The following is a 69,771-nucleotide window of genomic DNA, read 5'->3' as shown; positions in this document are numbered from 1 at the left end:
GGCCCTCCCGCTGTGTCACATCCTCTGAAGTGGCGTCTGCAAACCAGGCCTCATGGCCGATTGGGAATGAGGGCTTTTTCGCAGACTGCCCACTTTACGCCTGAGCAAAGGGAAGTCCAGAGAGGTTGAGCGACTGGATGACTTCACCAGCGTCACCCAGCATCGCATGGAGCCCAGATCTCCCTCGCCGTTGGCCTTCTCGTGGTGTCCTTCTCTGACGCCACACTGCCTCTCTCAGGTTCGCTTTCCTGAGCCTCCCCCATCCCCCCCGTAACTTCCCAGAGATGTGAGTGATGTTCATTTTGCATCCCTACGATGCCTGCCATCGCCTTCCAGATGATGATGATTAGGGTTGGTGGACATGAAGCCTATTAGACTATTGCCTTCTTTCTTTTTTTAAATATTTATTTGGGGGGGAGGGGCAGAGAGAGAGGGAGACACAGAATCCGAAGCAGGCTCCGGGCTCTGAGCTGTCAGCACAGAGCCCGACACGGGGCTCGAACTCACGCACCGCGAGATCACGACCTGAGCCGAAGTCGGATGCTCAACAGACTGAGCCCCCCAGGCGCCCCAGGCTATTGTCTTCTTAAAGCATTTCAGAGGTAGCATATTCGCACCTCAGGGCCTTTGCACTTGCTGTGCCTTTGCCCGGAATCCTCATCCCCCAGAGAGTCTCATGGCTTGCTCTCTGATGTTATTTTTCTACTCCAATGGCCTCTCCCTGAAGGGTCTTTTTTCAACCTCCTAATTTTCGTTAGTACCCATCATGCCGTCTTCCTTCACCATGTTCTGCCTGTCAGCAGCCATCACCACCTGGTGTTATAACATTTGTTTGTTTGTGCGTAATCTCTCTTGTCCACTGGAATGTCGGCTCCACGAGGGCAGCAGAGACATCGTTTTATTCTTTCCCGTGTTCCCAGAAACTTGAACAGTGCCTGGCACGGAGCAGAAGTTAATAATTGCTTAGTGAAAAACAAATGCCTAATCAATATTTATTTCCTCGTCGGCACTCTCTGCTGCCGCAAAGGGAAGGGTTCCATCCGATGATAAGGCTCTGGGAGGTGACTCACTTGTCCCAGTCTGCCGGGACTTTCCTGGGCTCAGCCCCGAAGCCCAGCGTCTCCAGTCCGGCAGCCAGGGTGGGTCGGCTACCCGGGAGCTGTGATTTCATAGCCGGGTCACACATGCTGGTAACAACAGCACCAGACGTTGCCCTAAGCCCTTTGGGGTAATCGTGTTTCACTTAATGTGGTGGCAATCCCGTTTGGCAGATGTGGAAACTGAGGCGCAAAGCTAGGTGGTGGAGAGGGGCTTTGGACCCACACACTTCAGCCCCAAAGTCCAGGCTGCTGTCCCCACAGCTGGCCTCCCTCTTTCTCGGTTACGCGTGACAAGCTTCGCCAGCACCCACGGTGCTCAAATCCCAGCCCCCTGCCCCTGCCAGCCAGAGAGAGGACCCCCCAAACCGGCCGACCAAGGAAGGGCCTCCTGTCGGCTCAGTCCCCAAGCCCCTGCGGCTGGCAGGACGCCTGCTGTCCGTGAGCTCGTGCCTGTTCCGCTTGCATCCCCCTGGCACCCGCTACAGCTGGCAGAAAATAGAATAAATAAATAAATAACTGGGTAAATAACTAACTAAAGTGGGCAGAGTCACGGGTAAGTGGCACGGGCCGTAAATAGCCCTGCAACACGGGGAACCCGGCGAGCAGTCGAGAGCCCTCCTTTGGAGGATCAAACACTGGCCGTAAATGCCAGGGAGGGGGTTTATGAGCTGAGAATGAGCCTGTCCTCCCCTGGCCTGGGACGGCTGTCGTGCCGCTCCCCCACCCCCCCGCCTCGGGACGGGAACGCGGTGGGGTGCCGGCCAGGGGCTCGCCTGACCCACCGGGGTGCGCCTCACGGCACAGAGCAGGGAGCTGGGCCTCCCGTGTGTCCTTATCTCATTCACCGAACCTGTGTTTACACTTGCCGAGGCCCGAACTCTGTGAGTATGTTGCCTGCTCGAAAAATAGAAGAGACCTGCCATGAAACACACAAACTTCCCTCTGCACCTGTCTAAGCAGCGCCCCCAAAACACCCACAGAAAGCAGTGTGGCCCTCCCCCCAAGCCCCCAACGTTTTTATTACACATATTTCATACTCAAACGCTGCAGCGTGCACCTGCCAGGCTGGAATGATGTCTCCTCCAGCGCAGGTGGGAATGGCAGCTTCTTTTTTTTTTTTTAATTTATTTTTATTAAATTTTTTTTTAAATGTTTATTTACTTTTGAGACAGAGAGAGACAGAGCATGAGCGGGGGAGGAACAGAGAGAGAGGGAGAAACAGAATCCCAAGCAGGCTCCAGGCTCCGAGCTGTCAGCACAGAGCCCGACGTGGGGGCTCGAACTCTCTAACCACGAGATCGTGACCCAAGCCGAAGTCGGACGCTTAACCGACTGAGCCACCCAGGCGCCCCGAGAATGGCAGTGTCTTAAAGCGTTCGATGCACGCCTACCCGGTGACCCGGCCATTCTAGAAACGCGCCCAGGTGTCCACCAAAAATCACGTTCTAGAATGTTCATGGTAAGACTCTTTGAGACAGCCAAGAGCTTGGGAGTCGTCCGAAGAGCCATCAACGGGTGAACAGGACAAATGTGGTCTCTTCCCGCGGGGCCGTGCGTTAGAGGAGACTCGGTCCACGTCTGCCGCGCACAGCGCCGTGGACCGAGACGGGGAAATGTGCACATACCGTGTGACTCCACTTTTGCCGAGTTCAGACACCAGCTGTCCCTGCAAGGTTAGGAGTCGGGGTCACAGGGGCGTACGTGGGAACTGGGGCGGGGCCCACGAGGGTGTCTGGGGACCCGGGAAGGTGCTGCTGTTTCGTCTGGGTGCTGGCTCCTCGGGTGCGTTTGCTTCGTGGAAATTCAGTGAGCTGCCCACGCCGGATTCGTAGACTTTCCTGTAAACGCTCCCTTCAGTAAAAAGGTTTTTTCTCGGTGGGAGGGTGTGAGAGAAACAGAGCGTCACGGGTGGCCCGGTGCTCGGTGCTGCCCGGTGGCTCGGTTGGGGTGACGTCCTTTCTGCCTGATTTCAGTTGCTCGGCTCCCCTGTTTTTCCCTCTGGGGCTCAGGGGAAGAGGTTCTTTGTCTCCGAGCGCAGTCTGGCCTCAATTCCACCAGAAGCTGGCAAGCCTGAGAGACGGAAAAGCAGCTCATGTTCCTCCCGGGGCTCGGATGTCCCAGCGCTGGACAAGGACAATTGTTTGGTTGCCTGGAGCGAGCTCGCTTGCCCTGACGGTGGCCTCGAAGCCCCGGTCACGTCCCAGCTCGAAGCGACAGGCAGTTCCCCCTGCCGTGGCCAGGAGTGGCCAGCCCCAGAGTCAAGGACGAAGACATTTTTAGAAGAGTTGCTGAAAAACATTTTGGCAGCTTCTCAGGGTCTGCTCAGGCCTGTAACTTACCTCAGGGTCTAACTAGAAGGTATTTGCAGCCCATAAAATTGACATGAGGCATCTTATTACCAGTGTTATTCTTGGACCGAAATTCCATTTCAGAGACACTGGAGACCAGGTATAGAATCCCCAGGTTCACGCGTCTTCGTCCAGTTAGTGCGCGGAGCATGGCGCAGGGGTGTTACCTGGATGGTGAGTGGGGACAGGGATTCCCAGGGGACATACCAATGAGCTCGAGAAGATGCTTTGTGTGATTTGTCATGTTTTAAGCGTGGGGGGGCTGCCTGGGGTCCTCAGCCTAGATTTAGGCTCAGATCTGAAGGATGAATACAGTTTCCGGGCGAGGAAGGAAAGAAAGGGCATCCCTAGAGGGGAGAATGGCACGTGCAAAGGTCCTGCGGCAGGCGCAAGCAGGAAAGAAGGCCAGGGTGGCCAGGGCACAGATTGTGACAGGAGCGGGGAAAGGTGGGCAGTGGCAGGACCTCACAGGGCCTTGCAGCACATTGGAGAGTTTTGCTTTATCCTAAAGCCGACAGGAAGTTATTGAAAGATGTGAAGGGAAGGCAGAGCTGAGATGGTCAGTGCCGACACGATCACATCTGCTTGTAGAGAGACCACTGTGCCTAAATTGCCATGATCCGCGAAGCCCTCTGGCCTGGAGGCAAGAGAGGCGCATGAGACACGGCCTGTCTCTCAAGAGCCTCGTAATCCAGATGAACAAAGGACAGCGAACCATGTGAGGGGGCACCTGACAAGGCAAACGCATAACCCAGAACAGCACTGTCCGCTAGAAATAAAATGTGAGCCACAATGCAAAATGTGCACATTATAAATTTTTGAGTAGCCACTTAAAAACCAGGGAAAATAAGGCTGCCTGGGTGGCTCAGTCAGTTAAGCGTCTGACTTCAGGTCTGGTCATGATCTCGCCGTTTGTGGGTTCGAGCCCCGCATCGGGCTCTGTGCTGACCGCTCAGAGCCTGAAGTCTGCTTCACAGTCTCTCTGTCTCAAAAAAATAAACATTAAAAAATTTTTTTTTAAATAAATAAAAAGAAACAGGTGAAATTAATTGTAATAAATATTTTTATTGAGCCCAGTTTATTTAACACGTTTTCATTTCAACATGTCATCGATACAGAACATTATTAACATTTCACATTTTTCCTGCGTTGCGTCTTTGGAATCTGGTGTGTATTTTACATTTGCAGCTTATCCCCATTTGGACCGGCCACGTTTGGGGGTGGTTCTGGGCACAGGTCGTGAATGGTTAAGACGTGCGTGGGAATGATAAACACCAGATTTGGGAGGGGGGAGGGCACTGGCAGGGAGGGGGGTGGGATGCCCTCCGAGAAAGGAACCCAGGGTGTCTCAAATGACTTGGAATGTTCCCTCTCTTGAACACGGGTGGGGGGTCCGCGGGGGTCTGCGTGTAGATTTCCGGAATGTCTGAGAGATTTCATCTTCGCTTCGAGGGGCGCCTGAGATACGCGTGTTTGGCCACCAGGCCGTCGACGGGAAGAAAAGCTGGGAAGCAAACTGAGACCGAGCCTGGACTCTCATCAGGGCAGCAGCGGGGAGACATCGGATGCCTCACAGCGGGGGCAGGGCCGCTGACACTGCTTTCGCTTCGGGGTCACTCTGCTCAGGCTCCGTGGCCCTGACGCAGCCCCATCGGGCCGGCCGGCCCCCGCCTACAGTGTGCATGTGGCTGCCGCCTCCGGGGCCGTGGGGGCGCCTGGGGAAAGAAAGGAGAGATGTCCCGTCCGTGGTGGCAGGCTCCTGACCCTTCTCCAAGCCAGGCTATTCTGGGGCACAGGTGTTCAGGGGAGGTGAGGGGGGCATGCTGCATTCCCCCCCCCCCACCAGGGAATTGCATTAATGCCCCCGATAGACCTTACTTTTCCAGCTCTATCAGGCTTCATTTAAAAGTACAGTTCGGGGGCGCCCGGGTGGCTCAGTCGGTTGGGCATCCCACTTCGGCTCAGGTCATGATCTCACGGTTCGTGGGTTCGAGCCCCGCGTCGGGCTCTGTGCTGACGGCTCGGAGCCCGGAACCTGCTTCGGATTCTGCGTCTCCCTCTCTCTCTGCCCCTCCCTCACTCATGCTCTGTTCCTCTCTGTCTCAAAAAAATAAATAAACGTAACAAAAAAAATTTTTTTTTCAATTTGGATAAATAAATAAATAAATAAATGTTTTAAAAAAAATCAAAGTACAGTTCGATGGACTTTGGTAATTGTGTACCAAACTGGTGTCACAAAACCAGCACCACAGATAAGACGTACAGCATCTCAATTAGCCCCACAAGTTCCCTCCTGCCCCTTTGCAGTCAAGCCTCACCTCCAACCCCAACAACTGCAGCCCCTACCCCACCGTTTTTCCCAGCCTCTTTGAGGCACGATGGACAAACCCCCGTCGTACATATTTAAGGCGCACAAGATGTCTTGATAGAACCACACGTTTTGAGATGATCGCCACGATCAAGCTCATCAGCCTACGCATCACCTCACCGAGCCACCTGTTCTGTGCGTGGCGAGAACACTGAGATCTGCTCTCCTAGCAGATTTCAAGGGCACAGAACGGTACTGTTCACCGGAGTCACCGCCCTGTACCGTAGACCCTGGACCTGATTGATCCCGCAATTGGAAGTCCATACCCTTGGACCAACGTACCCCCGTGTCCCCCACCGCTCAGCCCTGGTGGCCACCGTTCCGTGTTATTGCCAACTTCACACTTTTCGATTCCACATATAAGTGAGATCGTGTGGTCCAGTTGACTGTGGAACAACACGGGGTTGAACTGTGCTAGTCTCCTTCGACACAGAACTTTCCAGTACAGACAGCAGAGCACTATAAGTGAATTTTCTCTTCCTTATGATTTTCTTTCTTTTTTTTTAAAGTTTATGTATTTATTGAGAGAGAGAGCATGTGCATGAGTGGAGGAGGGACAGAGAAAAAGAGAGAAAGAATCCTAAGCAGGCTCCACATTGTCAGCACGGAGCCTGACTCAGGGCTCGGTCTCACAACCGTGAGATCATGACCTGAGCTGAGATCAAGAGTCAGACACTTAACCACCCACTGAGCCACCCAGGCGCCCCTTCCTGGTGATTTTCTTAATAACATTTTATTTTCTCTAGCTTACTTTAAGAATACAGTATATGACACATAGGACGTACAAAATATGTATTCACCAACCGTTTATGTTATCGGTAAGGCTTTCGGTCAACAGTAGGCTATTAGTAGTTAAGTTTTAGGGCGTCAAAACTTATATGCAGATTTTCGACTATGTGGCAGTCAGTGCCCCAACCCTTGTGTTGTTCAAGGGTCGACTGTATTTGTCTTCCGATGTCTGCTTTGTTTCACCTAACATAATGTCTCTAGGTTTATCCATGTTGTTGCAAATGCAGGATTCCCTTCTTTCTCGTGCCTGCCTGATACTCTGTTGTAAGTATGTATCGCGTATTTCTCCATTCATCTGTCAAGGGACATTTCGATTGTTTGTATATCTTGGCTATTGTCAATAACGCTGCAGGGAATGTGAGAGAGCAGGTATCTCTTTGAGATGGTGATTTCGTTGCCTTTGGATACATACCCAGAAATTCAATTGCTGGATCATGGGGTGGTTCTAGCTTTAGTTTTTTTGAGGAAACTCCATGCTGTTTTCCGCAGCGGCTGCCCCAGTTTACATCCCCACCAACAGGGCACGAGGGTTCCCTTTCCTCCATATCCTCGCCAACACCTGTTGTTTCTTACAGCCCCCCTGGCGAGTATGAGGTGATATCTCATGGTGGTTTTGATTTTCACTTCCCTGATGATGAGTGATTTTGGTCGGCGCTTTTTCACGTACCTGTTGGCCATCTGTGTGTCTTCTTTGGAAAAATGTCTGTTCAGGGTTTCTGCCCATTTTTAAAGCGGGTTGTTGCCATTTTTTGGTATTGAGTTGTATGAGCTCCTTATATACGTTGAATATTAGCCCTTTGTTGGATACTCTTCAAACTGTTTCTCTCATTCTGTAAGTTGCCTTTTCATGGTGTTGACTGTTCACTTTGTGATGCAAAAACTTTTGGGTTCATGGGTCAGATGGATTAATATCGTGAAAATGTCCATACTACCGAAACCGATCTGTAGATTCAGTGCAATCCCTATCAAAATTCTAACTGCATTTCCACAGAAAAAGGAAAAAAAAATTCTAAAATTCATACAGAATCCGCAGAAGACTCTGAATAGCCAAAGCAATCTTGGGAAAGAAGAAAAAACCTATAGGTATCACATTTTCTGATTTCATATTATATTGTAAAGCTGTCATATAATCAAAACAGTATGTACTGACCCTAAAAACAGACACACAGGTCACTAGAACAGAAATAGAGAGCCCAGAAATAAGCCCCACACTTCTATGGTCAATTAATCTTTGACAAGGGTGCTGGGAACACACATGGGGAGGGATCGTCTCTTTAATAAATGGTGTCAGGAGGACTGGATATCCACATAGAAAAGAATGAAATTGGCTCCTTACCTCACACCATATACAAAAATCAACTCAAGAGGGATTAAAGACTTAAATGTAAGACATGAAACCATAAAACCCCCGAGACAAGAATTTAAGTGCAAGACGTTTTTTGGGAGGTGACACCAGGAAGCAGCCACAGGGAAGGGGAGCCCTGGAAGACGGGGAACAGAGTGCCTTAGGTCTCCATCCGCCCACCCAGAGGTGGTCCTGTGGGCGGTGGGTCGGGGGCATGTGTATGTAGCAGCCATAGCACTTCTCCCCTCTAAGTTCCCTCTGTCCCCCCCGTTGGATGATGGTGAAGCACAAAGATCCTAAGTAGGCGAGAGCCCTGCCCGAGTCTCTGAGTTCCCAAGACCGTCACCACCACGCTTACCCTCTGATGAACCCCGCAAATCCCTGCAGGGGCTTCTGGGGCTCCTGCAGGGTGGGTTCCAGGCCTGGTCCCCACTCGTCTCCAGGCCCCTCCTTCCACTCCGTCCGTCTGTGCAGCGAGCTGGAGCTCAGCACCGACTCCGCTCCCTGAATCCACGGCACAGTGATTGCGGCTAATTCCTGAGCAAACACACATCTGCTTTACGGCCCTGGGCCTCGTTGGGTTTGCAGCCCTGGTTTCTTTCTTCAGATGGGACGGAGCTTAGGAGAACAGGGGCTGCCCGCAGAAACCCTGGGCCTCCTGTTCTGGGATCAGCTGGGTCCCCAGGGCGCTGGCTTTGTGAGCTCTGCTGCTCAGTTACTGCCTCCTATGCGAGGCCCCTGGCGATCGGGGTTCACCAGCACAGTGTAGACAGCGGGCTGCCAACCCGGCCGGGGCTGGCTGAGTCAGGCTGGGCTTTTCAGGCCCCCATGGGGCCCGGTGGCCCCTCCTGGGGCACCCTCGGAGCGGGGGGCTCCCCAGCAGGGCCTGTCGCTGGGATAAGGGTTTGTGTGCCTTCTCTCCTCCGGATCAGGGAGGGCAGAGCCTACGGCCCGGGCGCGCGGCCCCGGGGGGCCCTCCCTGCCTCCTGAGAGCCACTCGGCCTGGGTGCTTCACACGCTTTGGGATGCCGCTTTCTGAAAGGGCCGAGTCCTTGTCTGAGTTTAGCCTCTCTGATAAACAACGCCGTGGGTTCTCGGAAATAGTCACTGCGGGGAATGGCAAGATGATTTCACACAGAAAACTGAGTGGGTTTAAATGATGAAGACACATGGTGAAAAAGCTGTGTCTTTCCAGCTCCCATTCATCCAGCGGGTTCTTACAAGACTCAGCCTGGCGATGACGAGTCTTTAATGCCTCGCCAGGACTTCCTCCTTCCTTCCTTCCTCCTTCCTCCTTCCTTCCTCCTTCCTTCCTTCTCTTTCTTCTCTTTCCTTCTTTCTTTTCTTTCTTTCTTTCTTTCTTTCTCTTCTTTTCCTTCCTTCCTACCTTCCTTCCTTCTCTTTCTTCTTTCTTCTTTCTTTCTTTCTTTTCCTTCCTTCCTTCTTCCCGCCTTCCTTCCCTCCTCCCTTCCTTCCTTCCTTATAACAAAGGTTAGGCCTCAGGCTGCAAATCTTGCCCAGTTCATCCTCCTACTTTGAATTGAACAAACCTTGTTTGCTTTTCAGCAAATTTACTTTTCCAGTTGTTTATGCATGGTGTGGGCTCCTGGCTTTCCATTCAGGGGACGGATATGAAATTTTCCTTTAAATTAATTTATTATAGATTTTTTTTTTTCTTACAGTGAGTCCTAAATGTGTGTTGTAAGTAATAGTGTGGGTTGGGATTGGCAAACTGTGGCCCTAGACCAAATCCAGTCTGCAGCCTGTTTTTGTCAATAAAGTTTTATTGGCACTTAGCCACACCCGTCATGGACACATTCTATTATCCTGACTGCTTGGTGCCTACACAGCAGAATGGAGTGGCTGCAATAGAAACCATCCAGTCCACAAAGCTTGAAGGGACTGGCCCTTTACAGGAGAAGTTTACTGATCCCTCGTATAACTGGCACACCCATATCGCAAAAACATATATATCACTTAATAAGCAAATGATTAACATTTGGAAAATATTAAAGAAACGAAACATGAGTTCCATCGGCAGGGCCTTCAGTAGTCGTAGAAAATTACCAACCTTCCAGTTGTGTGTCAGATGTCGACTTTATCCCCCTGAGATACTGCTCTGATGACCTCATGAGCTGGAATTCGACGTGCCAGGGGGATTGTGGTTGGACGAATGGGCGAGGTTTTGGAGACAAGGGTGTCAGTGTCCAGTTTCTCTCTCTTTTCCTCCCTGGTCAGACTTTAATTTTCTTTCCTGTCTTAAGGCTCCAGACCTATGCTTTGTTTCCCGTGTAGTTTTCTGGTAGCATTGAGCAATCTTCTTTTTCCAACTAATCTTTGTAGTATTTGCCTCCAATTCAACAAGCACTCACTGAACTGAATGGTGAATTGGAGACACAAAAATGAAAGATACCACGTGTCCTCTTGGGCAACTCAACATTTTATGGAACTCATTCCCACAACTACACCACCACCAACACCAACACCAATCATCCCTACCCCCCACCATTACCAGTATCGCACAAATGAGACCAATTTAAATTGCCTGCATGCTTGAAAACAGCCAAGAGTGTCATGAATTAGAGATAAAGTTTCTGAAGGATGTAAGGGAACCCCTGTCTTGCTTGAGAGCGTCACCCCCCTCGTGCAACGTCCACCAGGCTGAAAACAGGCAGGTCAAGGTCGTTCCCTGCCAGGGAGATCTCTCTATGGCTTTGCCCAAGTTCCCCAGGAAAGTGTTGGTAGCTGAGGAAGTTGTATATTATATTTGAGTGGTTCATAAATACATTTTCTAGAAGTCTGTTTCCTCGTTTACTTATTTGCTTACGCTACGTTAGTCACTTAGAGAAGACCCAAAATTCAGTGAGTGAATGTCCGGCAGCCACCAGGAATAGAAAACGGGCAAATTGCACTCAGAAAAGCATGACCAGGGCTCAGAGGGCTCTCATCATCGAGATGCCAAGACAAACACACTCGTAGCCATCACTGTGGACATGGTGGCTCGTGTTTCAATGCCAAAGGGGGAAAAGAAAAAAACAATCAAGAGGACAACATAGAAATGATTTCCCTCATCAGCATCCGTGCAGAGCATGCCTGTGGCATCGGGCAGAGGACCTACCAAGTACATTACAGCCCTTTGGGTAGTTTCCATGAGAACCGAGGTTGACAAAGGTCTACAAAAACAATGCCGGTCTCAAAAATAAGCCCTTGGCTTACGCCAACTATAGTGGCAAAGTCATATCCGAGTGAAAGGTATAAAGCAAGGAAAGAAGAATGACGGACAAACCAAGCCTGGGGAAGAGTTGGGGGCAAGGAGGTAGAACCCGGAGCAGGATCAAACTTTGGATGTTGATGGGAGATACCATAGTTATTGTCCAATATGGCAGCCTCTGACCCACGTGGCTAGCAGCACTTGAAAGGTGCGTGGTTTGATTGAGAAACTCAAGTTTTAGTTTAATTTAATTTGAATCCATTTAAATTTAAAAACGGATATGTGATTCTGTTATTAGGAAGCTTGAAGTACGTGTGGAATGACTCCGGTTGGTGAATGGAGCTTCTCAACCGTGTAGTTTATGAAATTTACAATATCTTGTTACAAATTATAAAACTTACAAAATTTACGCGCTTCCAATAGAAACGTAAGACATCCAAATTGACTTGCGCCTAAGTACAAAATGCACAATGGATTTTGAAGTCTTAGTAGCACACACAGAAAAAGACTGTAAAATATCTCCTTAATAGTTTTTTAATTTTGATTGTGTGTTGGAATAATATTTTAGATGTTGGGATTAAATAATGTATTATTGGCATTCATCTGATCAGCTTCTCTTTACCCTTTAAAAAATTTTTTTTATGGGGGCGCCTGGGTGGCGCAGTCGGTTAAGCGTCTGACTTCAGCCAGGTCACGATCTCGCGGTCCGTGAGTTCGAGCCCCGCGTCGGGCTCTGGGCTGATGGCTCAGAGCCTGGAGCCTGTTTCCGATTCTGTGTCTCCCTCTCTCTCTGCCCCTCCCCCGTTCATGCTCTGTCTCTCTCTGTCCCAAAAATAAATAAAAACGTTGAAAAAAAAAAAATTAAAAAAAAAAATTTTTTTTATGTTTATTTATTTTTAAAAAAAATTTTTTTTCAACGTTTATTTATTTTTGGGACAGAGAGAGACAGAGCATGAACGGGGGAGGGGCAGAGAGAGAGGGAGACACAGAATCGGAAACAGGCTCCAGGTTCCGAGCCATCAGCCCAGAGCCTGACGCGGGGCTCGAACTCACAGACCGCGAGATCGTGACCTGGCTGAAGTCGGACGCTTAACCGACTGCGCCACCCAGGCGCCCCTATGTTTATTTATTTTTGAGAGAGAAAGAGGGGGAGAAAGAAAGAGAGGGAGACAGAGAATCTGAAACAGGCTCCAGGCTCCGAGCTGTCAGCACAGAGCCCGACGCGGGGCTTGAACCCACGAACCACGAGATCATGACCTGGGCCAAAGTCAGAGGCTTAACCGACTGAGCCACCCGGGAGCCTGCCCCTTTTTTCACCCTTTTAATGGGTTTAAGTAGAAAACATGAAATTTCCACACATGGCTCACGTTGGATTTCCCCTAGGAGGTGCTTTCACAGTGGGTCAGAGGCCAGCAAACACTGCAGGACGCCCAGAGTGGCTGTCGACTGTGGTCAGTGTCCCTGTCCTCTGCCTACTCCCCAGCCACACCTCAGGAGTAAATGTTTGCCAAGAAGCTGTTGTTCACCCAGAGAGGAAGTAGGGTATAATTAGAAAACCGAATCACAGGTTAGAAATTTTACAGTTCCCACTGTTATCACTGCCTCTGGAACATTCCACCGCCTCAAGTTAAGTAGTTTGCTGAGAATTTCGACTTGGCTCACCAAATCGGACTGGCCTAGGCCTGACATCTCAAGACCCCACAAGTTCTGTGCCCTGGATATGCCAGACTCTGCCGACCACAGAAAGATTTTGGAGTTCAAGATACATTGCGATACAACGTCTCTGAAAATCTAAAATCATTTCAAATTGAGGGGGACCCGGGTGGTTCGGTCAGTGGAGCGTCCAACTTCGGCTCAGGTCGTGATCTCACGGTCTGTGAGTTTGAGCCCCGCTCGTGCTCTGTCTCTCAAAACTGAATAAACATTGAAAAAAATTAAAAAAATAAAATAAAATACATACCAGATTTCAAAGGCTTAGCCTGACAACATAATGTAAGGTGTCTAATTAATAACGTATATATTGATTCCATGTTGAAATGACATTTCAGATATATTGTATTACGTAAGATACATTATTACAATTACTTTCATCATTTTTTTAGCCTTGTTTTTTTTCATTAAATTTGTTTTCTTTTTTAATATATCTGTTTTATTTATTTATTTATTTATTTATTTTTAATATGAAATTCATTGTCAAACTGGTTTCCATACAACACCCAGTGCTCTTCCCAACAGGTGCCCTCCTCGATGCCCATCCCCCACCCTCCCCTCCCTCCCACCCCCCATCAATGTTTATTTATTTTTGAGAGAGAGAGAGAGAGAGACAGAGCATGAGCAGGGGAGGGGCAGAGAGAGAGGGAGACACAGAATCTGAAGCAGGCTCCAGGCTCTGAGATCCTTCCTCCGGTCTCAGCTGGTAAGACATTTCCCCTCTGATGGACACAGAAGAGACCCTGTTAGGGTCCGCCCAGTGTGACCACAGACCCGTCCCCTACCCTACGTAAGCCTCACTTTCCTCATCTGGAGAACGGGTGTTATAACAGTGGCCGAGACAGGAAGCTCTTCCAAGGATTGAATGCAGTATTCAGTGTAAAGTGCTCAGCGCCTTGCCCGCCACATGGGCAGCACGTCGCAAGCTCTCAGTGCGTAAAGTGTCATTTCTCACCTCCTCTCGAATCTGACTCCTCTTCCTCTCCTTCAGGGTTTCGCTTCCCCCCACCCCTCCTCTGTAGCATCGTTGCCCCCTTTCCCCATGAACCTTCCTTCTTCTGAGATGCTTGGCTCTCCCCAGTTCCGAAAGGAAAAAATACCTTTGTTGGTGTTCGTTTCACACCTCGCGTGAGTTGACTGAGCCACAGTCCGTATCTCTACCTTTTCTTCCTTTTTTTTTTTTTAAAAAAAAGGCTTTTATTTGGAAGAGTGGTTTCAGGGTCACAGGGGAAATGAGATTTCCCCCACGCCCCGAGCCCCCACACGGACGCAGCCACGGCCACCAGCGTCCCTCTGGATGGTGCATTTGTCACACCCGAGGAGCCTTCACAGAGACACCTCACCCCCAGCGCCCGGCTTACATTACAGTTTCCTCTTGGTGCTGAACATTCTGCGGGTCTGGACGGATGTATGGCCGATATCCGTCGTGATGGTCTATACAGAGTGTTTTCACCGCCCTGGAAGTCCCCTGGGATCCCCCCGTTCATCCCGCTGCCTCAAGTCTCACCCCCTGGCAACTGCCAGCCTCGGTACTGTCTCCACAGTTTCGTCTTTTCTAGAACATTCCACCTAGTTGGAATCATACAGTATGAAGCTGTTCACATCAGCTTTTTTCACCCGACGATATGCTTTCAAGGTCCCTCATATCTTTTCACGCGTGGCTCGCTAGCTCACTTCTTTTTAGCCCAGAATAATATCCCGCTGTCTGGAGGTAAGTCAGTTTATGTATCCGTCACCTACCCAAGGGCATCTTGGTTCTTTCCAAGCGTGGGCGATTATGAACCCAGCTGCTATAAACACCCGTGTGCAGGTTTCTGGGTGGACATACGTCTTCCGCTCCTCTGGGTAAATACCAATGAGCACGACTGCTGGATCCTAGGGTCGTTCCTCTACGTTTGGCCCGCTTCCCCCATCAGCCTCGCGGGCGAGCCCGGCTACTGCCTACGCCCGTGGGCCAACACCATCTGGAAACTTCACCAGTGACTCTCGCCCCAGCGTGCCTCCTTACCCAGGCTTCAGTCTTCTCGACCCTTTAGAATAAAAACAAAACAAAAACGAACCTAGGAATGTTCTTTTTCATGGAGGGACTTTTTTATGGACTGCAGTCCAACTCGCTCTCAAAGGGTATCCGAGACCACATCTGCCTGGAGACGGCCGGGGAGCTCACCCCTACCCGACAGCAGGTGGCTGTTCTTAGCTGGATGGAGCCCTTCCCACCGGCCCCGAGGCGAGAGGTGCCCTGGGGGGTGGGGGGCGGGCAGAACCCTGGTCACTGGAGCGGAAAGTTGGGGTCTGCACTCCACGCTGTCCTTTGTGCCGCACGTGCTAAGCAGTAAACAGCCCTCCAGGACCCAAATAAAAAGGTCTTTATGGACAGAACAAACACAAGCCAACGCCAGAATCCAATTTAAATGAATAAATAAACCCAGTTCCAGAGACGGCAGGCCGCAAGGTTTCAGGGACACGAGCCAAGCAAGTTGGTTTCTCGTAAATGTGGGGGAGGAGGAGGGATCCCAGCCCCTGCCTGCAAACCCCGGCCCTTCCAGCTGTGAGGGTCCCGGCCCCGCAAAGGGGAGGCGCTCACCGCCGGCTTTCTCCCCCGAGAGCCAGCTTTCAGGTTTGCGCTCAGAGGTAGAGGCGAGTGGACCCTCCTTGCGTTCCGGGGAAAGGGGGCCCTGGGCCTCCCGGAGCCTGCGATGGGGCTGGGGGCCCGGAACATGGTGCTGGACCCGTCCAGTGGTCTGTGTGCCCTGTCGGCATCGCTGGCTCGTGTGTCCCCCGCTGGTATGGGGACGCGGCCGTTTCCCGCCTCGGCCTCTGTCACTCCATCCCCGGACAGGCCCTAGCAGCTCATCTCCTCCTCCGATGACTTTCCTTTACTCCTCGCTACGCACGATGCTTGCTCGAAGCCTCTGTCCCCTCGGGGTTCTGGGATGGCAGCCCCCTTCTCTCTGCTCGCTCAGGCTTCTGTCTCCTCCAGACCCGGCCATCGTTTCCAAGGCCCGCGGGCCCCAGCACTCCCTCTGCGTGTCTTGACTTCTGTCCCCTCCTGCTGCACCAGCTGTCTCTCCATCCGCGGTCAGAAGTCCCGCGAATCTGAGCGCCAGGCGGGTTTCACAAATGCCCATTTTATAGGCCGAGACCCCTTCTTCGGGGGGCTTCTCAGACCTTCCCCCGGGCGGGAGCAGGGGGCAGGGGGGCCGGCCCGCGCTGCGGTCGCACAGACAGGTGCGTATTCGTCCATCTGCTCCATCAACACGTAAGCCCTTTCTCGAGCCGAGCCCTGGGCAGGGAGTCGGACGGGAGGGGCGCTAGGGGCGAGGGTGGGCGGGCAGGGAAGGCCAGCCGGGGCAGGGCGGAGTGTTGGGGGGCCAGGTCAGAGACGTGGGCCGGAACTGTCTCCCCATGTCTTCCAGCGCCTGCCGGGGACGAATGCCTGCGGCGGGTCCCGGCCCAGCCCAGACCCGGAGCGCTGCTGGCCCACGCCCCGTCCGGCTCATCGCTGCAGCTCCGGGACCACATGCTGTTATTATTTCAGGGAAATGGGGCGTCCCGGCCACTCTGCTCCACCAGAGACACTCCTGGTTTTGACCCAGAGTCTGGCGTTTTCGGGGCACCGTGAGCTGTGGCTGCCCGCACGAGGAGGGGGCCAAAATCTGCATCTTTGCCCCAGAGCCCCCCCCCCCCACACACACACCCCATGCTCTTGTGCGAGAGACTTGGAGCGAACCCGAAAAGCGAGGCCTGGAGCCTGGGGGGCCGACCGGAGGGCCGGGGAGCTGGCTCGGCCCTGGGCTCTCTGAAATCTTCAGACTATTTTTCAAACACTGGGGGACTGGTTAAACTCCAAAGTCAGTTTTTCCGAGGTATGCTTTTCCCCCTCAATTTAACCCTGCTTGTAGCTGCTCCGTGGAAATTTAACCTTCATGTGTGTGCGTGTGTGCACGCAGGTGGGTGTGCACACACACGCCTGTTACAGGGGAATGGGTTGGATAATAGAAGCTTGGGAACGGAGTCTGGAGAATTGCAACAAATTCATCTGTTTCCACCGCCCGCTACCACACCAGGATAAGCTGGAAACAATTTTACTTTTTAGAGAGAGAGAGAACCAGCAGGGGGGAGGACAGAGGGAGAGAGAGAATCTCAAGCAGGCTCCATGCGCAGCACAGAGCCCGACGCGGGGCTCGATCCCACGACCCCGAGATCATGACCTGAGCGACAATCCAGAGTCTGATGATTAACCCACTGAGGCGCCCGGAGACGATTTTTAAAGTTGCCTCTGTGCCATTCTAGGCTAAAGAAGAGGTGTGTGGATTGAATTGTGTCTCCCACCCCCAGATTCGCAGGCTGGAGGTCTAGACCCAGAACTTCAGAACATGGCCTGATTCGGAAATAGGGCCTTTACAGATGTCATCAGTTAAGGTAAGGTGACTCCGGACTGGGATGGGCCTAATATAATAGGACTGCTGTGCTTATAAAAGGGGGAATTTGGACACAGACACACACAGAGAGATTACCGTGTGAAGACTGGATCTGTACCTCCAGGAGCCACGGAACTTCTAGAAGCTGGCAGTGAGGCCTAGGACAGCCTTCCCAGCACCTTCGGAGAGAGCACGGCCCTGCCGATACCTTGATCTTGGACTCCAGCCTCCAGAGCGATGAGACAAGACGTTTCTTTTTATTTCATTCTTTAGGTGTTTATTTATTTTTGAGAGACACAGAGAGAGCATGAGCGGGGGAGGAGCAGCGAGAGAGGGAGACACAGAATCCGAGGCAGGCTCCAGGCTCCGAGCTGTCAGCACAGAGCCCGACACATGGCTTGAACTCACGGACTTTGAGATCATGACCTGAGCCGAAGTCAGACGCTCAACCAACTGAGCCACCCAGGCGCCCCTCCTTTTTTTTATTAACTATTAGTTGGGCACAAGTAAGCTAATAAAAAATGAATCTGCATTTCTTCACCACACGCTAGAACTGTATTGTTCCTTCCTTCTTTCGAGGAACGAAGGAACTTTCTATGCTCCTGTGTACTTAACCCGCATCGGCCTCATTGTTTCTTTCTTCCTCAGGTTAAAACAAAGTAACGCCTCCACCCATGAAATGGGGAGCCATGTGCCTTGAAGGGCAAGAATGAGGTTCTGAGGACACACGGCTCCAATCTCTGTTCCACTATTTCTTACCTTCAAGGCCTCACCTAGGTTACTGTACTTCCCAAACCCTTAGCGTCCCCAGCTGTAAAATGGGAACATTAACGTCTCATGAGACCTGAATAAGGTCATGCACAAAATACGTGACCTGGGCAAATATCATCCCAAAGGGCTGGGTTTGCTCAGGTAGATTGAAGTTGTCCATTCACTTGGTAAACACAGCCAAGCGCTTTCTACCTGTCATGGAATGTTCTAGGTGTTGGAATGCAAACTAGATTCGAATGCTCCCTGTCCATTTGGTGTGTCGGCACCATACGTAAACAGAATGCGATTACAGCTCTGGGAATGACGTATGATGGGATTTTTCAGTGGTCGGTTGCAGAAGCCCAACTCGAATCAGTGAAAACAGAAGCAGGAAATTTATTGGCTCACTTCCTGCAAAATCTGAAGTCAGATGGCCTCAGGCGTGGCGGATACAGGTACCCAAACAATGCTGTCAGAAATCAACCCCTCTCTCCCCCTTGGCTGTCCTTTCCCCTGTGTTGTCATTCTTGGGTGACAAAGTGGCTGCCAAGAGCAGCCAGCTCACACTGGTCCCCATCTAGGGACTCAGCAGTAAAACCCTTTGTCCCCAAATGCCAACCAAAATCCTCGGGCGCGTGCTTATTGGCCTGGTTTCCCTCACATCCCTGTCTGGCGACCCTATTACATGGCTATGTGCTGCAAATACACTGAATGGCCAGGTCTGGCTCAAGGCAGAGGATTAAATGGGAAAGAGAAGGCGTCTCTTCGTATTTTCCGAAGGAAAATCAGGACCAGGGAACGAACGCCAAGCATGCAGAACCCATAGAAGTCCGTCATAGAACGGAGGAGAGAGCAAGGGCTGTCCCTAAGAGAGGAGAAAAGGTGCCAGAGGAAGCTTCACGAAAGGGGAGATGGTTTGTGCAAAACACGGAAGTGTGTTCGCCCCGACGAGAAGTCTTTCTCTACATTTGGGATGAAGTTAATCTAACAAGGACCCTGAGTTCCCTGCTCGCGGGTGAGAGAACAGACTGACCGCCGTCGTTCGCTTTCCTGGGTTGTTATCTGTCAGTTCTAGAATTTCCATTTGGTTCTTTTTTCGAGTTTCTACTTCTCTGCTGAGATTTTCCATCTTTTTGTTCATTGTGAGTATATTTTCCTTTATACCATTGAACCCAATAATAAGAGTCACTGTGAAACCCTCGCGTGATCATCCCCACATCTCGATCACCTCAAGGCGGTCTACCCAGACTGCCATTTCTCCTGAGAGTAGGGAGAGCTTCTGGGTCTTCGTATATCAATATAATTTGGGGTTGCATCCTGGGCATTGATGGAAGTCACATTGTGAGGGCTTTGGACACTTACATTTCTCCAGAGAGTCTTGTTGTTGGTGTTAAACAGGAAATTAAGTCGACTGGGCTAAACTTTCAAACGGTGCCTCTTGGTGTTTTTGGGTAGGTGGAGGTTATAGGGGCTGGTGGTGAGAGTCCGAATGCCATCATCATCCTCTTTCCCTGCATGCCCAGAAGAGGAACTTTCTCTCGGGATCCAGCCACACTTATCCCCCGACAGGCTCTGATGTCAAGGAAGCATAGCCACAGAGATTGAGATTGATCTTTGGGTTTCCTGAAGCTGCCTACAATGCTGTGATTTCATTTCATTTCATTTTTTTAATTGATTTATTTTTGAGAGAGAGAGAGACAGAGAGAGCAGGGGAGGGGCAGAGAGAGAGGGACAGAGAGAGACCCCCAAGCAAGGCTCCCCACTGTCAGCGCAGAGCCCGATGTGGGGCTTGAACCCACAAACCCTGAGATCATGATCTGAGCCAAAGTCGAGAGTCAGATGTTTAACCAACTGAGCCACTCAGGCACCCGAAGACCAGTGCCCTTATAAAAGGGATCCCAGAGAATGAAAACTGGCACAGTCACTATGGAAAACAATAAGGGGGGGAGCGTTCTTCAAAAGATGAAAAGGGAGTTCCCATATGATCCAGCAATCCCGCCTCTGGGGTTATTGAAAGGACACGGAATCGTCATCTTGTAGAGATACCCGAAACCTCATATCTGTTGCCGCATTATTCACAGCATGGCTATTATTCACCAAGATGCGGAGACAACCTAAGTGCCTACCACAAAAAATGTGGTCTGCCTACACACAGTGAAATATTATTGAGCCACGAAAAAAGAAGGAATTAGCGCTTTTTGTGACAACCTGTGTGGGTTGAGGGCTTTACGCTAGGTGAAATAAGACAGAAAAAGACGAATGCTGTCTGATCTCTCTTCTATGGGTCACCATCACTCTGTTCCCACAGAAACAGAGAGTGGAGTGGTGGTGACCAGGGGCTGGGGGTGAGGGACACGGGGAGGTGTTGGCTCAAGGGCACAAACTTCCAGTTGTAAGACGAGCAAGTCCTGGGGATCTGATGTAACAGCATCTCAACAACGCATCGTGTGCTTGAAGGTCGGTAAGAAAGTAAATCTCGAATGTTCTCACCCTCCGAAATGGTAATTAAGTGAGCGATGGGGGTGTTCACCATCCTGGGTGTGTTTCTAATCCCTTCAAAATATAAATGTGTATCGAATCCTCACGTCAGACACCTTCAACTTACACAACGTTCTATGTTGATTATCTCTCGATAAAGCGGGGGGAAAAAGAGGCCGGCAAGGTCCCTCCGCCCTCCTGCCCCGTGAGCACACAGTGAGACGATGCTGCTTATGAACCGGGCAGCTGCCCTCCCCAGACCCCAAATCCGCTGGCCCCTTGATCTTGAACTTCCCGGCCTCCGGACCTGTGAGGAACAAATGCTTGTTGTCTCAGCCCCTGAGTCTATGGTATCTTGTCATACAAGCCCAAACTAAGAGACCGGCATTTGCCAAACTTTTCAGACTATGACCCACAGGTAGGAACACTGCGCCTCAATCCAGACGGCACACAGCACCCCCACATACACACTCACACTCATACACACACTCTTAGACACACACTTTCCGAGACGAAAGTTTCATGAGATAGTACTTAGTCTCACCATTCGTGATGCCCTTTTATTGTCTCATTATTTAAATGCTGCTCATGGCTCCCTAAATGGATTTCAATAGTCATTAGTGGGTACGAGCCTCATTTTGAAAAGTACTGGCCTGAAGACCCAAGGAGACGCGGACAAGAGTGTTTGTCACAGCGTTGTTCACGGTAGGACGACAAATACAGCAAAACGGAACCGGGAAGCACACCACGTGCCCGCGAAGGAAAAGTGCGGGCCAGCAAACGCGGTGGGCTCCTACCAGGGGAAACTACACGTAGTGGACAGGAGTGAACCAGCGGACGGTATATCGATGTGGGTGAACTTACAGAATAATGCTAAGCCAGAGAAGCAAGTTGTAGAAGAAAAGATACAGTTGTATACATATGTGGAAAACAATACGGAGCTTACATATCTATAACTTAAAGTCGTTTAACGTAGGGGCGCTCGGGCAGCTCAGTCGGTTGAGCGTCTGACTTGATTTTGGCTCAGGTCGTGATCCCGGTGTCGCGAGATCAAGCCCCCCGTCAAGCTCCGTGCTGAACGTGGATCCTGCTTCAGATGCTCTCTCTCCCTCTGCCCCTCTCCCCGACTCGTGCGTGCTCTCTCTTTCTCAAAAAAAAAAAAATATATATATATATATATCTATATATTGTGTATGGAGATGTTTATGTATATGTAGACATGTTCACAGAAATGCACAGGAGTAACTAACAGCGAATCCAGAATAACTGTTAATTCTGGTAGGACGTCAGGACTTCAGTGGTTTGTTTTATCCAGGGACGTTTACTTTCTTCGCCCGGCGGAGGGTGTGTGGCTTTTGTTCCGTGAGTCCCTAGATCTTTTTGGATCACCTGTAGTCTCTGTTCCTTAAAAGCACCTAATGAAAGATAAGAGGCTTTGGAACCTGGAGTCCACTTCCCCGGTGTCCCAGCTGCCAATGCGCTGTTTTGCCTGTGGCTTGAGTATTTCCTGCTACGTGCCAGCCCTTATTAACTGAGAATTTGCTCGGACCCTTTATAAAAGTTTAAGTGATACGCTCTGTACAGAAGACCCAGAATGCACCTCAGGCACACCATGTTCGCGGCAGGCGGCACATTATAATGCATTAATTTATAAGGGAAAATCTGTAGCCCGTTTCTTGGCCCTGGGCCCACAACTAAGAAAGATTGCTCAGAAACATGCACTCTTTGGTGCTTTTATATATTTAATGGCCTCAGGAATGAAGGAAGGTTGGCGGAGGTGGGCGGGGGGTGGGGGAGCTCACTATTTACTATGGGGACTCTGCCCCCCAGCCCTTTTCCCCACAACAAATTCTTTCCAGGTCTCTTTTAAAAGGTTTCATGGCGAACCAATGCATAAAGGCCCCATCGCAGGCTGGCCTTTATAAACGACAAAACTAGGCTACTGTGGAATAAATTATTGACTTAGCAGCTAAGGCACCTGAAGGAGGAAGAAAGGAGGAAAGTGTGTGGATATAATTGGGCCTCGTTGGAGAGCAAATTAAGGTAGTACATGTCTCGTTTCTCAGTGACCCAGCTTGGGAGGATTCTGGAGCGTTTCCAAGAACAGAAAATGAGGCCTGGGGCCCCTCTGATGTGGAAACGTACCGAGGGCAGGGTGGACTTAGGCGGGAACATCTCGCCTTTAAATGGCCCTGTCCTGGCCCCTGCCTTATGCTGTCACTTCTAGCTGGCTCTCCCGTGGGTGCACAGGTGGCCTGCAGGGATCCAACATTTTCCCCGTGAAATCACTTCCTCTCGTTAGGATGGGCCTCCGAGTGCTGGCCTTTTGATCCTGCCTTTATTCCCAAACTGGAGATAAGGCTGCGAAAGACCTCATCCTTCCAGAAAGCTGACTGTGATCCCGCCTTCCGGGCACATACCTTTATTTTTTTTTTATTTTTTTATTTTTTTTTTTAAATTTTTTTTTTTTTCAACGTTTATTTATTTTTGGGACAGAGAGAGACAGAGCATGAACGGGCGAGGGGCAGAGAGAGAGGGAGACACAGAATCGGAAACAGGCTCCAGGCTCTGAGCCATCAGCCCAGAGCCCGACGCGGGGCTCGAACTCACGGACCGCGAGATCGTGACCTGGTTGAAGTCGGACGCTCAACCGACTGCGCCACCCAGGCGCCCCCCGGGCACATACCTTTAGAATCAACTCCCGAAGGCCTCGTCTTCAAAGGTACAGACTTGGGACGCTGGGTCCCCCTCTTGCTGGTCTTCTTGGGTGACTGGGAATGACAGGCAAACTATTGATTATGACAGAGCTGAGGGACAAAAGGTTTCCTCCATCATGAGTTGAAACTGGGACCATGAGCTCCATGGAGGAATGGGGCAGGCAAGGTTGGGGGGCCCTGAGAGCGGGGAGGCGAGGCTGGAAAAGCAGAATATGAAAATAAGTAAGCAGGGGCGCCTGGGTGGCTCAGTCGGTTAAGCGTCTGACTTTGGCTCAGGTCATGATCCCACGGTTCATGAGTTCGAGCCCCATGTCGGGCTCTGTGCTGACAGTGTGGAGCCTGCTTGGGATTCTCTCTCTCTCTCTCTCTCTCTCTCTCTCTCCCTCCCTCTCTCTACCCTTCCCCCACTTGCACTCTGTATCTCTAAATAACTTTTTACAAAATTTAAAAACATAATTAAGCAAGGAGATTTGAGATAGAATGCCTGGGTGCAAGGCAGTATGACCCTGGCCAGATACAACCTTGGGAACTAAGTGCCCTCCGCATCTCCAGATCCCTCACCTGCACTCTGGGAAAATAACAGTCCCTCCCTCCCCGGACCGGAATAGGGTTGAGTCCTAGCGGAGCCCCAGGCTGTACTAAGTGCTCAATCCTCACCAGCTTCACTGTAGTTTCGAGAGAACAGAGCAGACACCGTGGCTGAGCAGGGAACATGAGCCTCGCCCCTCCAGCCTGCCAGCGCGTGGAGGGCACTGAGTGCCATTTTCGTCGGCGCCCACGTTCCCCTCGGGGGTAGATCAGCACCTAACAAAGGCCTAATCCAGAGTTCACCTCCCGGAAGAACCGGGAGAATTCTCTTCCCTGAACGGCAGCATAAACACGACTTCTGGGCCTTTCTTCCTGCACATCCTTCCTCACTGGAGTCTACTCAGTCATTTTCCTCTACCTAGCTACATCGTGCTTGGCAGACCGCATTTGGGTGGACGCGGGACCCCAAGGACCCAGGTCTCAAATTCCTGATGCGTGACCCGGGGGTGGGGAGCAGGAGGAAGAAGGTGGGAGGGAGCGAAAGTCAAAAAGGTACCGTTTCTTAGCCACTGGGGCGGCCGAAGTTAAAAGTCCGAGGATGAGAGCAACCAGACGGCTTCTTCCTTGCTGCTGGGGACGAAATCCCACCGCTAAGTATTCACCCACGAGAAACAGAAAGACATCCACACAAGGACTTACACCTTTTTACTCCGAATAGATCCGCACCGGAAACAACCAAATGTCCGTCCGGAGGGACCAACTTAACACTAGAAAGTTTGTGCCGTTTATCTGATAGTCACATTTCGCTGGGCGCCCCGTATCACCGGGAAACCCTGATTCCAAGGCACCCGTGGGACCGTTGCCACCAGGTGGTGTTGGGGGGGGGGACCCACAGCAACCCGTTACACACAAATGTATAATAGCGAACACAAAATGATAGACTCAGCTACCGTTTATCGAGCTCCCGCTGTGCGCGGTTTGTTCTCGCGGTCAAGAGCGGGGGCTGCTCCGTTTGGAATCTCGCGCTGCGACTTGCGAGCTGTGCCAGCGTTTGGCGCCTCGGCCTCTCCATCTGTAAAATGGGTGTGGTGGCGGCCCCTCCTCACCGAGTTGTGAGAATTCCACGAGGGAATGTTCGGAAGGCAGCCAGCCACAACCTCGGATCGTGACCTGGTGCCGAGGAACGGGGGCTTGCAGACCGTTTTCGGCCCGGAGAGCCCGGGGAAGCTGCCATCAGACCCCCTTCGCCTCCCAGGCGCTCAGGCTTGGTCATTTTCCCTCCCCAGTCTGAAAATGTGTGCAAGCCATTACAGGGGAGCAGAGAAAGATGGTGCAGCCACCCAGACCAAGAAAGGGAGCGGTGTTGGGGGGAGCGCAGGCCAGACGGGAGAGACGCGGAGGCTGGAGACTGTCCTTCAAGGGAGCTGCCTGCAGGACTGCGCTCCCCGGGAACCCCGCCAACGATGGGCGGTCTGGCGGCGCCCGGGGAGGGGGCCGGCCTTGGCCCCTTGCACAGGGCTCCTCACCTGGGCTCCGAGAACCAGGTCGGGGAACATTCCTTCGTGTCTGTGTCGCCAGCCTCTGATGCATTTCTTTCCCTTCCGTTGCGATTCCCCCCTATTACGAACCACAATAATGAACAGAAACTGTGACTTTATTCCCCGTAAAGGGCAGACATACCCTTTCTATGTAAGCCTATGTTTTCTGTGTTGTGCATTTAAAAACATTCTGAGGGGCGCCTGGGTGGCACAGTCGGTTAAGCGTCCGACTTCAGCCAGGTCACGATCTCGCGGTCCGTGAGTTCCAGCCCCGCGTCGGGCTCTGGGCTGATGGCTTAGAGCCTGGAGCCTGTTTCCGATTCTGTGTCTCCCTCTCTCTCTGCCCCTCCCCCGTTCATGCTCTGTCTCTCTCTGTCCCAAAAATAAATAAACGTTGAAAAAAAAAAATTTAAAAACATTCTGAGGGAGCCTGGGTGGCCCATCGGTCAAGCGTCCCTTTCCTGAGCTCAGCTCAGCTCTTGATCTCAGGGTCACAGAGCCTACGCGAAGAACCCAAAGGAAAGAGACATTAGTCTGAGGAGGGGTCCAGCAGAGTGCCGAAGCGGTCAGGGTTGCCAAAAAGGACGGGCCGCCACCCGTGGCCACCTTAAGCGTTGCGGGGTGAGCGGGGCATATGGGAGATGCCCGGACCCCACGAGCCAGCCTCCCTGGGTGTGCTCAGCCGGGGGCACCCCTGCAGCCTCCTGCCCGGCCCGGCTCCCCTCACCTGCTTCCTCCCGGATCTGTTGCGTTGCTCTCCTGCGCAGTGATATTGCCCCCCCCCATTCACGTCTTGAAGCCCACCCCCAAAGAGATGGAGTCAGGAGATGGGGCCTGGGGGGTGACGAGAGATAGAGGAGGGCGTGAGGGTGGGTGCCCCCCCCCCAGATGGGGTCGGAGCTCCCCCCCTCCTCTATGCGAGGCCATTCGGAGAAGGCAGCCCTCAGCAAGCCGTGGGGGGTTCTCCCCCGCTGTCCAATCTGCCAGCCCCTCGATCTTGGACTCCCGGCCTCCAGGACGGGCCGACGTAAGCGGTTTCGAGCCTCCCCGGCTGCGGTATTTCGTCTGAGCCGCCGAGCTGACCCAAGCCAGCGCCCTCGGCTGCGACACGCTGTGAGTCTCAGTGACGGGACGTCCCGTCTCGTGACCGCATCACAACCCCGCCCGGGGGGCCGCGCCGCACCTGCCCCGCGGCTCTGCCTTCTCCCGGGAGCCGGGTCTGTCTCCACTCACCGCGGTCAGGTCCCGGGGCGCCCTGGGGCTTCCCGAGGCAGCCCGCCCCGAAGGCACCCCAGGCAGGGCCTGCCACCACCGTGGACCTCGGGGCCGGACCGGAAAGTGGCGGAAAAGTCTGGAAAGTGGACCGGAAAGTCCGCGGCGAGTAGGTCAGCGGGTCTTGTTAAGAAGGTGGAGTCGACACCTTCCAAGCTTGTCCCTTCTTCTCTGTTCCCCCCATCAGCGCGGCGTCCAGGCCTGCATCGGTTCTCACCTGGGCTACCTTGGCAGTACCCTGTCTTCCTGGGCTCAGGTCTCGGGTTCCGATTCATCCCCTTAGTGCAAATGTAAGAGTTCCAGACTCGGGCATAGCTCGTGTTTGGGTTTTGGGGACCACGAATGAGACACCGACTTTTACAAACGTCTTACTTTCCCAAATAAAAATGTAACAAAAAGAGAAGCTCACCGGTACCCGCTATCGCCACCGCTTAATAAAATGCAGAGGCGACAAGTGACTTGTTACAACAGTCCCGACTGAATAAAACCAACCTGAGAAGAAACTCCCGACTTTCTTGGTTGTCTCGTTTCGTCCGAGACCAAAAAAAGGGTTTGTCCGGTCCTGGTGACCGAGGAGCAGACGGGCGTTCGGAGCCACCGGCCCGTGGGATGAAACCCAAACTCGAGCGTGACTCGCAAGTCCACCGTCTGTGCCACGAGGAGCAGGACAAAGTAAGAAGGGACCTGGATGAAAGGAGGAGGAAACCGTGCGAGAAGAAAGACCGCAGGGGCTGCTTAAAACAGTGTGTTGGAGAAACCAAAGGGGAGACGGCACAGAGCTAGAGAACAAAGCAGGGGTTGGCCCAGTTCCGGGAAGGAAAAAATAAACAGATGAAAACAGATAAGAGGACATCGCGGGAAACAAATGACGGTATCTTAGTAACTCGTGAAGGCATGGTGGCCAACAAACTCAGACACGTCAAAAGCTATTAGTGGAAGAAAACCTCATGATGTTTAAAAATAGAAGTCAAACTCCAGAATCGCAGTTTACATCCACACAAAAACTGGGAACGTGGAAAATTATTTAACACTGTTTGTCTCATTTTACGTAAATACCACTCCGTTCCTGACCTCGAGCGTTACAGAGACTCGACTGTCCTTTATAGCAAGGCTGGCGTTCTTGGAAGTAAAACCACTTTGCGTCTTTCACGTCACGAGGGAGGAAAGAGGGGAGGGGACAGTAGTGTCCGTCCGTAACGGGTACTGAACGATGCAAAGACAACACAGCGACAGAAAGCATGGGCAAGAGAAAAGCACACAGAGCGTCTTGGCTGCGAGAATAAATCAGACGGCACAAAGCAGACCCTAACGCTGACTCAGAAAACCAAAGCCAGCTGCACGCTGCGTGCATGGGCACGCCTGCAGCAAAGGGACAGGGAGAGGTTGGAAATACAAAGGGGACCCATGCGGAAGAGAGAGCCGGGCCGGAGACAAGAGGCGGGCAGAGCAGGCAGAGCGGGTCGGGCACCGACGTCACAGGATGGAGAGGCTACAAATCACCACAAAGTTGGTGGCTTTGAACAACAGAAATGTAGTCTTTCCGGCTCCCGGGGCCCAGGGGTCCTTCCTGTCTCTGCCTGTCTCCACCGGACTGTCCCCTCGGCATCTCTTTTTTCTCCTTTTCTCCTTTCCCACCAGGATGCTCCTGCTGTTATCCAGGGTCCGCCGGGAGAGTCCAGGGTTATCTCCTTGTCTCAAGAGCTTAATCACGTCTGCGTAGACCCTTTTGACGAATATGGTCGCATTCACGGGTTCCGGGGACTTGATGTGGGCATCTTTTGGGGTTCTGCCATCTGCTGAAGGAGCCCACGGTACGACACAGGTGTGCGGCCCCTGGATAAGGGGTATCTTTTTGGTGCCCGGACGTTGCACCTTCCTCCCTCTCCACCAGCGTCCTCCAGGCCAAGCGTTCTAGAAACTTCTAACAGGCCTCCTCCGTGATTCCGGGGCCTCCCCCAATACATGTGGCTACCTCCCCACCCCCCGAAATCCCTGGGGGGGGGCAGCAGTCTGACTGGAAGTGAGGGCATCACAGAGCCTGTCCTCTCTGGCCGCACCTGCCTGTGGGCTCCATGCCTTCACTCTGTGTTTTTTCTGGGGGGGGGGGGGGGGGGTGCGTGTGTCATCGATGCAGATGGGGGGGCTCAGATTCCCAAAGCCACTGATCGGTGCTCCCGTGACTCTCCCCGGTCAAGAGTAGCCCTTGGCAGAAATCCTGAGAAAGACAGAAAGAGAGCAAGCCAGCCTGAGCAAGCCAGAGCCCTACATGCTGTGGGGCTGCGTCTGGATCCCGCGGGGCCCTGTAACAACCCTGATGGGTGGTTCTGCTCCGACAAGAACGGGGGCGTCCACCAGGTCACCTCCTGAGCACCGAGGACTCCCGCAAGCTGAGGAATTCTGGGTGGTGCCAGTGACGTCCTGACAATGCTTCTCTGTTAGAAATCAGGAAAAATAGGAACGGTGTGTGGAATGTGCCGGAAGCCGTGCTGAGTCCCTTCCGGGCTGCCTGCAGGAGCGAAGGGAAGGGTTGTCCCAGTGACCCTCGGTCCCCCCGACCTACAGATGGGGTGTCGGCAGAGAGGCGGGGCCCCTCCTCAGAGCCCAGATGGCGGCCATGCTCGCCGGGCCCCAAAGGAGACCCTGCCCCTCCTGCCCCTGCAGGGCCAGCCCAGGCTGGAGGGGCTCCGTCCCCAGAGTTTGCTGGTGAGCCTAGAACGTGATCGACTGAGGGGCGGCCTCCTTCCACGGGGCCCTTGTGTTTGAAAGTCTGTGAGGAAACCGCACCCCACCCCCACCCCAACCAGCTTCACCACCTTGCTGCTCCGTCTCCAGATTTCAGCCTCTTTCTCCACCAGAAACCGAGGTGTGGCCGAGCCACCCCACCCAACTTCAAGAGCCTTCTGGAACATTCTGAGGACATGTGAACTTCAGGTGGTGACGCTTGTTTCCAGAAGGGACATAAATGCCTTTGCTGGGGTTGCCCTCGCGCCGGCTCTTTGGAAAAGGCCATTGCCCGGGCCTGGGGACGGGGCGCCAGAGGCTGGGAAGGTCCGTGGTGGTGGACGGGCCCGCAGTTGTGACCGACAGCCACCTGCCTTCCCGCCTCCCTTCATCCTCTCTCCCTCGTCCCTCCTTCTTTCTGATGTCCCTTTTATCCCCAATATAAGCCTGATAAGGATTCAGTGGAGAACATGTAAAAACTGCAGAAACACGTGAAAGAAGACCGTTTGTCACACGAAGGTGACAAGGACATCGATGGTGACGCTCCATTGAACCCCTGCTGAGCACTTCCTGCCATCAACACGTTGACTTATTTATTTATTTATTTATCTCTGCCTAAAGCTTTATCGCTTCAATTTGGCCCACGGTGTGGCGAGGGCCCCGGCTGGTGACACAGCTCCCTAGTGGCCGCAGGGAGACCCTGGGGCACGAGCTCCGGACAGCGGGGACGCCAGAGGGACCCCGCAAAGCCTGCCCATCTCCGGACGCTCCTCGTCCTGCTAGAGGGTGAGCCTCGCGAAGGAGACTTCCTCGTCCAGCCCAGCCTGGGGGCCAGGCTGCCGAGCGAGTTGGGGGTCACCGTCTTCCCGACGAGTGTCACCCGCCCACCCGGGAAGGGGGTCTCCGGGGGCACGGCCGGGACGTACAGACCCAGAGGGGCCGGTTCAGGTTCTTGCCCAGAACCAGGGCGCTATCCGTGGGGCCCAGGGTTTGACCCCATGCGTCCCGCGTTGCTTCTGCGCGTCCTGGAGGAGGCCGCTGCTGCCTCCGCTCGGGTGTTGCGTCTTCAGGAGACGCTCGGTGGCCTCGTGTTTCTACCCAGGCCGCTCGCGGAAGAAGTGGGCCGGCCCTGCAGAGCCGCGTCCTCCCACTGGAAACTGAGGCCCGAGGTGGGGAGCAGGTGCACGTGGACTTGGCGGGCGGTGGCCTCCCCCTCGGGGGACTAATTCTGACCAGCCTGGGAGCTCACGGTTGATGGACGGTAAAGGGCTCGGCTCGGAATAGGGTGTGGTTGGTATTAAAAGTCGCTTCATCCCCACAACGGCCCAGGGTCCCGGGGTGGCCGAGAAGATGGCTCGGAAGGTTGGAGGGAGGTCGGAGGCTGCTGGGGGGGGGGGGGGGGCGGTCCCTGGGTCTGTTCCGTCCAAACCCGGTTGAAGCAAGAGACAGACCCCAGAGACCGCCAGGTGCCCCGCCATCAACACGTTTAACTCCAGGCCACCCCAGCTGTCACCGTGCCCATTTTGTAGATGAGGAAACAGAGGCTCAGAGCCAGCCCTGAGGCATGGAGATGCTGGACTGTGAAGCTGGCTCTCTGGCTGCTGTAGCCTGTCCTAGCCCCTGCCCCTCTCTGGTCCCCGAGTCAGTCTACACAGTCCCCCGGACCCTCGTGACGCAAATCAGGAGCCGTGCTGCGCCCGGGGAATGTCTGCAGGCACTGAAGGGAAGCCGAACCCCTCCCTCCACCCCAAGGGTAAACATTTCTGCACCCAGCCGCCAAGGAGGGGAAAGAAAGAACCTCCGCCTTGGATTTCGTTCTCCACCGCGGAAAGCCAGGCCGTGGAGAAGAAGCAAAGGGGCCTTTGTGCAGGGAGCCAGAGGGAGGGGGTGACGGCCGGTGCCAGGGCCAAGCCCCCAGCCCCACCTCACGCGGGCACAGGCGTGGGGTCAGGTGGGGCGGAAAGTGGAAGCAGGCCTGGGTGCGGCTCCGGCCTCCCAGAGGGTCTCTGGTCCACAGGCCGGGCCGGGGGCTCGCGTTCTGCTCACAGGAGCTGAACTTGCTGAATCGGGGTGGCCCAGAGCAGCAAGCCCCCTGCCCCGATTCTGCGGTGACAGCCCCCTTGTCCCAGCTTGCTTGAGAACAACATAGGTTTTATTTTAAGAAAGACGAGCCTGTGGAACTTCGGCGCAGGAGGCTGGGGGTGGGGGGGGCATTTTTTCTCGTCGGTGACCAGGGGCCTGTGCTTCCAAGGGGCCAGGGGTCTCGTTGATGGTTCTGACCCCCTGAGCACACGCTTCACGTGGTTTTCCAGCGGTGTAGACGCAGAGAAGGGTGTGCTCTCATCCCTGTGTGATGGGCTGGGTTCCAGATCATTCTGTCGATGCTTCAGTCGTGGCCCTGGAAATTCAACACCAGGTGCATAAGCTGTCCTCGTTATAAATGTTCCCTGAGGATTTGAATGATGGGGGGGGTGGGGGTGGTGCACAAGATACTCCCGAGTGACACTCAGCAACCAGGGGACAGAGAGAAGCAAGCATGTCTCGTACTGCGTGTCCCCAGAATGGCAGGCACCGTGATAGGGCCTGACACATATTAAAAGCCAATTAATCCCCACAATAGCCCAAGGAGGCAGGCCCTAGTAACGTCCATTTTACAGGTGAGGAAACTGAGTCACAGAAAAGTTAACGTTCCCAAGAACACACAGACAGTAAGCCAGTGATACGGGGTTCAAAGCCAGGCCACTTTGCAAACACCGTGTTACTCTATCTGCGTGCCAAAAATCCGGGTCCTTTCAGACCGAAGAAGACGCAGGGAGCCCCACCCCCCCACACAGACGCACAAGCACGCACACGAAGGGAACAGCCCTGCCGTGGACAGCCGCACGGCAGGAGCCCCGAGATTTTGTTGTCGCTGTTTGTTTTTGCATTTGCGTATAGGATTTTATTTTATTTTTTGACGTTTATTTATTTTAAGAGAGAGCGCAAGAGAGCGCACAAACGGGCTCTGTGCTGACAGCAAGATGAGGGGCTCGAACCCACAACCATGAGATCGTGGCCTGAGCCGACACCAAGAGTCGGACGCTTACCTGACTGAGCCACCCAGGCGCCCCAGGGGGCCCGGGGACTCGACTGTCAGGCGTGGAAGGAGAGGGGGTGCCGGGGGTCTGGGGCAGGATCTCGCGGTCCACGAGTTCAAGCCCCACGTCGGGCTCTGCGCTGACGGTGCGGAGCCTGCCTAGGATCCTCTCTCTCCCTCTCGCTCTCCGCCCCTCCCCCACTCACGCTGCCTCTGTCTCTCTCAAAATAAATACATAAAACTTAAAAAGAAAAAGAAGCCACCTCACTTGCACTAACTGGTTACAGCAGTCCGAGGAAACTCACACGGCCGTCCTCTCGGGCTGATACACGGAGGCTCCAAGATGAGACGTGCCCGGCGTGGGCGTTCCTCTTGCGGCCTGGTGGGGACAAAGCCACGTGTCGGCCCTTTTAGCGGATCCGGGGGTGCAGGGACCTGCCCCTCGGGCCTGGCCCCAGGCCTCTTGGCTGCCTTCCCTCCCAGGGCCACCAGCTTCTCTCAAGCGCGGCCCCGTAGTGCATCCGGGTGACCGGTGGGGCTCTCGGGAGAGGTGGGGGGATTTGGGAATGTTGATGCAGGCGCTTGGCAAACTTTCTGGAGCGCCTGTTCTCAGCCTCCAGAAACGAGCCACCGTGTGGCTGCGCAGAACTTGTAGCCCTGTGGGGAAAACGGAGTCTCCAAGAGACAATTAGGCTAGTGCGTTCTAAGCCCTGCAAGCAAGGTCGGGGGCAGGGTGGGCGGGAGGCCTCACCGAGGAGGTCGGGGAGGCAGGTGTAGGAACATCAGAGGTGACAGTGGGGGTGGGAGGCAATCTTTGGGCCGAGCCTTAAAGAACCAGCACTGATCGGCCAGGTGGGTGTTGGGGGAAGAGGTGAGGGAACAAGGCATGGGGGAGGAGCTTTGGGGAAGTGTTTCAGGAAGAGAGAAGAGCGGTGCAAAGGCCCTGAGGCAGGAATGTGTTCGGTGTGTTGAGAATCACCCGGGTGGCTGGGGCAGCTTGGGCAAAGGGGGGGAGATGTAGACTCCGTCAAAGCAGTGATGAGGGTGGGGTCAGATCTCGCAGGGGGGCCTCGTAACGACTTTGATGCCGACCTTGAGCAAGTCCGGGCCCCTGGCCACAGATAGATGTGTGAGCAAATAGGACAGTCACGAAATAAAAGCTTTCTTTCTCCTGGCCCTGCCTGATGCCCTGCATTCGCTTCCCAAGGCCAGCGTATCGAGCTACCCTAACAAGGTGGCTTAAAACAACAGGAAGGCTGAAGTCCGAAATCAAGGCATCAGCAAGGCGCTAGGAAGAGACCGCCCCGGCTCTGTCTCCCAGCCGCTGGCGGTGGCCAGCCGTCCTTGGCTCGTGGACACATCTGTCCCGTCTCTTGCCTGTGTCTTCACATGGCCTCCACCCCGTGTGTCTGCGTCTGGTAAGGACACCCACCATCAGGGTTAGGCCCACCCGACTCCAGCAGGACCCCATCTTAAGCTGATCGAATCTGCGAAGACAGTTTCCAAGTAAGGTCACGTTCACAGGTCCCTGGGGTCAGGGGTTGCGCATATCGTTTGGGGGGACGGGGACACAACGCAACCCATCGCAGGGCCCTTGTCTGCCAATTATTTGCCCCGTGTGTGCGTGCGTGCGTGTGTGTGTGTGTGTGTGTGAATGTGAATTTGCACACGGCGTGAATGGGTTAACTCACGAAAGTTCATTTCAAAGGACTTCAGTGTTTAACTGGACTGCGTTCGCAGGATGCCCCAGCCGCAAAAGCTCACGGTCACGGGTGCACCCCTGGTCAGAGTCTTTGCCATGGCCAAGGGCGAGTGGGGCCAGCCAGCCTGGATTCTCTGCGTCTGAGAGCCACCTTTCCCAGAAGACACCAAACCCACCCGCTGGGGGGTTCCTGTCCTCAAGCAGGGCTCAGAGAGTGTATTTTCAGGGCTCCAAAGATCTCTCTTTTCCCACAAACGGGGGGTTCGGAGCTCTGGGGCTGGCCAGACGGGAAGCACGTGTGCTGGGGCTGTTGGCCGGGGGCAGAATGGTCCTCTTTTCCGGAAGCCCTGCAAGTTCGCCTGGGCAGATGGAAAGAAGGCCCAGAGGAGCCGGGAGCTGGGATAGTGGTTCCCCAGGGCCTTGGGGACAAGGTCTCCTGTGGGGAGGACAGGGATCCAGCCCACACCGGGGCTCACCATGGAAGAGAGTGGACAGAGCTCCAGGACTCAAACTTCTGCCTTCCCAGCCCGGAATCCTCCCTGCACGGTCCTAGGCTGACAGGGGCAGGTGGGGGGGGGGGGGTGGGGAGGGGCCCAGGAATGCCGCCTTGACTCCTAAGGACATTCACCTCCTCCCCTGGTGGCAATGAAATGGTTAACTCCCCCCTCAACTAAATAAATAACCTTCCGGATGGTTCTCGTGAAGGCCTCAGACATCCCTTTCCACCATGACTGCTATGGGCTGAATGCCTATGTCTCCCCAGAATTCACAGGCAGAAACCCCAGCCCCCAGTATGATGGCACCAGGAGGTGGGGCCCTTGGGAGGTGATTGGGTCACGAGGGTGGACCCCTTGTGTTGAGATTCATGCCCTTGTAAGAAGACACACGAGACAGACCCGACCCCACGGGCACCCCGGACCGCCCCGACCTCAGGCATGCAGCCTCCGCACGGGGACAAGTAAGTGCTGGTCATCTGAGCCGCCCGAGGGACCGTATTCTGTTACAGCAGCCTGAGCCGCTGAGACGAGGACGGCTCGGAAACGAGCGAGCCCATCATCGAGTGCATCCAGAATGTGAGGGTCCAGATTCAGCTCCCAGAGGCTCCGGAGACGGAGCTGGGGGCGGTGTTTGGCGAAGACGGGTGGTATAGACACGTGCCTCCAGAGCAACTCTGTGTGCCTGCTGGCTCTGCCGTTTACTGACGGAAGGACCCTCGATGCGTTTAATTTCACACCCCCTCCCCCCACCGTGAGTGGGGAGCTACCAGCACCGACCCCACAGAGCAGCTTACGGCTGAAAATGGTGCCTGTCCCGCGGTGAGCGTGAGTGCACAAACGTTATGACTGTAACGTTTCGGATCCTCCGAGATCTGGCTCAGAGGGGAGGCTGGATGGGGAGACGTGACGTCGTCTCCATGAGCCTGTCTCTCGTCAACCCTGCTTCCCCCTGCTAATGCCACGGAGGGCGCGGACAGCGGGAAGCGGGGGCTGTACCGGACCTCACGGCCATGCGGGCTCATCCGCCGGCGGGTCCTCAGGGCTGGCGAGGCCCCTGGCGCCTGCGGTCTCGCTCTGGGGACACCGGTGGTGGCCCCGCCGGGAGCGTTGAGTAAGCAGGAAGCTTGGCTCCGAAAATCGCAGCATGACTTGTGCTTCTGGGAACGCAACGGTGGTCTTCTGTTTACTTTGGCAGGCGGGGCGGACCCTTGACTGAAGACTGTTTGAGTCCGCACCATGGGCTTGGAGTAAGAGGAATACCAAAGTTGCGTCAGGGCGAACCATTTCAACGTTCGGAACATCTCATGAATTTCTTGGGCCAAGTCACGCTCCAAACTGACGTCAGGGGAGCCCCATCCTACAGGAAGCGTTCCCACTGCATCAGCTGTCTGTTGCCACCATAATGCCACGTAGCCACCAGCTACGACGCGTCTTTGAGGGGCTCAGCTTGCGTGGCTCAGCTTGCGTGGCGTTTGTCTAGAGGACAGCTGGCCGTCGGCCGGTCTGGGCTGACCGCAGTGGGGGTGGTGGGGGCCAGCGGGGCATGTTTTCACAGTGATGGCAGGGACCCAGGCCAGCGGGCAGAGGCCTGCAGGCCCCTTGAGGCCTAGCCCAGGCGTCCCCCTGAGCTGTCACGACGGCCACCTTTCCACCGGCCAAAGCCAGGCATGTGGGCCACCCCAGGGCAGTCCAAAGCAGAGGCCTTGGATCTGGGGCCGGGGCAAAGAAACCGGGCCATCTGCACCACCACCACCCTGCCCGCCCCCAGTCGCCGCTGAGCTCCCGATCTGCTCAGCACGTCTACATTAGCCGAAGCAGGTGAGAACTTACAGTTCGCACCCTGCCTCCCAGAATAAATTTATTTTTCTGTAGCTCAAGTTCGACAATCCAGCCCCGCCCCCATCTGCCTCTGGGCAGATGTCATCTCAGCCGATTTAGGGTCAATTTGTTCAGAACGGCACGTTCTTGGGCACTTGGTGGTTTCCCCTCCCCGTTCCGTAATTCGGTCAGGTTTGAGATCCAGGAAGCTCCTGGGGTATTGTGGGGGGAGGGGGGGGCGATTCCCGACTTTGGCCAAGACGTCCCAGCTCCCCGTGTGGACTAGGTCGTTTGTCCCCATGCTGTGGGGGACCCATGTCTCATCCTGACTCGGGACCACCCGGCCCTGCTGGGGGTGGGGGTGAATGCAAGGGGCCGTCAGATGCTCTCACCAAACTCTGGGGGCCCTGGGGAACCCAGTGGGAAGGAATCAACACCTGACCCCCACTCTTCAGCTCTGCTGTCCCGATACTGCCTGGAGGAGCCAGTGGCCCATAAACGGCCGTCTTTGCTCTTCTTGTGCGGCAGAGGGGTGAGGGAGCTAATCCACCACGAGGGGGTCCCCCCTCGAGACCTAATTGCCTTCCGCAGGCCCCCACCTCCTCATACCATCATCATGTTAGGGGGTCGGATTTCAACCTATGAATTCTGAGGGACACAAACATTCGGTCCCTGGCAAACGGACGAGCAAATTCACAAATGATGGTTGACAATTCCTCCGAGAGAATATTATTCTACGGGAAGCAGAAGGAACAAACCATGAATACCCCCAACAGTACGGGGAAATCTCAGGAATATTATTCTGAGAGAAAGAAGCTATTACAGGGGCGCCTGGGTGGCTCAGTCGGTTGAGCGTCCGACTTCGGCCCGGGTCACGATCTCGCGGTCCGTGAGTTCGAGCCCCGCGTCGGGCTCTGTGCTGACAGCTCAGAGCCTGGAGCCTGTTTCCGATTCTGTGTCTCCCTCTCTCTCTGCCCCTCCCCCACTTGTGCTCTGTCTCTCTCTGTCTCTCAACAATAAATAAACATTAAAAACATTTTTTTAATAAGAAAAAGGAAAAAGCTAAAAGACCACATGTTCTCTAGGGTGCCATTTACATCGTACTAAGTTGTTTCGTCTTTAGGCAAAAAAGATCCACCTTAATCTGTCTTTAGACCAAAGTCATCGGTGATGCTAAAAGCACGGGTGGTCCTCTCTGGGTCCCTGACTGGCCCTCTGGGTGACGGACCTGCTGTGCATCCTGACTCTGGTCACACAGGCGTTTGCACGTGCAAAATGCGCCGGGCCGGACACGTGAGATGGGAGGCACCACACGCGAGAGAATTGTTCCCCAGTACAAACGAGGAAGATAAGTAACGGTTTCTCCTCCGCTCGGAACCCACTAAAGAACGCACATGAATCAAGGTCTCAGTAAATGAAGGAACCAAGGTGTGCCCACTGCTTCCTGGGGTCGCCCCGGTGTGAGCGCCGGGACCTCTGAGTCTCCGGGCCTCCTTTCCCGCTCCCCTGAGTGGCGAGTGTCACCAACGTCCTCAGGTTTGTCCCGGCAGGAAACACACCCTGTGAGTCAGCGCTGTTGACTCGGGAAGGGCTCCCTGCGACTCTTCCCCCTCCCCCGCCCGTCTTACCTTCCGTGACCCACGAGCGAGCCAGCCGGGTGAGGAAGGTGACCTCCCTTGGACTTAGCCCAACGGGGAGGCCACACCTTCCTGGACGGGGGGTCCCTGTCTGGCCTCTCCTGCCCGTGTGAGCTCAGAGCCCCCAAGGTGGGGTCGTGCCTGGGGCAGTCACCCAGCCAAGATAAGCCGCCCCCTGCCCAAGAGAGCGTCCGAGTGTCCCTGCCCACGGAGCTCCAGTGCACTGATGTCCCCCATCGAGCAGTCAGGGCTGCTGAGCGGAGTAATTTCCGGACGAGGCCCGTGCCACAGCAGGGCTTTATAGCCCCTCCCCCCATGCCGAGCTCCCAGGGCAGGCGGGGTCACGTGTGGCCTGCCCTTGCCCACACGCTGGGGGCCACATGGGCTTTGCTCAAGTCCAAACGGGGACTGGGAGAGAATGGCCATGTGGGGATACCGCCCTGCACCCCCAAACTCCTGCTACACCTCCCTTTCACTGGTACTGGAGATCTCAGGGTCCACCCTGTCACGGGTTGGAAAGAACCTTCTAGAAGGCATGCTCAGCATCCCCTCACCACTCGACCTGGAGCCAGGCGTGAAGAATGGTGGTGGTCGGAATGGCAGCTGCTGTTGAGCCGACTTTGAACTTGAACAATTTCGAAATCCAGCTCCTAGGCCTGCAGCTCGGCATATGGGGGACACGCCTTCAGGTCTGGGTGTGGAGCTCGCAGCAGAGGCCTGGGGTCTCTGGCACAATGCGGCATTTACAGAACTGTGTCGTGAGTGTGTGTGTGTGTGTGTGTGTGTGTGCACGCGCGCGTGTGTACCTGGGGACAGAGTGCTCTGGCTGGTGCTGACGGGAGGGCGCCGTGCATCTGGAAAGTGTCAGGTTTAATGCCCAAGCCACGGGCCCGGGTCAGCTAAAAGTACATGTTTGCTCCGGGCTGCCGCTGTGCAAACTCCCGCCACTCGGGCTCTGCCGGGCTCATGTCAAGTTCCCTCAAAGACAGTGGCCCCTTTGTCAGATTCCATTCCAATCCGTGTTTCAAAGTCGCTGGCCTGCCACGGGGCCCCCCGCCTCAAACAGCTGCGGGCAGCATCTGTCTGAGGCTGCATTCATTCCGCAGCGAGAAGGAAAATATCGTAATTTAGGGCGCACGTCTACGGCTCGTCCGCCAGACTTCAGCCCTCCTCCCCGGCTCCAGAAAACTCCATGTCCCAGCTGATTGCGCACCCATCACCTCAGATGTTGTTAGGGTCGCAAGCAGCCCATAACACGTCCGACTCTGCCCCTGGGGGCCTGGTTCCGCTTCATTTGGGTCTTCGTGGCTGTCACGTGGGAAATCCTTTCCTTGTCGATGGGGTTTGGTTTGTGTCCGGGAGGACGGTGGGAACACAACAGTGTGTGTGTGTGTGTGTGTGTGTGTGTGCATTTGTGTGTAAGAGGCGGGGATAGACTGGGGATCATACTATCTCAGCCTGGGTTCAGCCCTAATGCAGAGCTTGAGACCGAGTCTTGCGTGCAGGGAGTCTGGGAATGTGGTCTCGGAGACCAGGAGTGTGGGGGAGGGAGCGGAAGCAGAGACAAAGGGGCACCAGTGAGGGTCCTTATGAACTGACGGGCCATCCTACAGGTCCTTCTGACAAGTCATGAAATGCAACCTCAGAACGGTCCCCCAGGAACATGGGACGGGCAAGCATTTCCATCAACAGCTGACCCCACTGGTGGCCCCGTGATGCTAACTCACCCACAGTCCTGGGGTTCACATGCACGAGGGCCAGAAGGTTTCCTGCATGGGTCCCCTGCACCCGCGCGCCGCTGGGCGAGGCCCCTGCGGTGCTGATCACTGCGGCGGCAGCTGGAGCAGGCACAGGGGCTGAGAAGGTTCTAGAAAAAATGGCGAGGGTCCCGAGCCCGAGCCTGCCTGCCCTGAGTCCTCCTGGGGTTCTGCCCTTTGGGAACGTCGCTGTCGGCTGGCCAAGAGCGTGTCCCTCTTCAGCCAAAGGGAATGGGGTGCTGGGGCTTCCCCAGTCTTCAGCCCAGGAGGACCGAACAAGTTCCCATCTCTTGGGGAAGAGAACCAGAGAGCAGGTCTTAGTGGTTCCCCAGCTCTGGGAGCCTGGGGGCTCAGTCGGTTGAGTGTCTGACTCTTGATTTGGGCTCAGGTCATGATCCTCAGGTCATGGGATCGAGTTCCCCGCTGGGCATGGAGCTTGCTTCCGATCCTCTCTCTCCCCCTCTGCTCCTCTCCCCTGCTTGTGCGTGCTCTCTCTCAAATATAAATTAATTAATTAACTAATCAATTAAAGAGGAGCAGAGGAAAATTAAGGCTGTCCTTAAATTTCAAAAGATCCCTCAACCAGCTGGAGATGGCTGGGGTCAGCAGGAGGGGAGACGAAGTCCATTAAGAAGTGATTTCATGAGTCCAGAGAAGGGGTGATTTGATTTTAAGCTCAGGCATTGCCACGGTGCTGGGGACAACGGGGTAAAACTTTGAGATGTTTCAGAGAAAGTCTACGGGATCTGGGGGTCAGTTGAGGGAGGCAGCCAAGGGGGGAGTCTGAGGTCTCCGGTCTAGCCACTGGGTGGAAAAATAGAGCACGATTCATCTGCCGTGAATGTCCCAGCAGGTCAGAGTCTCACATAAATATCCACATCATGCTGTGGGGTTCTCAGAATGTTGATGTATCACATGGCTCAACTGTCGTGCGTTTGGTAATTCCAGAAAGTAAAGTGGTGGGGAAAACCCGATTTTCTACGGAGGCAGGAGGTGGAGTCCGCTCTTGACAGAGTCACGGGTGGTATTATTGTTCGAGATAGCGCTGCCCATCCCTATGGCGCCTCACCCTATACCCCCTATGCCTTTGACCGCAGCTTGGCCATGTGACTTATTTCAGCCGATAGAGTATAAGCACAGGAAACAGAGTTTGCCCCTGGGTGAAAACCACTGCAAAGTCCTCCACTTTTCTTTCCCGCGCAGCACAAGCCTGGTTGCTCAGAATGAAGACTGCAGCCTCTGACGGACACGTAGTGTGAGCGATAAACCTCCTTGTAAGCCACTGAAATCTGCAGGTAAATGGTCCTGAAGCAGAGCTTAGCTTAAACTGACTGATACCGGAACTAACAGCACCGTTTCTGAACTTATAAAATAAATGAGTGAGCTCTGGCAGCCAACATGGGTTCACTTAGGACAAGTCCTATCTGACAAAGGTGTTTGAGTTATTTGCTAGGTTACTCTGGGTCGCTCGAGTGATACATCAGAGGAATTCTGTGGCTATAAGTGCACCTGCATTTCAGCAAGGTATTGCAAAGTCACTTCTCCTAGGCAAGATGGCGAACAGTGAGCTCGGTGAGAGCATGATTAAATTGTTTCGTAACCATCAGACCGATGAGCCTAGGAGGTCTGATGTGATATGGCTGATGCCAACCCGCAGAAAGGTTGCCAGCAGTATGCCACGGGACTCTGCCTTTGTTCCATTCAGCTCCGCACTTTCGTCAATGATTTCCCACAAGGCCATCAAAGGTGTGCTGATTCCATTACACGCGGATCCAAAGCTGGGAAAAATAGGCTGATGAATGGTGAGCTATTTTTGGCCGAGAGCAACAAGATGAATCATAGGAGAGAACAAACCACATTTCAAAAAACCAGAAGGCCCAGAAAGGGGAGCTATGACAGCATGTGCAGAAAGGACAGGACTTGGTTGGCCATGGGCTCAGTGTGAGTAGTTGTTAATACGCGTCAACCCTGGTTAAGCACTCGCAACGTACCAGACATTTTGTTAAGCAATCTACACGATTACCTCATTGTATTCTTCACAATGACCCTGGCTATTTCATGCCGTGCTTTGCGAAGAGTTGCTTTCATTGAATTGCTGATAGAAAAAAAGTATATGGATGTGTGTGTGTATACACACACACACACACACACACACACACACACACATATATATATATATATATATAAAACTTCTTTTTGGAAAGAAATTCCCAGGAGGTAGGGTCCAATCCTTCTGGAATGCAACGTTTTCCATCATTTCTTTTTAAATATTTTTAAGTTAAGGATTCCATTTAATTCAACATTTACTGGGTACCTACTGTGTGCCCAACACGCTTCCAGGTGCTGGGGATGGCTTGGTGATAAGGTAAGTCAAGTTCATTCCTCTGTGGCGTTGCCTGCTACTGTGGGAGACACATAAAAGCTGAACCCCAAATTGTAGGTGGCAGTACGTTCTGTGAAGCAGAGGCTGGGGAGGGAAGGATGGTCATCCTGAGGAGGTGACATCTGAGCAAAGCCCTAAACGGTGAGAAAAATCCAGCTGGTGGTTCCAAGTCAAACACTCCCTCACCCTCCACTTCCTCTTTGATTAGAAGCCAAGGCACCAAGAACGACAGCAGAAAATCCGCTTCCGGAGCCCAGGCAAGAGGAGAGATTCTAAGAAGCTTCCAGATGTCCAGCATTCTGACCAGCTGGCTTCTACTCAGTCTTCACCCGGCCCTCGTCACTGACAGGTGCCAGGAGCCCCTACCGTGGGCAAACGCCAGCAAAGGGGGCAGAAAGTAAGTCTGGAACCGGGGCATTTTCTTTAGCTTGGATTATTTTTGTAGCTATCAGGTTTCTTGCACATTAAGGAGCCCCAGGAAATTATTTGCTTAAAAGGCTTTTTTTTATTTTTAACCTTCTTTCCCTTTGTTTTTCTTCTCTTTGTTTGGCTTTTGAGCAAAAACTTCCTACCCGCTGTGATATTTTCCCCCTGAAGAGCTAAGCAGGCTAGAAAAACAGTGGTAGGAAATACGGGTGTGTGGCCAGGAATTAGGGTAAATAGTAGCCTGGGAACCTCCCAGAAGAACCGGGGTCCGCTACACCAACCTCGGCTCGTGTCGGCCAATTGCCTCCAAAGGCAGGTTGGCCACTTGGGCTCCACGGAAGGCCTCCCCCTCGCAAGGTGCCCCCTCTTCAAGTCGCTCTGGTGGGACGAGGCAGTTGCAGAGGGCTTGGTCGGTGTGCCCCAGAGGGAACAAAGAGATACATTTCCGAGCCCATCTGTTGTGTGAAGGTGGCGACATAGCATCCCGTCTCCAGCGGTCACTCGAGGGACGTTGGCTGGTCTCAACTTCAGCCAGCAACACTAAATCTAGTAAGACAATGACTTGAATTTAAAAAGATTAAGAGAAGGGGCACCTGGGTGGCTCCGTCAGCTAAGCGTCCAACTTTGGCTCAGGTCACGATCTCGCGGTTCGTGAGTTCGAGCCCCGCGTTGGGCTCTGTGCTGACACCTGGGAGCCTGGACCTGCTTCGGATTCTGTGTCTCCCTCTCTCTGCCCCTCCCCTGCTTGTTGCTGTCTCTCTCGGTCTCTCAAAAATGAAAATTTAAAATTGTTTAAAAAAAAAAAAAGGATTAAGAGAAGCCCATGGAAACAGTGAGGAAGCCCTTGAACTTTTTACCAAAAAAAAAAAAAAAAATCATCTCTGAATCACAGAACTGCAAACAAGTCAAATTGAAGGGAAGGCTGTCAATCATCCCCATAGAAAATTTAGTGGGGAGAAAATATGGAAAGTAAAAGAAAAAACTCATTCCTTGTCATTTGTTCCAAGAGTTAAAGCGGAGTTACCACACTTGGTGAAATTAAGAAGAAAGGAAGAAAGTAGCTTTTTTAAAAAATATATATATATATATTTTTTACCACTTTATTTTTCAAGATGAAGTTCCAATCAAACCTCTCTCTCTCTCTCCTTTTTTTATCCTTTCATTTTTAAGATGTGGAGGGGGCGCCTGGGTGGCTCAGTTGGTTAAACGTCCAACTCTCAATTTTGACTCAGGTCATGATCTCACAGTTTGTGAGTTCGAGCCCCACGTCGGGCTCCGTGCTGACAGCTCAGAGCCTGCTTGGGATTCTCTCTCCCGCTCTCTCTGCCCCTTCCCTGCTCACATTTTTTCCTTCTCTCTCTCTCAAAATAAATAAGTAAACTTGTTAAAGATGTGGAATTTTGGGGGCGCCTGGGTGGCTCAGCTGGTTAAGCATCCGACTTTGGCTCAAATCACGATCTCGCCGTTCATGAGTTCGAGCCCCGCATCGGGCTCTCTGCTGTCAGCGCAGAGCCCTGTTTGGATCCTCTGCCTCCCCCTCTTTCTCTGCCCCTCCCCTGCTCACGCTCTCTCTTTCTCTCTCTCAAAAAATAAACATTAAAAAATAAACGAATAAATAAAATAAATAAAAAATGTGGCATTTAAAACCCCACATCAAGTGGCTTCACTCCGGGTGCCCTGGCTCTGGTCTCTCTCCCTCTTCTGCCCTTCCTTCCCCGCGTGTGTCCACCAGGCTGGGGTCACGTCCCTGTCCCGTGCCCCAGAAGTTGGCGCCTAGACTCCACGGGGTTGAGGTGTCCTTCTAGAATCTTCTGTATGAAGGAAGAGGCCCTACTTCCACCTGCCCCTTCTCTTCCGTATTGGGAGGGGTAGGGGGCTCGAGCGGCTGCCGCCAGGCAGCCCCCAGTCTCAGTGGCTGGCGAGTCGTCCCCCAGCGGGTCCTTCTCCACCCTCCTTCACGTCTACGCAGTCCTCTCCCTTCAGCTGGGGATGCAGAAGGGATTCAGGAGAAGCTTCTGTGGGCCAGGCTCAGGAGGAGTGCACGCCCACTGCACCCGCCCGCCGGGGGTCGGGGCTCAATCACGCGGCCACACCTAAGTGCCCAGAAGCCTGGGAAGCAGCTCAGTCCCTCAGGATCCCCTAGAAGACCCAGTGGGTGCTGCCTGGCTCGCCACACGTCCTACACTTTTCCCTCCTCTGTGTGACGTCACCTCCCCGTCCCTGTTCACCTCTGGGTCCGTGTGTCTACCTGGGGCACCCGTGTGCCGCCCTACGGAGCAGACAAGCCTTGCCTCTTACCAAACCTCCCAGAGGCAGTTTGCAAACCCGTTGCCCCTTGCTTTAGAAAAGCCCGGCTGTCAGGAACGTTTTCAAGTCAAGCGGGCGTGCACGCTCACTTCCGGGCCTCACGTGGCCAATGGCAGAGAGGCACGAGCCAGTCTGAGAATGTCCCTCCCACCCATCCACCTGCCCGTCCATCCGTCCCTTCGCTCAAGTGATGGTCAGTGAGCCCGCCGTGTTCAGAGCCCCGTGCAAACTGCTGTGCAGAACGAAGAAAGGGCGTAAGGCACGCGCTCTGCCCTTGAGAAGTTTATAATCCAGTCGGGAAAGGAAGATCTGAGCACACACAGAGCGAGCAAAGACGCCAGGCCCGGGCACGTAGAGACGAGGAGGAAGCCCCCGGGAGCAAAGGCAACGAGGCCTGCTTTGCCGTCCTCCAGGTCCCTCCTCCCCCCGTGGGTGCACGGCCCGGCGGCCTCCCCGTCCTGTCCCTTCTCCAGCCCTGCACGAGCGGTGTCACCCACTTTCCCTTCCGTGTCCCTGCTCATCCTCCTTGGTCTATTTCCCCCACTCTGTTGTCCATGCCCCTGTCTACATTCTCCCCCGTATAAAGCAGACCGTGAGTCTGTGGCAGCCTCAGGGCCTTTGCACGTTCAGTGCCCTCTGCCAGGACCCTCAGGCTCTTCTCAGAGATAGCCTCTTGCCACCACTCAAAAGCCAGCTGAGGGAACTTCCTTGACTCTCCTCGCCCCCCACCCCCATCTAAAGCAGGCCTGATTATTCTCTATCCCATCACCCCATTTTATTTGTATAGTGTAATAACTCTCTGAAATTCTCTTATTTAATTATTTTCTCCCCCCTCCCAGATTGGAAACTCCTTAAGAATGGGGCCTAGTTTGACTTCTCCATGGCTGTATCCCCAACGCCAGGCATATAGTAGGTGTTCAATTAATAACTGTGGATTGAAGGGATGACAGAGAGCCCTTCTCCTTCTCTCTTGGCGTCTCAGCACTGCAGGGCCTCGCCTCCCCCAAACCATGCCCCCTGCCGGAGTCTGGTGCCCAGTCTGTGCCCTTCCCGAAGCCTCCAGGGCATCACGCCAGGGGCTGGAGTCTTTCCTTCGCTCCCACTCGACACCCCTCGTCTTTACTTTCTGCTGAAAACCACACAGTCAGAATACCCGCCCAGACTCGTGTCCTCCTTGCGGGATGAACAGAAATGTATCTGTCTGTCCCACTCTCTGGTGTGCTCACCCTGGGGCGCTTGCGAGGGCCCCGTGGGCCCCCGTTGCTGTGATCCCTCCCTCGCTCTCTCCGAGGCACCCAGAAAGAGCTCCCGCTTTGGCGGGGGCTGGGGAGGGGCCTGTTCACTCCCCTGCACGCCTCACGGTCACTCTGGTCTCTCCTTGGCTCTGACCAAGCTAGACTTGGTCTTAGGTTATTTTTACTGTGCACAGAGGCCCCGTCTGCCTCTTTATTCGGATGGAGCTCAAAATGACCGTTGAGTCACTGAGTGTAACTCGAAAAGCCACAGCATTTTTGGAGGATGCCTTGTCTTTCACTGTAACAACTCTGTTACCCCCCGAGCCTCCTAAATCAAGAAGTGATACTTTGGTGTTAAGGATTCGGGTAGACTTACCAATTGACGTGGCATCACGGTTCCTAGCCAAAGAAAATAATCCGGAATCAGTTTGGGTGGTGTCGCACATTCGGACGACCCCAGGTTTTATCTTGTGCAGATTTGCCGAGCAAGGGGCATGAAGAAGGGTGGCGTCCACAGTTTTTAGTCTGCTGCATCAGGTCCTCAAGAGGCTTGCGCTGACGTGCAGCTTAAGAGCAAGAGAACCCTAACCCCCTGAATGTTTGAAAAGTTGTAATGGAAACGGTATGGAGGGGTGAATGTGTCAAAGGGGGCTTACCGAGGGTGACTCATAGATTCACCTGCTGCCCCCATCACCCACCGCTCACCATCACAGGGCTCTGCAAACTCTTCCTGTAAAAGGCCAGCAGATGGAAAATAGTTCAGGCTGTGCAGGCCACGTAATCTCCGTTGCGGGAGGAAAGCGTCATCATCGTAGGATCTGGGGTTGTCGCCCAGTGCAACGCCCTTCGCAGGACGGATCAGCCGGGGTTCGTGGAGGTGAACGCTCGTCAGAGAACAGGAGAGCCCTGTGGCCTCGAAAGATCTCCCCACAGGTTCCTGATAAATTGCAAAGGGAAAGATAACTTCACAATGAAGTAACGTGGCGGACAGCACCTCAATCAGGTGACGAGGTGTTAGCGGGCTCAGTCATGGGACAAGCTGACGTGACGTTCCTCCCGCTGTAGATGCCTCAACATCGACCCTGTAAGATTCTTGCCAAAATGTTTATCCTAAGTCTATCACGAGGAAGCAATCAGACAAATGCAGATCGCGGGACCTTGTACACAATTACTGGCCTGAATTCTTTAAAACTATCGCTGTCTGCAGAGGCAGAGGAAAGCATGGGACTATTCAAGATAAAAGGAAGCATAAGAGAAACGATGATTTGAGGTGTGAGGTGACCCATGCCCTTGTCTGAAAATGACAATCAAAGATCGTGAAGAATCTGTGGTTTCACCTTCCAGCTAAGAAGTCAGCCTGCTGCAGGGGTGGCTGGGTGGCTCAGTCGCTGAAGCGTCCAACTTCGGCTCAGGTCATAATCGCACGGCTCCCGGGTTCAAGCCCAGTGTCAGGCTCTGTGCTGACAGTTCAGAGCCTGCTTCCGATTCTATGCATCCCTCTCTCTCTGCTCCTACCCCCCCACGAAAAAATAAACACTAAAAAAAAAAAAAAAAAAAAAGCCTGCTGCAGATGCCTGAATCTGGCAGGAGACACGGGACTCCTGGATCAGAGACTAAAAAGTTGTTCTTACTCACAGCCATCTTCTTGTGCCGTTTCTCAAGCCCCAGTTCTGACGGGGCCACTCAAAGAAGGCCGAGCGACACCTGCACACACAGTGCCTTACATCACAGCAGAGGAAGCCTGACTTGAAGGAACCCAAATGTTTTATAACGGGCATAATAAGCCTGCCTGCTCTTTTCACCAGAGAGAGACACTTTTTTTCTTACGCTGGCCCGTGAGCAGCACCTACCCTTTGCTGTGGAGGGAGACACTGTCTCCACCTTCTGAGGCCGTTCTCTGTACAAACATCCTCGAAATGAGAGTCCAGACAGAGGGCAGACAGGGCCTCTCCCCAAAAGATGTGCAGAAACACAAGAGCCCCATGCGGAATTATGTCCCCATGGCCCTGGACTGACAAAGGAAGCAGCTTTCAGGGGCATTACTGAAATCATTTGGGGGATTTTGCTATAAAACAGAGGTCCTATATGATCTTTTCACCAATGTTAGATTCCCTTGGTGGGGTGAGACCACTGCGTTTGTGTAAGCGATCATCTTTGCCCTCATAGATGCCGCTTATGGATCGGGGGATCAAGGGTCACAATGTCTGCGGCTAACTTTTATTTTATTTATTTATTTTTTAAATTTTTTTCAACGTTTATTTATTTTTGAGACAGAGAGAGACAGAGCATGAACAGGGGAGGGGCAGAGAGAGAGGGAGACACAGAATCGGAAACAGGCTCCAGGCTCTGAGCTGTCAGCACAGAGCCCGACGCGGGGCTCGAACTCACGGACCGCGAGATCGTGACCTGAGCCGAAGTCAGACGCTTAAGCAACTGAGCCACCCAGGCGCCCCTGCCGCTAACTTTTAAATGGTTCAGAGAAACAGATGACAGCATAGGTATCTCGCACACACATGTGCACATACGAGAGAGACAGAGGGAGACTGAACGAGGAGAGACGGAGGTGAGCGGGCTTTGGGTCGTCAGTATTTTATTCATTCAACTTTATAAAACCCAAAGTGGGGGACCTGGCTTCCCCGGGGACATGCAACTAGCCTGGGGCGGCCCTCTCCTGACTTTCAGGTCTGTGTTTTCACTATACCCTGTCACCGATGTTATCCCTGCCCCGCCTTAATTAAGTGCTCTGAGGACATAAATAGGTCTCTTGTTTACTCAACTGGGGAGAAACTGGCAAGAATAGGCCTTTTCAGCTACAAGCTCCTGAAACCCCGAAGGTGTGAGCTGGCGAGTCAGCAGCCGCGGAAGCCTTTTCGGCCGTGGACTCCTCTGCACGCGGCTGTGAAGCGATGCCATCAACCCCCTTCTGGAACAAGAACAGGGAAGAGCCGCGGGAACTGCAAGCCGGGAAGTTGGCCGCAGACCCCGAAAGCAGAGTTTTCATGATTTCGCTCAAAGCCCGGGGAATCCCGAGTCTGGGTCCAGACACGCACCGTTAGATGTCGGCAGAAGAACACGTTCCCGCCTCCAAAGGCACCTTGGATCCGTTCGGTCCCCACTTGCCTCCCTCCGGGGATGGGCAGGCCGTCAGGGCAGGCCTGGTCTTCGGACTGGACGCCGGGCTGTGGGCACAGGCCTGCGGGCGGCGAGGCCAGAAGCGGGCTCTGACCCCCAGACAGGCAGCTGCCCGACAAAGACAGAGCCGCGGGCTCAGAGAGGACGTGTGCTAAAAATGAAGGTGTGAGTCATTATTGGAGCTATGTCCCGGCAGGGACGTGTGTGGCTCCCGCAGGGCACCGGGCGAGGGTGCTGCGGAAAAAGTCCCCGGGGCGAGACTGGCCACGGGGGAACGTCTGACTCTCCGTTCGGGCCGGGTGGGGACGGGCACCCGCTGGCCGGGCCCCAGAGCCGGGCTCCCAGCCCGAGCCCGGTACGTCCAGAAGCAGACTCCGGTTAGATTTAATCCCGGCATCTTCAATCCTAATTCAGTCCCGGTATTTGAACCCCGCTTTATAGATGCGGACACGTCGGCCCAGAGAGGGCCTCGCAAATTGTCCAAATCACACAGCTGCGAAGTGTTAAAGACCGGGCCCTGCGGTGTGAGTGTAAGTGAGACCGTCGCCCTCTCCGAGCCTCCCCACCTTCTCATCTCTGAACGTGATGCAACTCCGTGTACTCTGCTGGTCTTTCCAGATGGCGGGAGCGACACGAGCCTGATGAGACTAACCAGCCACACCTCCCCACGGCTGTGCGGGGGGTGAGGACCCTCCTGGGTGTGAGCGGGAAGAGCTCTGTGAACAATCGCTGTGTCCCACGAGTCAGATCTTTGTTTCCAACCCAACCTGGGCCTTTGGGGGTCTTTGGCACGATCCCCGAGATGGGCTTGTTTGCTTTGGAACCATCTCTGCGGGTGACAGGCACGCCTCATCGTCAGGCATTAGGACCTCCGTCCTCCTGCCTCACCTATTTCACGATGCGTCCGGACCCGCTGACAGCCTTCCCTGCCCCCCACCCCCGCCCCACCCCGGCCGCCCATCCTAGCAGCCTCCGGTCTGGCTTTCTATTTAGTAGCTGTGTGACCTCTGACAGGCCACTTAACCTCTCTGAGCCTCTATGGCTTGATCTGCTTTATTTTAAAATAGAAGGCATCCACATCCCTCTTGGGGGGCAGGGTAGTTTGCGGGGTGCGAGGGCAAGACAGTACGTGCGTGGGGGCCTTTGTAAGCCGTCCGTGGCCGCACGGCCCCGCTTTTACGAGTGTTCTCCAATGCCGCTTGGAACAACTGGCTAGCGGCTCTCAGTGAAAAAGCCTTTATTTCTCGTGCCCTCCCCTTCCTCCTCTGGCATTTCTCGGAGCATTGAGCTCGCCTCTCACAGAGCGGCCTGGGAAAGTCCCCTTGATGCTAGGGTGCTGGGCGAGCCCCCGGAGCTTGGGGTCACCCTACCATGCGCTGTTCCCAGCAGGTGACTTCGCGAGTCCCGGGATGAATGTGTCCCTTTCCAGAGGCGTGCAGTATTGGGGCCTGCCTTTTCTCTAGCATGGGACAAACACTTTAGGACCCCTTGTAAGGGACCCCAATACGTCTTTTCTATGAACTAGGTACGTTTTTCTATTAAACATCCAATGGCTCTCTCCTCTCCTGTCTTTGATCTAACTTTGAAAGCAATTTGAATCAGATCATTCCTAAAACCTGCTTCAGAACCTCCTCGGATCCCCCCATCTCCTGGCAGATGAAGTCCCAATCCCTTAGCACCACATCCGGGGCTCTGCAAACCCCGCCTCCTGCCCGCGCCTCCGCCCGCAGCACCTGGCCCAGAGCAAGCACTTAGATCTCGAAAGACCTCCCCCTCTTGTTCTTCTGGCTTCACAAGCCCCCTCTCCTCTCAAGACCCCGGCCAAGAGAGCCACCCACCCTTGAGCCCTTGAGCCCTTGAGCCCTTGGCTCAAGCTAACTTATGGAAATTTTGGCCTTTCCTCCCCTCTTTGACATTTGCAGACCATCTGGCACCGTGAGAAACAGCAGCTCTTACAGTACAGGCTTTCAGCCCATGGGCAGCCCCAGCCTGCGGCAGGGGATCCGATTAGGTCAGAGGTCAAGGTCACTGGGGTCATTTGTTTGGGCCACTAATTGGGCCTTTCACATTTGCAGTGTGGGCAAGTTTTTCCCGCCCCTGGATGTATACGCTTCTCCAACATTATTCCACACAGGGGAGTCCATTCCAGGGGAAGTTGTGTGTGGGTGCAGGGAAACTTCCGGAACCTGGGTGGGCGTAGTCATAAAGGTACTCCTGATAAGTGTGAATGGCGCAAAGGGGGCCAGGATCGGGGTGAGGTGAGCGTGGCCCTCGCTAAGGCCACAACATTTAAGGAAATGTCCCAAATGTGGAAATCAGGGCAAATACGATTTTACGTTTGAAGGTCAAAACTGACACACAAAAAATTCTGTGTCACGCCTCACCCTGATTCCCCACCAGGCTGCCTGAGTGTCACTATTCACTTCTCCGTAGTCAGAAGTAATCAGTTGTTCGTCAAAGACTTTTCTCTGGGGCAGCCAGGCCATGGCCGCGGGTGAAGCAAGCCCTCTCCTGTGGGCTTGAGTGGGTGGGCATTTGGGGACAAGGTGAATCTTCACCTGTGCATGTTCTGGAGAGCACAGCCCCCCCGCCCGTCTTTCGCCCCCTGTGAGATGACATCCCCACACCTGGTCAAGTGGCCCAGGGAAGAAAGATCTGAAGCAGGTGGAGTCAGTTGTGTTTTTTTTCTCCAGAATGTTCCAGATGTCCAAACCTCTGGTTGATTCTGTTTGAGCAGCAGACATTCCCATGTGCTTCCTGGTTGATGTGAAAATGCATCGTAAATTCACCTGAACACAGGGCCCTCTGTGTCCCCAGCACTCTCAGGAAGCTACCCAGCCCTTCTGGAATGCACCTTACCCCAACGGCGGCACCAAGGTCCTTGCTGTCTCCCGCACCTGTAGGTAAATTCTGCCTCCAGCTCACTGCTTGGTGGTTGACATCTCATCTTAAAATGTCACCTCAGAGGGGCGCCTGGGCGGCTCCGTCGGTTAAGCGTCTGACTCTGGCTCAGGTCATGACCTCACTGTTTGTGGGTTCGAGCCCCGCATCGGCCTCTCTGATGTCAGCGTGGAACCTGCTTCAAGATCCTCTGTCCTCCCCTCTCTCTGCCCCTTCCCTGCTCATGCTCTCTCTCTTTCTCTCAAAGATGAATAAATAAATAAACTTAAGAAAAAAAAGGCACCCCAGAGCCACCTTCCCTAACATCAGAGCCATAAACGGTCCCTCTGATTCTCCTTGTCTGCAGGGTCTCGTCGGTCTCCCCCATTAAACTCGCCCTTTCGCCTCCCGGTGTGCTCACCAACCCCTCCCCAAACAGGGTGCCCCACGGCCAGGCCGTCTTACCCAAGGCTGAGGGCACGGCGGGGGCCTTGATCAGTCTTGACCCGAGGAACGTGCTTTAAGGGTGGTGACGAGCAGACCCTGGCACCCGGAGCCGGCCCATGGGTCCACACGTTCACACCTTCCCTCTCGCCTCTGCTCCCCTCCGCCTTCCCCCCCTTCCCCACAGGCCTGCCCTTTGCAAACCCATGTGTGGGACCCTGGGCTCTCTGCTCTCAGCACAGAAGGCCGGGTCCCCGGGAGCGGTGTGGGGGTGTCTGTGTGAATGTGAGTGTCTGGGAGCTGGGAGGAGCTGTTGAGGGTCCCCTGAAGACAAGGGAACCAGGCCCTTCTCCCCGGGGAGGAAGGGGGGGATGGGAGACCCCTGTCAGGGAGCCAGAATGTGCTTGGGCCCACTGTGGAAAGGGACAGATGCAGACGGGGTTCCAGGAAGGGTTTCTAGTCTCCCCCCACCGACAGCCCCCCGCCCCGTGTCCACCCAAGGCTTCCACCGCCAAAGGCCGAGGTGGCCTCGGGCAACCGGGTAACCCGATAACCGCCACACGGGTCCCCAGGGGTAGACCACAAACGAAGGGTGGGCACTCCCTTTGGGAAGGGAGGCGCTGAAGAGCGGGTCTGGAAGGCTCGTCCGCCTCGGTTGTACCTTACAGACCTTCTCAAATCTAAAGGTTTTGTACTCTGACCTCGGCGACCCGGAGAAGGCCCCCAGGGGCCACATCAAACGTGACTACCGCCAGCCCTTGGGATGACTCGGGGGCCGCCCCCCCCCCCCCCCAGCCGCTGGGGTGTGCAGGGAGGGGGGCACACGGAAACCGTGCAGGTCCCGGGCCGGCGGCGGCGGTGGTGGCGGGCGGGGTGGGCCGGGGGAAGGGAGGGGAGGGGAGGGGAGGAGGAGGCGCCTAGAAAAGGAGGCGCGGGCCGGGAAGGTGCGGAGCGGGCCGGCGGCGGAGCGCGGAGGCGAGGCCGGGCGGCGGGGGCGCAGGAGGCGGCGCACCGAGCGGCCGGGGCGCGGGGAGCCGGGCCTGACGCGCCGCCCGCGCGGCTCTGCCCGTAGGTTCCCGGGCGCGCGGCCCTCGGCCCGCCGCCCGGCCCGGGCCCCCGGAGCGCGGTGGAGCGGCGCCCCGAGGAGCCGGGGGCCCGCGCCCCGCGCCCCCCAGACATGGTCGGCCACCTGCATCTGCAGGGCATGGAGGAGAGCCTCAAGGAGAGGAGCCGGGAGGGCTTGCTGGACAGCCCCGACTCCGGGCTGCCCCCCAGCCCCAGCCCCAGCCCGCCCTTCTACTCCCTGGCGCCCGGCGTCCCGGACGCCCGCGCGGGGGGCGCCGGCGCGCCCTCGGAGCCCCCGGGACCCGGCGAGGCCGGAGCGGTAAGCACGCGCCTTGGCGCCGAACCCGGAACCCGCGCAGGGGCCCCCGCCGCACCCCCGGCCCCGGGGCCCAGAAGGGGGCCCCGGGGTCGGCCGGTGCCGCGCCCCCGCCCCCCCCCACCCCAACCCCTGCGGGACCGGGGCGCGAGGCGGAGGTGGTGCAGCCCGACCCCGGGGCCTGGAATTCTCTCCCGGGCGCTGGATCCCCCCTACGGAGTGGTTGGCCTTGCCGCCGGCCGAGGAAGGGCAGGGGAGGGACGAGCCCGGAGTCCCCAAAGAAGCTGGCTCTGGGCGGGGTGGGCTGGAGCCCCAGGCCGAAGCCTGTTGGAGACCTCCGTTCCCCGGGTCCCTTCTGCTCCTGACCCCGTCCCCTGCCGACTGTTCCAGCGCTGCGGGCCCGAGAGCTTTTTTCTTTTTCTTTTCTCTTTTTTTTAAACCCACCCCAGACGGTAACCCTTCCTTCTCTGGATGTTGAGGGATGTTGACGTGGAGCTGAGGCGTGCCCCGGGGTGGGGGTGGGGGGAGAGGCCGGAACCCCAGGTCAGGAGACCCAAGAGTCTTAGTGGATCCTGGCGGCCGGACTGAGACAGGGTGGCCGGGGCGGCCCGGAGTGAAGGGGGTGGGATCCGGCACCTTCCGGGCCCGGAGGAGGGACAAGATGAAATTGGGAGGTCGCTAACAATGTCGGTGGCCCTTCCCCGTTCCCGCCCGCTCGCCGCGCGTCTTAAGGTCTTTTCTGCCAAGTGTGCATGCTGGCGTGGCTCCAGCCCCACTCCACTTTTCTGGGGCCCCCGCGATGCTCGCCTGGTGCAGGGCACGGATCACCTCCCCCCCCCCCAGCCCCCAGCTGAAAATACTCCCAGCAGCAGAAAGGAACGAGCTCCTTGCCTCCAGCCTCATGGCACGAATTTCGCTGGTGCCTCCCTTGCTCCTTAGTCCCGTGGGTCCCAAACTTGGCGGGGCGTGGGCCTCCCTCGGAGATCTTTAAACAATACCCGCGCCCACCTCCCGCCTCCCACCTCCAGGCGTTCTCGTGTGATTGGGGTAGGCTCTGACCTGAGCGTCAGGACTTTGAAAACTTCCCCGGATGATTCCGATGTGCTGCGGAGTTTGGGATCCGCCGCCCGAGACCAAAATCACACGGTGAATTTGAACTTTGGGCTGGGGCGGGAGGCGCGGGAGGGGCATGGAGGACTTCTGGGGGTTGACAGAGGTGACCGACCCGACCCGGGCTGTTTGCCGTAGAGTGTATCCATCCCGCTGTCTGAAGGGGAAGCTTTCTTGCAAGGGGGTCTCCGACTTGGGACAGCTGGTTGGAGGCGTTGCACCCTGAGGAGTAAAATCCCTGCGGTGTCTTACATGACAGGGCTCGGAAAGGGACAGGGAACCAGTCTTCCCCTTTCTTCTTTGGACGACCTGGAATCCTCCTTAAAGAGGGCTTTCTGGAAGCTTTCTCTGCCAGCCAGGCCGGCCAGCATGCCTGCTTTACTTGTCTTGGCTCTTCTGGTTCATTTTATGTGTTTTCTCCCCCCCCCCCCCTTCCTTGCTAACCAGACCCCAGGTATGGAACCGTGCTGTCCCTGATCTTTTAATTTGGCTCGAAGGCAAACCTGGGGCCATGTCTGGACAGGTAATGATTATCTGACGTTTAGGTAGCTCTTGCCACAGGCCAGAAACTCTCCTAACCCCTCGACTTCCTGTGGCTCACTTGCTTTCCACGATACTCCAGTGAACTGTGCGCCCTTGTTAGCCCCATTTTCCAGAGGGACGAGCTGAAGCCACTTCCCCAAGGCCACCCAGTGGGTAAGTGGCCTTGCTGGGATGGAGCCCCAGGGAGTTTGGATGCGGAGGCTCTACACTCAAACCCTACATTATGCTGCTCTTCACTAGGTAGCTAATTAACTACCTGTGTGGGTGTGTTACCTTTATTATTTTCACTAAAAAACGTAATGCTTGAGGACCGATGGGGTTTTGAGGTGCTGCTTTTAATAAAAAGGCAGTGGGAGCCCCGGGCAGCCTCTTGTCAGCCCCGGGGCCTGCAGCCGGGGCCCCGCCCACCTCACCCACAGGGCACCCCGGCTCCCAGTCAGGGCCAGCTCCCGCGAGCGTTGCTAATCTGGTGTTTAACAGCACCCTGCACGCTGATGAGGCACCGAGGACGCTTTCCAGGAGCGGACGTAGGCAGGATCTCGGCCGCCGATCTCTGGGGAGGAGGACAGAAGCCCGCCCTGCCTCTCGGAGCTGACGGTTTCAAATGCGCAAAGGGGGGCAGGCGGCCAGCAGGGCCCGGTTTCCTCTGGTGGCCCCTCAGTGTCATGTGCCAGGCCACATGGGTCTGGGTTTCAGCCTCTTCTGCACAGGGTGATTCTGACCCCCAGTGCCCGGTGCTGCTTCCCCAACGCTGGTGGCCCATGTCCCAGCGGGAGGTGGGGGAGGGGCGGGAGGCGCGTGCTGGCCCCAGTCCCCCGCCCCCCCCCCCCCCGGTCCCTGAGGTCCTCAGCACCTCGTCGCCCCGCTTCTTCTGCCGGACTCACGTGTTAAGTCGGCTCACGCTTCATTTCATCGGGAGGCCCCGTTCCCCACCCTTCACTTTGTTTTAAGAGGCTGGACTCGCCGTCTGGACAACGGCCCATTCATGCTGGGTGTCCGGCTGGCTGGGAGACCGTCCTCACCCAAGACATCAGAGGCACTGGGGCCAGGCTGGGTGGGAACGCACCTCCCCACCAAACTCCCCCCCCCCCCCCCCGGTACTTCCTGAGCACCTACTGTATGCTGTGTGCCGTTCTGGAGACCTGGGCGACATAGCACCGAACAGGACGTTCGAGGCCCCTGCCCTCCTGGAACTGGCGTTCTCGTGGGTGAGACAGAGTCACCAACTTACATGTGGCTTGATACGTGTTGTTCGGCAAAAGGCTGGGTAACGGTGGTCAGGAAAGTGATGGTGAACAGAAACCAGAAAAAAAAATGAGGGCGTGGACTCTGTGGTCACGGGGCTGAAGTGTGTGCCAGTCCGGGAGGATGGCACGCGCAAAGGTCCTGAGGTGGGAACAAGATAGGAGCATTCAAGGAGCAGCGAGGAGGCTGGCAGAGGCCAGAGCAGGGACTTGGGAGCCAAGCTGCTGTCAGAAAGTTAACATTCCGTCTGGTCTTTTAAAAACGCGCTTGTGATTTTTTATTTGTATCTTTCAAAAGGCATCCCGGGCCCCCACAAGCCCTCAAATTAGAAACCCAAATCAGACTTGACTGCCTAGATCCTATTCCCTGAGGAATAGGATCCGTGCGGGGCTTGCCCCCACGCGGGTGCCCTGCTCCCCTGCAGGACACGGGGACGGCCAGGGCTGCCTGTGGGCCGGAGGGCTCGCCCGTCAGCTGCTCTCATCCGGCAGATGATTGAGCCAGGCCAGGCGAGGGACCCCGCGTGAGCAAGACACAGGCCGTCCGTCCATGCTTCCCTCGAACTCCCGGCGCCTGGGCCTCCAGCCCGAGGTGGGGCAGACACCCCATGTCCTCTGTCCCTCCTCCCTGGCCTGCCCGGCTGAGCTGTGGGGATCGAGGGGCACTGGGGAGCGGGACAAGCTGTCTGTGGGGGTGAGGGGGGCTGTGCATCAGACGCCGTCTCCCCCCATCCCGTGAACACGGGGGGGTTCAGGGAACCAGCCCTGAAAAGCCCATGCCCTCAGGGAGGCCACAGACAGCATCTGGGGTCTCGGGCCTTGCTCTGTGGGTGCCCATTTGAGAGAACAGCCACCACTGGGGTGAGTGAGATGTGGACAGGTCTCGAGTCTGTGGCGCATGAGGGACCCGGCCCGTCGTGTTGTGGTGACAGGAGGTGACAGGTCGGGGCTGTTTCCTACTCGGATAGGGTTCTCCTGCCCTGGGCTCCTTCACGCATGGCTCCTGGCGCCCCATCCCATCTCCCAACTCTGCTTCTACGTCGATTGCACTTCTGAGTGGCACGCCTGAGGATTTCCCTAAGGATGAGGTTCTGGTTCCCTGGACCAGACTCTGAAGGGAGCCCTGGGGGCCAGATGTAGGCAGAACCAGAGGTTGGGAGCGAGGTTCTGCGCCCCACCCGGGAAGCTTCCCGGGACTGCCCAGCCCTTGGAGAACACCCATGGTCACAGCCGCCTCAGGATGGTGGCTGGCACCCCTCCCTCCGTGCCTCCAGGAGTCCTGGCTCTTCTCATTTCTGTTTCTGGACCGTGATGGTGAAACCAAGGATAACGGAGGGAGGTAGGGATTTAGGGGGTTTGTGCCCGGGGTTGGGAAGGATGGAAGGGTGGAAAGACAGATGGACAGATGAATGAATGCTTGCACAGATGGCTGGCTGGCTGGATGGACGGACGGACGGACGGACGGACGGATGGTTGGATGGATGGATGGATGGATGGATGGATGGATGGACGGATGGATGGACGGATGGACAGATAAATGGATGGATGGACGGATTGTTGGATGGTTGGATGGATGGATGGACAGATGGACGGATAAATGGATGGATGGATGGTTGGATGGACGGACGGATAAATGGATGGATGGTTGGATGGATGGACAGATGGACGGATAAATGGATGGATGGATGGTTGGACGGATGGATGGACAGATGGACAAATGGATGGATTAACAAGTCTACAGATGGATGGATGGATGGACAGGTGAACTGAGACAGAGGTCAGTCCCCGCAGCCCCCCTTGCGGGCTCATGGGTGTGTCCCCGACTAGTGACGGTGTGAACAAACCCAGGTGGAAGAGGGCCAGGTGTGTGAGGCCAAGGTGGGAGGAGTCCATCTGCGGAAAGGGAAGTTGGGAGGAGGGAGGGGAGGAAGAGCCAGAAACACTGGGGCCTCTGTTCAGCCCCTGTCTGCTTAACCCGGGATGAATCGGCTCTGGCAAGGTCCCTGGCAGCCCCTTGTCTCAGCCTCAGCGGCAGGCCCACCTATGTGAGAGGCTCTCTCTAGCTTTCGTCTGAAAAGGAGACAAAGCAGCCCACACCCCCCCCCCCCAGGCGCTCTGGAGGGGAGGGGGGCCAGCAGGGAGCACCTTCTGGGGAGAAATGGCTTTCACTGGCCGGCAGAACCTTCGGGTGCTTGTGCTGGCTTCCTGGGCCCGTGTGGCCAAGTCATAGCCCGGGGCTCAAAACGACAGCCATTCCCTCTCGCAGTTTCGGAGCCAGAGGTCCGAAGGCAGGTGTCAGCTGGGCCACACTCCCTCCAAAGGCTCCGGGGGCGGGCCGCTCTCATGCGTCTGTCCTAGCTTTCGGCGGTGGCCGGCTCGTCTCCACGTGGCTGTCCGCCCTATGTGTGCGTCCCGTGGTTTTCCTCGTACGAGGACACCCGTCACTGGATTTAGGACCCGGCCTTGTCCAGGAGGAGGAGCTCATCTTAACTGGATCGTATTTGCAAAGACCCCATTTTCCAAATAGGCCACATACCAACCTGCCACCCACCCTCCTGCTGGCTCGGGTCTGGCCGGCTGTCCCAGTGCAGGCTGGGCCTTGAGCCCTGCCTCCAGCCTGCTGTTTGTGTTTCCTTAGTCTTGCTGCTTTGGGTATCAGACCCCGGGCCTGTGGGGGTCTGCGCTGGGCCCATGACGCTTCCTGACTCTCCAGGGAGTGCTCTGCTCCGTTCGGGGTCTCCTGGGCTTCCCCAGCCAGGCCCGTCCAGCTCCTCTCTTGTGCCATGGGGCAGAAGGGCAGTGAGCCCGAGGAACCCCCTCCTCAACTGTCCTGGGGTTTGCCACGTTGCCCGAGGCCTTTCCTAAGGAGCGTGAGAACCCCTGAATGTCTCCTCCTTGGATCACTGTCCTCATGGGTGAAGGTTCAAGGGCAGCAAATCCCAAACGCACACCGAAGACGATCAGGTTTATTTCGAATAGCAACGAAAGCCGTCACAGGCCGTTGAGGTCAGTGACCCAGAGACCGGGCCGTTTTAGCTGTTGCAAATGTTCCATGTGGCTTTGGTGAGGACACCTCTCCCCCGTGTCACCGGCGGAGGAGGGGGGTATCCCTGGTGGTCCCTCTCTCTCCAGGAGCAGCGGGGGGGGGGGGGGTGGGGGGGGACCTGGACCCCTCCTGCTGTCACACGTGCTCCACTGGTGGGGCTTGTAGCTCCCTGATGGAACCAAAAGCTCGTGGCCGCCGGGCGTCACCCGGGGCCGGGCACCAACACTGCTGAGCTGTCCCTGCGTGTCCCTGGCAGCCGGGCCGGGACCCCCGGTCGGGCTGGGCTGTCGCCGCATGGCACCGAGCTCTCACAACCCAGCAGTTATCTTTCTTGGCGGTGCCGTGGGCTGTGGCTGTAGGGCAGCCAGGAGGGGCGTGCCCCAAAGCCCCCGGGTGCGTCCGTACCTGGGCCAGCGAGCGTTTGCCCTCGCCCCGGCCGCTCCCGGGGAGGGCACGTGAGTCACAGGCTGAGGCAGGTGGGGCCTCCGGCTCCTGCTCCCTCTGAGGCCCGCCCGGGTCCCCCAACCCGCCACCTGCCCGGGAGACCAGAGGGCCAGCCTGCTCCCCAGGCTACAGCGGGGGCCTCCCAGCTGGGGGCTGGACCAGCTGTGCCCAGCCATCCATCCACCGGGGTGCAGGGGGCAGCATCCAGGGGGTCTGGGCTGGTCCTGTCTCATCCGCCTGCCTCCCAGAGCCGCAAAGGGACCTGAATCCCGCCAGGTCCCTGGCCAGCCCTGTGGTGTAGGCCTCGCAGATGGCACAGCCTCATTTTATAGGTGGACAGACCGAGGCACAGACAGCATCCGGCTGAGGGGCTCCCAGTGGGTTCTCTTTAGGGTAGAACAAGAATCCAGGCCTCCGGGGGGAAAGATCTGGGGGCGCGGGTGAGGGCGGTGGGCTGCCTGGGGGCTTCCTTTGCTCCAGGTAGGCCCATGGCTGGTCGAGCAGGCGCAGCAGCCGCGGGCCCACCCCTCCCCCAGCCTCTCCCCGTCCCCCACTCCCAGTGACTCTCAGCAGAATGTGACCCGGTCTCTGAGGAGCCTTCTGGGGCCAGCGGCGTGCTTCCTGGGCCGTGAGACTTGCTTTCCTTGCTCCAGGCTGGCCGGATTCCGCGGGGCTGGCTGGCATTGCCATTTTGCTGTTCACATAACCCCGCATCCAGAAAGACTCAGCTTTGAGCTTCCGGACAGGCCGGTGGCGGCCGGGGAGGCCGAGTGCTGCGGGCTGCCGCTGTCTTCCCTTTGTGTCTGTCCCTGGAGCCCCGCGGGGCTGTCCTGGGGCCTCGGTGGTGACTTTTGGAGCCGTCTGGCCACCCAGGCCCGCTGGATGCCAGCCCGTGTCTGGGTTCTCACTGGCTTCTCCGATCTCTTGTGCAGCACGTCCAGTTTGGGTCGGTTTTAGATGTTTTTCCACTGGGGCCCTTTGGAAAACCGTGCCCAGAGCTCCAGCCTCCCCGCCCGGCCTGTCTCCTCTCCCGGCAGCCAGTCGGGGAGCGAGATCCGGCCGGCATGGGGCTGCTCTCGCGGGGCGCTCGGGGAGGTACCAGAAGGTCCGGCAGGTTTCTTTATCCTGGGTCGACCCCAGGGGGATCGAACTGGTCCGCTCCGAGAGCGCGTCGAAGGCCCTGCCTCGCCGAGCTATCTTCCCCGCTCCCCAGCTTGGGAGTGAGTCTTTCCCACCCCCACTCGTAGGGGAGGGGTGGGGAGAGCAGCGTGGGGTGATGAAAACCAGCCTCAGGCTTCCTCACTCTGTTTCCAGTCCTTCCACTGATCTGGATAGAAGAAACCCCTCCAGAAACCTTAGCGCCCGTGTTCCCATCCCCTCACACGCCTGCCTCATCTTCTGTTTTCTTCTGTGGCCGCGTGTCATCCGCTCTTGAACAAGAGGCACCCTGAGAGGCGCTGTGCCGCATCCAACCCACACCGGGTCTGGTACCCGGTAGGCGTTCGGCCCACTGTAGGTGCTCAGCAGACAGCGGGTGCTCAGCAGACACGCGTACACCTTTGTGAAAACGCCAGTCTGTAGATAATGCCTTTGGGGAGAGAGCATTCTTTTTAAAAGCATCAAGTCACGGAGTTTCAGAGCTGGGTCAGTTGGCTCAACCAGATGTGCCAGGGAGGATGCCAGAAGTAACTCATATCTAACTCATATCTTCTCACTGCCCCCCCCCCCCACTTTAAATTCAGTCTGGAAGGTAGAAGCAACGTCGTCTCAGAGCTCACAAGGGTGTGGCTTGTGCCCGTCTCCAGGGAGGACTCCCCACCCCGAACCTTCATGTGCGGGAGGACTCCTGATACAGCCAGTTTTTAAACGGCGCTTACTCGGTGCCAGGCACTGAGTCCGTGCTTGGACTCAGGCCTCACTGCGACCTGTCACCCACTTCAGGCACCAGGAGGCCGCTGGCCAGAGAGGGGGGTTGTCTGCCCCGAGTCACAAGGGGTATCGGCTTCCCATTGCTGCGGTGACAGACGGCCGCGTGGTGGCTTATAGCAACTGAAATGTATTCCTTCACGGTTCCAAAAAGTCAGACGTCTACAGTGGGTCTTACGGGCTAAAATCGAGGACTGGTTCCGTTCCTTTCTGGAAGGGCCCAGGGGAGAATTGCCCCTTGTCTTTTTCACCTTCCAGAGGCTGCCTGAATCCCTTGGCTGGCGGCCCCTTCCCCCCATCCTGAGGCAACAGTGCAGCATTTGCAATCTGACTCTGGCCCCCTGCCTCTCTTGGGTGAGGACACCCCCCCTGCCATCACAGCGGGCCGCCAGGTAGCCCAGGGGCCCCTCCCCATCTCAGGCCCCCTGACCTTAGCACATCACAGTCCTCGGGTAAATTAGGGCATGCACATCTCTGGGGCGTTACTCCACCCGCCGTGCCCAGGAAGGGGCAGACGTTGGCCCTTTGTGGGCCGCTCACTCTGTAAATGCCAGCGAGGCATGGGGCACTCTGGAACACTGTGGTGGGCCGGGGAGGGGCTTTGAGTACCCTGTCCACAGGCAGATACCGCACAGGCTTGGACCTGGCCTTGGGGCTAACAAGTCAGCGGGGCTTCTTGGCACGTGTGAGTTCTCAATTCTCAACGGCACAGGAGCTGGGGGGTGCCCAGCCCTGGGTTAGACAGCCCCTCGGGTCCCAAACCTTACAGAGCCCCCGGCCTGGGGGTGACAGACACGCAAAGGGGTCACGGCAACGGAGGCAGCAGATGGGAGCCCCAGGGACCCCGGAGAGGGTGTGGGGAGGAAGGGAGGTGATGCCTGGGTTGAGCCGCACGGGACTAAGTGAGAAGGAACCAGAAAGACATTCCCAGTGCAGGAAGCAGCACGAACCGAGGCACAGAGGCAGCGGGAGTGTGGCCGAGGGATACGCGGGTGGAGGCCGGTGCAGGAAGTGCCCTGATCCTGTGTGCGAAGGGCAAAGCCTGCTCTGAGCATTGTCACAGGGCAGGTCCTGGGGCCCCGGTGCCGGTCCCACGGGTGAGAGATAGAGCCCGGGAGCAGGAGTGAGATCGTGGACCGTGGAGCCAGACCCCAGGGTTCAGACCCTCGTTCTGCCTCTTCCTGGCTGTATGGCCTCGAGCAAGTTCGTCACTCTGGGCCTCTGTTTCAGCATCTATAAAATGGTCCAACGTAGCTCTCCTGTGGATGAGCGAACGCACGGAGAGCGCCCAGAGCTCGGAAAGCATCGGCCGGCCGCTGTGACTTATCCTCATCCAGGCGAGGGCCGGGAGGACCGGGGGGGGGGCGGGGGGGGGGGACGGGAACAGGAAATCTCAAGCCGGTCCCGTCTTGTCCCCCGTAGGGGCAGGGGCTGGCCTGCGGGCTGAGCCCTCACTCCTGTGTACGAGGTCCCTCCAAACAGTAGGTAAACGAATACCCTTTAGAACGGTATGGTCCAAGAGAGCGTCCTGCCGTAGGGAGAATGTTCTAGATCTGCAACGGACCACGACCGCCTGTGCCTGTGAGCACTCGTAGTGCAGCCAGGGCGACCGAGGAACGGGATTTGGTCACCCCATGCAGCTAAGCGGTCACCCCCGCGGGCAGGGCAGCCCAAGAGCAGCGTCCCCAGAGCGTGGCGGTTTTAGGAGGGGCACTGAAAAGCTCCCTCCGAGTGGGTCAGGTGTAGGCACGCGATTTACACGTGACCCCAGGCTTCGAGGACAGACCCGCCTCGGGCGGGGCTCCGGCAGGCGTTGGAGCGAAAAGGAAGGCGAGTCAGTTCTGAAGACTGAGCCCGTTCAGAGTGCAGGTGGAAAGGGGACACGGCAGGGGCCGGGGACTGGGCAGTGATGGACGGGCACCCGGGGGACTCGGCTCCCCCCGTCCCCCTCCCCGGTGGGTCCCAGCAGGCGGAGCGGGGAAGGAGGTGTGCTGGTGTCGGGCACCGTGCGGGGCTGGGTCCCAGGACACGCGACCCGTGGGGCCAGGGTTCAACTCCGCTTCGTCCTTGAGATCCCATGTCAGGGGTCACTTCTGCGGGGAAGCCCTCCTCCATCTCCTGATGGTCAACACCCCCTCTTCCCGGGGCCCTCGGAGCCCCAGTGACTGCAGCCCTCACCACAGTTGGGATGTTAGCCTGCTTGGGGGATTGTCTGCAGACTAGAGGAGGATCCAGGCGGCGAGCCCCATAGGAGCAAGGACACTGAATCCTCTGTTCACTGTGGCAGCACAGTGCAGACCCCAGGACAGCACATAGGCACTCAGTACGTGAGCTGAAGGAAAGACCCACAGCCGTGTCCCCCGCCCGAGCTCACCGAGTGCTCGGCGTGGGCCCGTGGAGTTAGAGCAGACGCGGGCCGGGGGGTGGCCTGGCGTGGGGACGACGGCTACACGGCCTGGGATACTTACACCGGGTAATGCTGTGTAACAAACATCCCCGAATGTGCAGTGGTACCCAGACGGCAGAGGTTTCCTTCTGGCCGTCCCTCCGTGTTCATCGCGGGCTGACCGTGATGTCGAGACCCCGGTGGTCTGCCTTTCAGAGGAACTGGGGGGTCTCAGGCGACACGGCCTCCATCTCGAGCCTTCCGCCAGAAGGCAAGGTTGGCCGCAGAGGCCCTCACGCTGGCGTGACATCCCGGGCCCGGAGGTGACACGTGTCACAGGCACCTGTGTGCGCCCCTCCCCCACAGGGGGCTGGGAAGCGTGGCTGCCCGCACACAGGGGGACGGCAGAGGGCTGCAGCTCGCTCACGGCCGGGCTGGTGTTTGAGCCTCGCTGGCCATGCTGGGAAGTAAACGAGGGAGGAGAGAGGGCTGAGTGCTGGCGTGCGGACATGTGCAGACCCCGGCTCCAGGCACCCCCCCCTGCAGCCGGGGTCCCAACGTCTCTGACCTAAGGAATGGGGTGAAGTATGGCTTGAGGTTGTGGCCGAGCCCCGAGGGGACCGCCGTGAGCTACCTTAGAAGGTCCTAGGGGGAGCGGCTCCTGGTCCTTTATGAGTCAGGTTTCAGCCACTTCCTGAGGACGTTCCCACCTGCGTGTCCCTCCCAGCAGATGTATCACAGCCCCCGGGAGCAGGGGGCGGGTGCTGCCCTCAGCCTCGGGCTGCGCTAGGCAGGGTCAGGAGCGAGGACCACCCGGTTTCAGCGTCTCATGAGCTCCCAGCTACGGCGTCACCAGAGGGCGGCCTGCGGGGCCCTGAGCTCAGACCCCTCCCGTGTGGTGTGAGCTGGGGGTTGCAGAAAGAGACCCTTCCCACATCCCTACGTGTGGGTGTCTGGGAACCGGGGGGGGGGGGGCAGGCCAGGCCAGTGGGTGGGGAGCTGTGGGCCGTGGCAGGGACCCCACAGGGCAGGCTTCTGGACCGACCCAGGGCTGGGGCGGCCCCCTTGTGCCCAGTGGGGGGCTGAGGCCACAGTCCCAAAGGGCTGCGTAACCCCGTGTCCATGGCTCTCCCCGCAGCCCCCGGCCCTGCCCCCGAGTTCCCCAGCGCTCGAGATGAGGCCCCGGATGCTGCCTGTGTCCTTCGGGGAGAGCATTGAGGTGCACCCGGAGCCCACGCACGAGATCCGGTGAGTGGGGCTGCTGAGCGGGGTGGGGGCACGGCAGGTGCTGTCTAGGGTGCGGGGACCGGCCTGTGGGGCCAGCAGGCTCCCCCCAACTCTGAGCGCTGCTCGCTGAGGAGGCAAGACCATGTACGTGGCCACAGATGAACTGATTCTAAGAGACTGTGACCCGAGGGTCCCTTCTCTGTCCCCTGTGCTCCAGGTCTGCATCCGGCCACATCCCCACCACCCTTCTCCCCAAGTCTGGCTGATTTTATTTTAATCCAACCTTCCAAAATATTTGCACCGTGGCCAACACTCACACGCCCAACGTGCCTCCCTCCCTCCCTCCTCCCGTCCTGCCAGATTTCTCTGGTATCTGTGACTGAACCACGCAGGCAACGTGGGACCCCCTTTTCAGCACAGGCTGCCCCAGGGGTCACGTGAATGCGGGCTTCCTCTGTGTTCCTGGGACCGTAGCTCTCCTTTGTCTACTCAGGAGTCCTTGCACTGCACGTGGCTTAGGGGTGTCCCACATGCAGGACATCTGGGTTAGGTGACCCCGCCGGGAGCTTTCCTCCACGGATTTGCCCTCCTAAGAGGGCTTCTGAGGCTCAGCGTTCCAGAAGGTGGAGTCCAGGGGCCATGGGTCTCGCCCGCATAGCCACAGGGCTCTCAGACGGATTTGTCCACATCACCCTGGCCCAGCCAGGGAGACCCTGCCTCCTGCCCCTCCAGCTCTGGATGTGGTCGCAGGAGACAGATGGCTCTACTCTAGTTTGTTCTCCCCTCGTTATTTAAATGCCAACTGAGATTTTCAGCCGCCCCCTCGAGGGTGGATGAGGGCTGCCTTGTTCCCTTCTGGAACTGATCATCTGTGGGGGTGCGGTGGGGGACAGGGGGCTTATCATCTGTGGGGGTGCAGTGGGGGATGGGGAGTTTATCTGTGGGGGTGTGGTGGGGGTGGGGGGCTTATCTGTGGGGGTGCGGTGAGGATCGAGGGGAGCCGATCACCTGTAGGGGTGGGGTGGGGGACGAGGCTAAAATCCCCACCCTTGGGCGACTTTTGCTTCCAGTTTGGTTCTGGGAGTTCTGGAAGCAGGGGCTGTGGGCCACTGACAGGGGCTGCTGGTCACTCGTAGGGAGGGGGGTCGCTCATCTAGGGGATGCTGGGGCTGCTTTGGGGGAAACTTATTTTGATGTCATTTCCAACCTTCAGAAAAGTTGCAGAGAGGGGACAAGGAGCCCCCGTGTGCTCTGTTAAACGGATTCACTGGTTTGCATTTTGGCCCGTTTGCTCGGACATCTGCAAACTCTCCCCGTGCCCTTCCTAAGAACAGGGACATCCTCTCACATAGTGACAGAAGGCCGTCAAGCTCAGCACGGTCGAGGGCAGAACCCCACCGCCCTCCTCCTCCCTGAACAGTCACGTTTCATCCATTGTCCCCAAATGTCCTCTTAGGGCATACTTTTAGCCCAACTCGGCATCCAATCGGGATCACCTGTTGCACTGAGCGGTCCCACCTCTTTCCAGCCCTTTCTCCAAGCTGGCAAGCCCCCTCTGCCCTTCTTTGGCCTGTGGCCTCGACATCTGGGAAGAGCCCGGTGGTGTTGGAGGGTCCGGTTCACGGAGCTCCCGGCCCTGGACCGCGCGGGGGCGGGGGGGCCGGGGGAGGGGGGGGGCCCGGGGTGATGGGCCCGCCCCCGTCCCGGGCTCACCCTGCCTTTCCCGCCCGCCCCAGCTGCAACTCCGAGGTCAAGTACGCCTCCGAGAGGCACTTCCGGGACAATGTCTTCTACGCGCCCGTGCCCACGGTCACGGCCTACAGCGAGACCATCGTGGCGGCGCCCAACTGCACGTGGCGCAACTACCGCAGCCAGCTGACCCTGGAGCCGCGGCCCCGCGCCCTGCACTTCCGCAGCACCACCATCATCTTCCCCAAGCGCGCCAGGAACACTTTCCGGACCACCCTGCACTGCAGCCTGGGCCGGCCCAGCCGCCGGTTCACGTCCAGCGTGCAGCTCCAGCTCCTCCTGGGGCCCGCGGCGCTCTGACGGGGCGGGGCCGCCCACCCCCGACCCCGCAGCGACCTTGGGCTGGGGGGGCCCCAAGGACGGACCGCGTGGCTCAGCCTGGAGCCGGGCACGAGGGAGGTGGGGTGGACTCGGTGAACACTTCTGTTCCGTGGGCACGACAGCGGGGGACGCGGCATGGGCGTGGCTCCCCGAAGCGCTCCGGGCCGGGGCGGGGGGAGGGGCTTGCGGTAAGTTGGGTGCCCCCCCCCCCCCCCCCCCGCCTCCCGGGGGTCCCCGAGAGAGGAAGGCGTGCGACCGCGGCGGGCCCTTAGGGCGGAGACCAGCCTCGATCGGAGGGACTGGCGCCGCCCCCCGAGACCCCGGCCACCCCGTCTGACCGGGGCTGGTGGCCTGGCTCCCAGGCCACGTGCCGTCCAGACACCTGGCTTCCTGGGAAGAGGGGTCTCCAGAGCGGGCCTTCCGCTGGGCGCGCAGCTCGGCTAGAGGCCCGGGCCGAGCGCCCTCTGGTGGCGGCTGAGCCAGGAGGGCGGGCAAACGCCCGCCGTGAGGCCAGGGCCAGCGCTGGTAGAGACCTTGCCGGAGCTGTTGGCCGTGTGCCGGGGCAGAGGCTTTCGGGCACGGCCCGCCTGAATTGAGGCCTTGGCGCTCCGCGTCGGGAGCCTCGCCCCCAGGGCGTCCCTGCTAACCTCTGTCCGCGCAACCTCTCCAGGATCAGGACTCTCGCGCCAGAGCCTTCCCGCCAGGCGCCAAGGGGAGGCATCGAAGCTCTCGGAACGTCCGCCGTCACCTGCGTGGGGCTCCGGGCCCAGCTGCTTAAAGAGATGCCGTGGCGGTGGCTGCCCTGGGTCAGGCCGCCCGGTTCCACACGCGGTGATTCCACACGCGCTGTCCCCAGTGCTGCTGGGCCCCCGTCGCACGTGCTGCCAGGGCAGGCGGGGAGCCAGGGGCCACGGTCTGGTGCTGCCCCGGACGGGTCCCCCAGAAACTCCCCAGTGTGGCCTCGGAGGGGCCCTCTGGCCTGAATGGACCCAGTGGGTAAGGGGACTCCCCTCCCACTCCCCCACGACGGGGGCAGAAAGGCTCTCCCGCATGGTGGGGGTGGGGGTGAGAGAACAACCCGTAGCCTACGTCCAAGAGAGGAAGTGCCTGATCTATTTTTGTATATCTACACCCGGTGCATGTTCTCTCCAGAGAGTCCGATTAACAAAAATAACTTAAGAACTTGATTGATTATCTTAATAAAATGTGCAGACCCAGAGAGGCTCCCTGTTCTGTGTTCCCGAGCCCCTCGGATCCCATGGGGTGGGGCAGGTTTTCACAGGCCCCCGTGCTCTGTGGCCGCCCCCCTTTTCCCACCCGGCCGTGGCTTCCCCTTTGCTTCTCCTCTGCTCACGGGGAGCAGGGCGGTATACTCAGAAGGCACAGACCCCTGTGCCCAGCGTGCACTGGCTTCCCCCAAGGGCCGGTGCCAGGCCCCACCCTGGGACTTGGGTCTGGGGGCGGTTCTGGGGTGGGAGGCCTTGGGACTCTGCATTTGTTGGTGCCCAAGTGCTTTGTGTTCTGCGTCCCAGCCCCCTGCGCTGATGCCCCCGGAGAAGGGCCCCAGCCGCCTCTGCAAAGAAGCTGGTCCCAACCCACGTTAGCACTTGTTTCCGTCTTGTCCATACCTCTGGAGGGGCCTCCGGGGCCCCGACTGTCCGTGCAGTTAGGGAGACACACGGCGGCCAAAGGACAGTGGCCTCTGGGAATCAGAACGTCAGACTGGAATGTGCCCCAGAGGGGCGCACAGCCTCAGAGAGCCCAGCCGGTTTCGGGTCGGGCTTCCGCGTGGACGCGCACGCTG

At 56.5% G+C, this 69,771-nt stretch overlaps 1 protein-coding gene and 1 long non-coding RNA gene across 2 annotated transcripts; one reads left to right on the top strand and one right to left on the bottom strand.

Annotated features, from left to right (window-relative positions):
- Nucleotides 1-31,426: 31,426 nt before the first annotated feature.
- Nucleotides 31,427-41,833, bottom strand: LOC147575263 (uncharacterized). Its single transcript, XR_015242184.1, has 3 exons — nucleotides 38,581-41,833; nucleotides 32,641-32,751; nucleotides 31,427-31,694 (listed from the first exon to the last, which is right to left on the bottom strand). It is a non-coding gene; the product is annotated as an uncharacterized LOC147575263 (long non-coding RNA).
- An 11,689-nt stretch (nucleotides 41,834-53,522) lies between these two features.
- Nucleotides 53,523-69,184, top strand: RFLNA (refilin A). Its single transcript, XM_086681486.1, has 3 exons — nucleotides 53,523-53,974; nucleotides 65,809-65,918; nucleotides 67,634-69,184. The coding sequence occupies exons 1-3, from the start codon at nucleotides 53,768-53,770 to the stop codon at nucleotides 67,944-67,946; spliced, it is 630 nt and encodes a 209-aa protein (XP_086537612.1). The 5' UTR covers nucleotides 53,523-53,767; the 3' UTR covers nucleotides 67,947-69,184.
- Nucleotides 69,185-69,771: the final 587 nt, after the last annotated feature.

Source organism: Puma concolor, chromosome D3 (assembly GCF_028749965.1).
Source record: "Puma concolor isolate L17-30 chromosome D3, mPumCon1.1.hap2, whole genome shotgun sequence".
NCBI lineage: Eukaryota > Metazoa > Chordata > Mammalia > Carnivora > Felidae > Puma > Puma concolor.
This window is presented reverse-complemented; position numbering and strand designations above follow the sequence as displayed.

What these genes read in the sequence shown, in the direction of transcription:
- RFLNA (XM_086681486.1), top strand. Translation starts at nt 53,768, where the DNA reads ATGGTCGGCCACCTGCATCTGCAGGGCATGGAGGAGAGCCTCAAGGAG. An exon ending in GACCCGGCGAGGCCGGAGCG is followed by an intron (nt 53,975 to 65,808) that starts GTAAGCACGCGC and finishes CTCTCCCCGCAG; the next exon opens with CCCCCGGCCCTGCCCCCGAG. An exon ending in GAGCCCACGCACGAGATCCG is followed by an intron (nt 65,919 to 67,633) that starts GTGAGTGGGGCT and finishes CGCCCGCCCCAG; the next exon opens with CTGCAACTCCGAGGTCAAGT.